A 72089-nucleotide genomic window follows, 5' to 3' on the forward strand; every position below is an offset into this window, starting at 1 on the left:
CTCTTCATGTCTTTGTGCCCTTTCCTCCCTCTACCTATCTTTGTCTTTCTATCACTCTCACTGTTGCTTTCACTGCCCTCTCTCTCTCCCTCTCTCTCTCTCTCTATCTGTTACTCTTTCTGTCTTTGTGAGGCTGTTTGTTGTTTACAGTTTGAATGTCCAATAGGAAGAGTCAGGGATTTTGTGGTTGCAGTTACTTCTGAGGCTGTCATGAGATGAGTAATTGCAGTAAAGGGATATTTGAGCAGAATTATTAGCTGCTGTCTGAAATGAGTCTGTGTCACAGCATAAATGGCAGTGTTTGTACAGCAACTCAGGAGTTGCAGCATGAAACCCAATTCCATAACAAAATTATCTAACAATACCGACTTATATCCCAAATAATCCATCCGATTCCATATTGAATAAACCAATAATATTGACCATAACAGGATGAAATTGGCTGAGATAACAAACAGTAAGATGATAGATTTCCTTCGACTCTCCATCTCTGGGTCTCTGGAATTCTCCCCACTGTTGTGACACCGGAGTCTCCTGCGGGCTCTGCTGCTCACTCAAATGTGTCTGACAGTGAAAGCATTGAGCAGCAGAATCAGGACGAATGGGACACACGGTGTTAAAATGAAGTGGAGGAACTCGATTGTACTCCAGATCACAGATTTCACAACATCCCATGCGACATCACAAAACCAGGGATCGTTCACCAGCTGATATCCATTTAAAAACATAAAATACCAGAAAATGTTCTTTAAACAGCTCAGCACCGTCACTGTTCCCAGAACCACAGCCGCCGATTTCTCGCTGCAATATTTACTTTTCAGCTTGGGGCAGCAAATGGCCACAAATCGATCAAAGGTGAAAGTGACGGTGAACCAGACAGAACAGTCAGTGGCTGCGTAAAGCAGGACGGCGTGGATATTACACACAGGAACCAACACCAGGAAATAAAACTGTTCCCAATAAACTATGGGAATGTGTCTCAATATCAGGTCAAGGATAACGACCAGCAGATCCCCCACCGACATGGCCACCAGGTAACTAGTAACACATTTGGACAGACCACAGTTTCTGTTTGTCAGTGTCACAATTGTGATTATGTTCACTGTTAGGAAGGAAGATTAAGATTAAAATTAGACATCATTCAGAGGAAGATGTGACCATTTAGACTGAGGATCGGTGAAAATAAAAACAATGTCCACACATACAAAATAACTTTTTTTAAAAATCCAGCTCGTCTTTTGGAGTGTAAGGGGAAAGAGGAGCATCCAGAAGAAACCCACACAGACATGGGGAGAAGCTCCAAACTACACACAATAAATGACCCAAATGAGGAATTGAACCCAGGTCCCGGACGCTGTGTGTCAGCAGTGCTAACCACAGTGTCACCATGCTGCACCATGGCGACAACACAATGGTATACATTTGGGAGAGAGTTTTCAGAGGAGTTCACAACACTGATCCTCACTTAGCTACATGGAAATAGTCCTTCTACCTTGTGGGGGATTTGGAGGGTAAGGAGGCTAAGGGAGTAAACCCTGACAGAAATCCCTGTAGATGATAATCAGTCATCTCTCAGACAGCTCACTGACAACCCCTGCAGCAGAACTGGTACCAAACAGTGCTGGCTCACCCTTGCCTCTGACTCATACTAACAGTTGACAGAGGGAGATCCCGATGCCTTGACAGCACAGAATCTCTATTGTATTTACCCTGGGCTGTACCCTGGAGAGGAGACCACAGCATTGTTGCCAAATTAGTACAACACAGGAAGAAATCGTAATTTCACACCCGGTTGGCACAGGACACAACTGCCAGGGTTTGCTTTCAAGTGTTTGAGAAAACTTCAGTGTTCAGTGAATAGTGACCGTCCATAATTCCCAGTGGGTTTGCTGCTGCCCCACTGTGGTCTACTGGACCAGTGAAGGTCAGTGAGTCCTCTCTTGGCAGGAAGGTTGACAATCTGTGCACCTGGTAAGAAAAGCTCAACAAAGGCCATTACCAAAGAAAAACCAAGCAGCCTGCCATAATGACAATCATCCATTAAGAATGATATCCAATAATATGAAAGACATCAAAAGGTTAGTCATGGCACGTATCAATTCCAGCCTCCTAGATAGCCTTGATCCACTACAGTTCATCTACCTCCTCAACAGGTCCACACACGCCATCTCCCTGGCCCAACAGTCGACCCTGTAACACAGACTCATGTTTATCGACTGCAGCTCAACCTTCAACACCATTATTCCTACTAAACTCACATCTAAATCCGTGGCCTGGGACTCGGCTTCTGCCTCTGCAGTTGTTTCCTGAACTTCTAACTCACAAACAGCAATAAATAAGGAGAGGCAACAACACCTCTTACACAATCATCCTCAACAGCGGTGCCCGGCAAGACTGTGTCCTCACCCCCTTACTGTATTCCTTATACGCCGATGACTGTGTGGCCAAGTTCCACTCCAACTCAATTTACAGGTTTTCTGATGACCCCAACGTAGTGGGTCGGATCCCAAACAACGATGAGACTGAGAACAGGGAAGAGTTGGAGAATCTGGTGAACTGTTGCGGCCACAATCATCTTTTCCTCAATGTCAACAAAGCAAATCGACTTCAGGAGGTATCATGGAGTACATGCCCCTATCGACATCAATGGGTTGAAGCTGAAACGGTCTAGAGCTTCAGGTTTCAGGGTTCAGATCACCAGTAACTTTTTGTGTCCTTCCATGATGACACTATAGTTAAGAAAGCCCATGAATGCCTCTATCTTCTCAGAGGTCTAAGGACATTTGGCAGGTCAGCTACGACTCTCACCCACTTTTACAGATGCATCATAGATAATATTGTAGCTTGGTGTGGCTCATGCTCTGTCCCAGACCGCAACAAACTTCAAACTTGGTGAATGCAGACCAGTCCATCACTCAAATCAACCTCCCACTTATTAACTCTCTCTAAGCTTCTCGCTGCCTCGCAAAAGCAGCCAGCATAATTAAGGAATAATGCACCATTGATACATACTCGTCCCACTAGTTCCATTCGAGAAAGAAGAGGAAGAAGATATGTGCCAACCAATCCGTAGAAAAACTACACTGTCGAAGGGGGCAAATGATCCATTGACAATCCTAGCCAGACCCTATCCCCGAAGTCCCACATGTGTACCCTGCTAAACCCCCTAACATGCGTATCACGGGACGCTAATTTGTAAGTTAGCATGGCCAATCAACCAAATGTTGGACTATGGGTGGAAATCGGAACATCCGGAGGAAACTCACACAGAGAATGTGCAAATTCCACACAGACGTTGATCCAAGCTAGGAATCGAACTCAGGTCCGTGGAGACATGAAACAGGAGTGCTAACCATGGTGCCACCATGCTGATGACTCAACAACAGCTTCTTCTTGCTGCCAGCAGGCGTTTGAATGGACCTATATGGCATTAAGTTGATCTTTACATCCATTCTAGCTAGGGGGTTGAGTTATGAGGAGAGGCTGAATAAACTAGGCTTGTACTCGTTAGAGTTTAGAAGAATGAGGGGAGATCTCATTGAGACGTATAAGATGATGAATGGGATGGATAGGATAGAGGTGGAGAGACTCTTCCCGCTCAGAAAGGACAGTAGGACTAGGGGGCACAGCCTCAAGATAAAGGGGGGGCGGTTTAGAACGCAGTTGAGGAGGAACTTCTTCACTCAAAGGGTGGTGAATCTCTGGAATTCTCTGCCCGTTGAGGTGGTGGAGGCTGCCTCGCTAAATATTTTTAAGACGCGGGTTGATGGGTTTTTGATAAGCGAGGGGATTAAGGGTTATGGGGAGAGGGCGGGAATGTGGAACTGAGACACGACAGATCAGCCATGATCTTATTGAATGGCGGGGCAGGCTCGAAGGGCTGGATGGCCTACTCCTGCTTCTATTTCTTATGTACATTCTTCACTCTCTTATCCTCCATCCTTTGTCTGTAGAACACTCAACAAACAATCTTTTTCACCGTATACTAATATATATGACAACAATGAGATAAATCAATTCAAATCAAACCAAACCAAATCATTCTTTCACATCTCAAGCTGAAACATCAGCACGATGTGTCCTGGCCTTACCAATGAACTTACGCAGATTGATGACGTGCACAGGATTGCTGTGATTGAGATAAATTTACAAGGGTCAATGTGACATTGGGGAGCTGCGAGAAACTGGACCTCCTCAATGTGAATGCTTTCCAGAGAAACACGACACGTTCTTGTAACAGGAGAAATCCCAACAGGCAATGTGGGAGAATGGAGCTGGTTTCAAAGTAAACAAAAAATCATCACTGGTGATGATGGAATCCCGGGATCCCTGATGCTGTGAGGCAGCTGTGCTAACCATTGTGCTCTACTGCCATCCTACAAGGTGTCCTGGAGACATCCAAGATCACGCCCAAGATGGCATCATCACTGTGTCCATGATTGGAAATCATGATGATTGGAAATCAATCTGAGGGATAGAATTAATCTCCACTTTGAGAGGGAAGGGTTGATGAATAATAGGCTTTGTCAAGTAGAGATCATGTCTACAATTTGCTTGAATATATTTAGGAGGTGATTGCATATTTAGATGAGGGAAGTGCAGTCGATGTAGTCTAAATGGACTTCAGAGAAGAATTCCCTCATGGGAGACTGAACCAGAAAGTAATAGGCGATTGGATCGAGGGCAATTTGGTAAAAACGTTCAAAATCAGCTGAGTGGCAGGAGGCTGAGGGTGATGGTTGAATGTTGCTTTTGTGACTGCAAGCCTGTGTCCAGTGGGATTACACATGGATCGATGTTGGGTCCCTTGCTGTTTGTATTGTACATTGGTGGATTAGACATGAATGCGTGAGGTATGAGCAGAACTTTCACAGGCACCGACCACAATCCCACCCAGCCCTATCCCCACAAAAATCTTCATTTAGACAGACAGATTGGGGCGGCATGGTAGCACAGTGGTTAGCATTGTTGCTTCACAGCTCCAGGGTCCTGGGTTCGATTCCCAGCTCCGGTCACTGTCTGTGTGGAGTTTGCACATTCTCCTAGTGTCTGCGTGGGTTTCCTCCGGGTGCTCCGGTTTCCTCCCACAGTCCAAAGGTGTGCAGTTTAGGTTGATTGGCCAAGCTAAATTGACCGTAGAACCATAGGTTAGAGGATTAGTGGGTAAAATATGAAGGGATATGGGGGTAAGACCTGGGTGGGATTGTGGTCGGTGCAGACTTGATGGGCCGAATGGCTTCTTTGTGTACTGTAGGGTTTCTATGATTTCTATGACTTGCAGCTGTGGTCCCAACCATGTACCAAACCTATGGGGTTGCAAATACACAATTCAGATACACATGTGAGATCTTGCTGTAAACAATAAAAATGGATTCTGCAGCCTGCTGACTGGGTGGGTGATAAGCAGTGAACTGCTATATGTTATATGTCGAGGGTAAAATGGATTCTGTCTCAATCTTTTACTCATGAAGTAATAGTGTTTGATGTCACATATCTATGAAACCTCCCAGCACACAGAAGACATCCCAGCCCATGGGCTCTGAGACAATTGTCAGTGGCTGAAAGAAATAATAACTGGACACAGAGATTCAACAGAAACAAGAGCAGCAAACCGAGTACAGTAAATGACAGGGAAATCAACACAGTTAAACAGCCTTTCTAGCAAGAGAAACTGGACACAGGGGAGGGGACTTTACAGCCTCACTTTCCCCGAAGCTGCAAAATCCCTCCCGTGTTTAACAGACCCTCCCATGCTCTGCCCCTCGCCTGCTCTGAATCCTTGGCGGTCAGGCCGGTAAAATTCCAGCCAGGGACTTACCCGGAACACCAACAATAGCCAGGAGGGGATAGTAAAAGCATTGAATCACGTGCAGTAGATATCGAATCCGACCAAATAATGTTATCCATGAGCCATCTTCAGTAAACCAAGAAATCCAGTATGATAAACTCCTGCCCTTGGTTGGAACATCAAAATCCATTGTTCCCAGATTCTGATCCATTGTTGTAACATTCCAATTGATTGTTCCCAGATTCTGATCCATTGTTGTAACATTCCAATTGATTGTTCCCAGATTCAGATGCATCGCTGGGAGATTCCAATCCACTGCTCCCAGATTCTGATCTCTCCTCTCCCTCCCTCTCTCTTCACAGCCGCTGATCTCTGTTAGTTTGGAGTTGTCACTCCCGCTGTCTCAATGAGACAACAGATTGAACAGAATCCCTTATTAATAGAAGAGGGAAACCCTCCAGGCAGACTAATCGGATCCATGGAGACTCATATCAATTACAGTCACTAAACAAACAGCTTCACTTCACCCCGTTCAATCCAACACTGTTTATACCTAAAGTAGAATGTTTACAGCCTAGATGGGGTGTTGATGGTCACGGAAATTTGGAAACAATGAAGGGTCAAACCATAACTCTCTCAATATTCATTCGGTATAACAGAGTCCCTCTGCTCGGCTTCATTTCGAGAGAGATAGAATACAACAGCAGGGGTGTACTGCTGAGGTTTTGTAAATCTTTGGTCAGACCACATTCCGAATATGGTCAGCACTTTTGGTTCTGGGGGGGTGGGGGGTTTAGTTAAGTCGGGTAGCACGGTAGGTGCAAGGTTGGAGGACCGAAGGGCCTGTTCCTACGCTGTAATTTTCTTTCTTGGTCCTTTTCGGCCCCATATCTAAGGAAGGATGTGCTGGCCTTGGAGAGGGTCCAGAGGAGGTTCACAAGAATGGTCTGGTGAATAAAAGACTTGATGCACGAGGAGTGTCTGAGGACTTTGGGTCTGTACTCGATGGAGTTTGAAAGGATGAGGAGAGGGATATCAATGAAACTTACAGAATAACAAAATGCCTGGATAGAGTGGATGTGGGGAAGATGTTTCCAATATAAAGGAGAGACTCGGGCCCGAGGGCACAACCTCAGAGGAAACATCAATAGTCCACTCATTCGTTGGAGCGAGCGGAGTGAAGGTTGCCCAGAGTAAAGGTAAGCGATTACCTTTGTAAAGATTTTCGCTGGATTTTTAACTGTAATTCTGCTTTAAAAGTTAGACAGGAATTGGGCCTCGGGACTTTGTGGGAAGGGATTTTTTTTACAGCGCAAAGTATAAAAGGAGGATTGCTGTAGACAGCGGGCAGCATCGGGAGCGGGCAGCAGAGTGAGCTGTAAGGTCTTTGGATCACAGGACTTGGGAGAAACGGGCAAGGCAAGTCTAAATTCTTAACTGTGTTTAGAAATCACCAGGAGACTGTGATGGAGGGACATGTGATGTGCTGTTTCTGTATGATGTGGGAGCTGGTGGACCCCAAGGTCCTTCCCAGTGACCGTGTCTGCAGTAAGTGCTGGTTGCTTGAAGAGCTCCAGCTCAAAGTAGACAAGCTGAACTCTGAGCTTCAGACAGTGAGGCTCATCAGGGAGAGGGAGTGTAACCTGGATAATGGGGTAGAAGAGAGACTCACACCCACTAGACTGGCCAACTCTGAGGGTCAGGAACAAGACGGTGCTGCTAAGGGGAGTGGGGAGGACAGAGGGGCGAGTGGGGAGGGCGGAGGGGCGAGTGGGGAGGGCGGAGGGGCGAGTGGGGAGGACGGAGGGGCGAGTGGGGAGGACGGAGGGGCGAGTGGGGAGGACGGAGAGGCGAGTGGGGAGGACGGGTGAGAGGAAGGAGTGGGGAGTGGAGAGGAAGGAAGGGGGAGTGAGGAGGAAGGGTGAGAGGAAGGAGGGGGGTGTGGGGAGGAAGGGGGGGACCCAAAGGCCTCGGCCTCTCAATCTGCACAACAGGTTTGAGGCTCTTGCTCCCAGTGTGGACAAGAACGAGGGCTGTAAGGTTGACGAGCAAACTGCCCACGGTACAGTGGTGCAGAAACAGGATAAAGAGGAAGAAGTAAAGAGGAATGTCTGGAAATCCACGGAATCCTTCCAAGTCCTATAATTGTGACTCCAATTTCAGATTTAATCTGTTAAGGATTCAGAAACGTGCACCACAACAACTGAATCTATCCCCTCCAGCTCCATTTTTCCCAGCAACCCAGAGAAGATGTCCTGAACCGGGGCACCAGTCAGGCAACACAGCCTTGGGGACTCTCCATGCTGGCCACAGAGGAAAGTGTCTATTCCTCCTGACGAACTATCCCCATTTACAACAACATTTCCCTTTCCTCCTCCCTCTTGAATGGCTCCCTGAACCACAGTGCTATGGTTAAGTTGCTCATCCTCCTTGCAGCCCTCATCCACGTCCGCAAAGGTCACACATCTGTTTCTTTCATCATTTGAAGGACATGGGTGTCCCTGGCTGGCCAGCATTTATTGCATGTCCCTAGTTGCCCTTTGAGGGCATTGAGAGTCAACACCATTGATGTGGCTCTGGTGTCACATGTATGCCAGACCAGGTAAGGTCGGCAGGTCTCATTCCTTAAAAGGACATTAGTGAACCAAACAGTTTTCTGGATTAATAGTCGAGTGACAATACCATTCGTTCATCATCTACACTGAGACAAGCCCAAGGGCTGAGGCTCCTTCAACACTACCTCCTGGGTTCATCACCAAGACTTGCTTGGAGTCACACTCTCTGTCCCTGATCACTCACCAAATGTGATGTAGTTATTCTTTGGGATGTGAGCACCTCCTGAAACACAGTGTCTCGCTAACTCTCCGCTCCCTAGTGTGCCACAGCGTTCAAAGCTCAGACTCCACCTCATCAAATCTGAATTGGTCTTCCTCGAGCAACCAACATTTCCTGCAGATGTGTACACAAGCAAACACAAATGGGACCGCAAGCTCCCACATCATGCAAGTACAACACATTACCTGGACCTGCCTCTGTATTTTATCTAAAAAAAAGAACGAAATCAGCCCGGGAAACAGGCCCTTCGGCCCAACGAGCCCGCGCCGCCATCTCAACACCACCAGTCCACCTCTCTACCCATGACCCCTATCTAATGTTTTATGGCCATCCAGATTGAGGGAAACTGATTTAGGGACAATTTATTCCTGCCAATCAGCCTAACAGCACATCTTTGGGGTGTGGGAGGAAACCAGAGCACCCGGAGAAAACCCACGCAAGCACGGGGAGAATGCGCAAACTCCCACAGACACTGGCCCAAATCCACGTGTCTGCACAGCAATCAGCGATAGTCACTGAGCTGTCGTCTTGCCCAGTATCTGGTCCAGTTTAGGCACACACTAATGACATGAAGCACTAGGCCAATCTCGAACAACCAAGAGCAGCCCCAGTACGACCCATCGTGTGTATGCCCCTCGTTGGACATGAGGTGGACCGACTTAAAACCTGTGAATGAAAGAGAAAAAAAAAACATTATTATCATACTATACCCATTTACATTACCAGGGATGCCCCAATGCTAATGACCCTTATTTAAAAGGTCCTCCTATATCCACCCATCTCCAACTCACTCATGTGCCTGTCTAAGTTACTCTTAAAGGATTCTAGCTTGTTTGCCTCCACCACCTTACTTGGCAGAGCATTCCATACCCCCACTACCCTCTGTGTGAAAAACCTCCCTCTAATATCTGTGTTGTACCTCTCCCCCCTCACCTTCAGTCCATGGCCTCTTGTCCTACATGTCTCTATTAGAGGAAATAGCTTTCCTCTGTTTACTCTATCTATACCCTTCATAATCTTATATAGCTCTATTAGATCCCCCCTCAGTCAACGTCTTTCAAGGGAAAAGAGCCCCAATTTCTTCAATCTTTCCTCATACCCTAGTCCTTCCATACCAGGCAATATCCTGGTAAACCTCCTCTGCACTCTCTCCAGACTCTCCACGTCTTTCCGAGAGTAAGGCGAACAGAACTGTACGCAGTACTCCAAATGCGGCCGAACGAACGTTCTGTACAACTGCAACATTAGACTCCAGCTCTTATATTCTATAACCCTTCCTATAAAGGCTAACACACCAGAGGCTTTCTTCACCACACTCTCCACTTGCACTGCCACCTTCAAAGACTTGTGCACTTGCACCCCCAGGTCTCGCTGCGACTCTATACTCCTTACGGGCTTACCTTTTATCATATAACTCCCCGCTACATTATTCTGGCCAAAATGCATCACCTCACATTTATCCGGATTAAACTCCATGTGCCACGTATCTGCGCAATCAACCAGCCTATCGATATCCCGCTGTATTGCCAGACACTGCTCCTCACTGCCAGCCAATCCAGCCATCTTGGTGTCATCAGCAAATTTGCTGATCACACCACCTACTCCCTCTTCCAAATCATTTATATACACTACAAAGAGAAGAGGTCCCAGTATCGAGCCCTGCGGCACGCCACTAGTGACAGACCTCCAGCTAGAAAAAGACCCCTCCACAACTACTCTCTGACTCCTCTTTGCAAGCCAGTTCTCTACCCATTTAGATACCTGACCACATATCCCATGAGCTTTAATCTTCTGTGCCAACCTACCATGAGGGACTTTATCAAACGCCTTACTGAAATCCATATAGACAACATCAACGGCTCGTCCTTCGTCAACCATTTTTGTCACCTCCTCAAAGAATTCTACCAGATTCGTAAGACAAGACTTCCCCTTGACAAAGCCATGCTGCGTATCCTTAATCAGATCGCAACGCTCCAAGTGTGCGTACATCCTATCCCTAAGAATCCTCTCCATCAACTTACCTGCCACTGACGTTAAGCTCACCGGTCTATAGTCACCCGGGCTATCCCTCCTTCCTTTTTTTAAACAACGGTACCACGTTCACTATCCTCCAGTCCTCTGGGACCTCACCTGTGTCCAAAGAAGAGACAAAGATGTACGTCAGAGGCCCAGCAATCTCATCCCTCGCCTCTCTAAGCAGCCGAGGATAAATGCAATCAGGCCCCGGAGATTAATCGGTTTTAATGCCCTCTAAGAGCCCCAACACTTCTTCCCTCGTAATCAATAGATCTTTCAATTGGTCTACCGCTCCCTCAATGACCGTACTAGACATCAAGCCCCTCTCCTTCGTGAATACCGACGCAAAGTATTCATTCAGGATCTCCCCCATTCCCTCTGCCTCTCAGCACAATTCCCCATGTTTGTCCCTGAGAGGACCGATTTTACCCCTAACCACCCTTTTGTTCTTAAGATAAGAGTAAAACGCCTTTGGATTCTCCTTAACCCTACCTGCCAAAGCCATCTCATGCCCTCTCTTTGCTCTCCTAACTCCCCATTTGAGATCCCTCCTACTCTCTCTGTATTCCTCCAACACTCTCTCCGTTCCCAGCTGCTTAGACCTGACATACACCTCTCGTTTCTTCCTAACCAGGTCTTCTATATCTCTAGTAATCCATGGTTCCCTAATCCTACCTTTCCCATCCAGATGCCTCATTTTCCGTATGTCTCCAGGGTCTTTCACTCTCTCATCACAGATGAACAGCGACTGTAATTTGACCCACCCTATTAAGTTCAGTAATCTATCCCGGCTCTCTGGTCATGACCATTCAACCAGACCCATAAACAGATCCTGGGTTTTGGCACCAATTTGTTGTAGGTAAATAATACATCTCAGACTAGTCATGGTCAAAGTAAAGCAGGTTTATTTCAAAAGCTTTTGGGAGACGCCTGGTTTCGAAAGCGGTCACCACACTTCTCACCAAATACAAGTAAGAATAGAGTTTTATACATCCCAGGTCCCGCCCTTAACAACGTCTGCAGCTCTCCAAGCTGTCTGTCATGTTTCCCGCCCATCCTGTAGTTATTGCTGCCTCGGCAGTTTCATCCTTTGCATAATCCATGCATAGTCCATGCGTAGTATGTGTCGGCTGCAACTGTCTCTGCTCTGTTCCTCTGTTGTGATTAGCTGTTATCCGCATCGCGATACCTATGGTTTGTTTAGCCAGCGTACAAAGTTACAAGCTGCACAAATAATACATCATCTGGCATACAAGGTTACAGGGATACAAAAACAAGTCTTGCAATCCTTGCAAACCTCTAAGTGTTACAAAGCTCATTAACCCATTCCCTACTTCACCCCCCAATACAGCAACAACATTTGGGACTATTTACAAACAAATTGTACATTTTTCTCCATTTATTTCACACAGGCTTGGTACAGAATCCACAGCATATTTTCAACATGGTACAACCCATAGTTGAAACTTCACCCCGACGTCCATCTTACAATGGCCTGATCAGGGGGTGGGGGTGGGGGACAGCGGAATGACAATCCCTTGGGTGTTGATCCCTGGGTAGAACCCATAGTTGAAACTTCACCCTTATGTCCATCTTACAATGGCCTGATCAGGGGCTGTGTGTAGGGGGGGTGGCGGAATGACAATCCCTTGGGTGTTGATTCCTGGGGACTTTTTAAGATCCTCTCTGGTGCGTGTGCTCTTGATGAACCCCCCACATTTGCTCTTCTTCTCCACATTGTCAGTCATCGATGTTGAGTTCCCTGTACCCTTCACGATTGGAGGATCTGTTAATTCCAGGCCTCTCTCTTCAGATGCCTCCACTGGCACTGTTAGGAACGCTTTCAAATTGACAGCTGGGATCCCAAACCTTCTTGTGGGACTGCGAGAACTTGGTTTGCGCCATACTAATTCCTCCCGTGTTTCCACCATTGTAAGATTGAGAGGCCTTGACTGCAATAGTGACTGTAAATTCACTTCCCCCTCCCCCAGAAGTGAATCCCATAAGTGTAGGGGTGGCACAGATCCACACGAGGTCACAATGCTGCCACACAACGCCAGGGACCGGCATTCCAATTCCTTCTCGGATCACTGTCTGTGCGGAGTTTGCACGTTTACTCCTGTGCCTGCGTGTGTATCCACTGGGTGTTCCAGTTCGCTCCCTGAATTGAAAGGCATGCTGGTTTGGTGTTTTTTTTTCCATGCTAAATTCTCCCTTGGTGTTCTCAAACAGGAGCTGGAATGTGGCAACTAACGGATTTTTACAGTTACTCATTGTAGTGTCGATGTAAGCCTGCTGTGGCAATGGTAAATAAGCTTGATTTGTTTACTTTCAATGTCCCCTTTCAGGGGCTGCCCTGTGCCACACTTCAAAATATTATCCAGCTCCTGCTTGATCATGCTGCCAGTCTTGGAGCCCAGGCTCGGCCAGACCAACAAGTGAATGTACATCATTTTCCATTTCATAGAATCCCTTGAATGCAGAAGGAGGCCATTCGGCCATTGGGTCTGCACCCACAAGTTTCCCACCCAGGCCAAATTCCTGTCAATCCATATATATTTACCCTGCTAACCACTCTGACCAATGGACAATTGATTGAGCCCATTCAACCCATCTCTCACATTGGGAGGAAACTGGAACACCCGAAAGAAACCCATGCAAACACAAGGAGAATGTGCAAAATCCACACAGACAGTGACCCAAGCTGACCCAATTTATCCCAGGTCTCTGGTGCTATGAGATAGCAGCGCGAGCCATTGTGTCACCATGCTGACATATGTGTGATCCTCTCCTCTGCAGAGTCCCCAGTGACAAAGCAGTAGATCATCACTTTATTCGCTTGACTGACGCAGAGCTCAGCTGAAGTCCTGAAGTTGAACGTCTGTCAAAGTTACAGAGCAGACTTAAAAGAAAACATTCTATAAACAAAGAGATCATTCCCCCCCTCTAACTTGCTCTGCCCTTTAATTAGGTTGTGGCTTAAAATAGGTGGAGGACACTGATAGACTCGTACCATTGTCTGGAAGACATGCTGGTTTGGGGCATTGGTCATGCTAAATTATCCCTCAGTAAACCCGAACAGGCTATCAGAGTGTGGCGACTAGGGGGTTTTCACAGTAATTTCATTGTAGTGTTAATATAAGCCTATTTGTGATGCTACTGAAATGAACTTAAACTTAAACCAGTCAGTCAGTGGTTTAACTTCAAAATTGGTTAAAACTTTAATCAGTCAGTCAGACTGCAATTTGTCTGTGCTGGTAATGAGCAACTGGGGGCAGCTCAATAAATGACCAGCCCTGTCGTCAGTCGGGTACTAAATAATAGGATTGAGGGAGGCTGCTTGGCAGAGAATAGAAGCGGGTTGATGGAAGTTGCTTTACTCGTTCAGGAATTGAAGTGTTGTTGCAAAAGGGTAATTCACCACTCCCTTGACCTGCTTCCTGAACTTGGACTGAGTCACTCCATAAATAAAAACGTGTGTGCAATAACTCAAATTCTGAACCATGTATCCAACTTGTGAAAATGTATATTCAGGAATATTCAGGAATTGTGAACAATTCCTGTTATGTTATAGTATAAGAAATCTATAACATACAGTGATCATAGGGGAATGAAGCTGTCATATTATGACAGGAGTAAAATCACAGATTTCTTTCTGCTCTCCATCTCTGGGCTACTGCGATTCACCCCTCCACCCCCTTATTCTGACCACTCTGTCCCTTCTGGACCCCATTCATCATTAAAATATGTCGAACAGTCAGGGCATTAATCAACAGAATGGTTTAAACAAATTGGAACAAAAGCGGAAAAATCGTATCAAGCCAGTCAAATCCCACCCATTCCGGTCTGTGTAATACCTTGGTTTAAAAGGACAGAACCACTGTAAATTGATAATTATCTCTTCAGTTTCCAGGGCAAAGTTACAAGGAGATGTTTTTAAAACAGAGTAGGATGCTGGTTGTTCCCAGAATGGCCACCTCAGTTTTCCCAGTGCAATATATGTTTTTCAGCTGCTGGGAACAGATGGCTATACACTGGTTAAAGGAGAAACTGACAGTGAACCAGGCTGATCTGTGTGTGGCTGCACTATTCAGGGTGGTGAGAACACTACACAAAGTGGTGATATGTAGGAAACTAGGCATTCATTATGATCATGGCTGATCATAAACTTTAACATCATGATTCCGCCCCCCACTTCCTCCATATCCCTTGATCACTTCAGCCCCAACTGCTATGTATAAATTCTTCCTGAAATCTCCAAAGGTTTCAGCCTCAATTATTTTCTGTGGTAATGAAGTCCATAGATTATCTGAGTGAACAAATTACACCTCACCTCATTTCTAAAATATTGACCCTTTATTTTCAAACTATGGCACTAGTGCTCAACTCCGTCACCATCATGAACGTTCTTTCTGAATCTGCCCTGTCTAAACATATTAGAATTTTCTAAGTTTCAATGAGGTTCCATCTCACCCTTCTAATTTCCAATGAATAGAATTCTAAGTGGCTTAGTCTCTCTTCTCATCACAGATCCACCATCCCAGGAATAAGAATGGTAAACAATCACTGTGCAGCCTCTACAGCAGATATATATTCCTCCTCAAATGACACCAAAACTACAAAGAATATTCCAGGTGTGGCCTCACAAATGTCCTGCCCAACTGGAGTAAAACATATTTATTCATGTACTCAAATCCGCTTGCAATGAAAGCCGAGATATCATTTGCCTTGTTTACTGCCTGTTATACCTGCGCACTTACTTTCAATGACGATGCAGATAGATACCAAGTTCTCACTGATTGTTCGCCCCTCTCAATTTAAGTTCATTCAGATAATGAACTGTCTTCTTATTATTGCTAACAAAGTGGAAAACCTCACATTTATCCACATTACACGGCAACTGCCATGCATCTGCCCACACACACAGCCTGTTAATTTGAAACATGCCTGCATGGTTCTCACAGCTTACCCTCCCACCTGACTTTGCATCATCTGCGAATTTGGACACAATACATTTAATGCCCTATGCCAAAACATTCATATATAATGTGAACAGTTTGGGTTCTAGCACAGATCCCTGCAGTACCACACTGTCTACCAGTCAGACAAAGACTCATTTCTACCAACACGTTGTTTCCTCTCTGTTAGCCAGCTCTCTATCCAAATCAAGGCATTATCTGCAACTCATACTCACCATCGCAGTCTGTTACATCAGACCTTGTTGAAAGACTCCTGAATGTCTAGATAAAGCACTGGTTCTCCTCACCGAACTCTACTAGTCACATCCTCCAAGAATTCCAATAGATTCTTCAAACAAGATTTCACCTCTGTATATCCATGCTGACTTTGTCTGACTTTACCACTGCCTTCCAAGTGCTGAGTTATGATGTCCTTGAAAACAGGCTCTAGCAACTTCACCAATACTGATGTTATGTTCACAGGGAACAGTATATCATATTACTGAACGTATGTCTGCAAAATCGTGACATGTAGATCAGTCACTGAGTAACAGCGTAGAGCAGCTGACACATAGATTTTGACAACTACACTTCCCATGAATCCCAATAGCTCCAGGTGGTATATTTTCTTCACCATTTGAAATTCCAGATACATTTTCAGCGTGAAGTAATGTGCTCCTTCACTCTGCAGGTACTCTCTGCTTTATCTGCATGGTGATACATTCCCAAAGGCTTTCACAAAAACCCTGTGGTATCCCCTCTGGGACACTGACTTTGCAAAATCGCTCATCTTTGAGTTTCTTCAAATCAGCAAACACGTGGCAACTTTGATTGAGGTTGTGGAATATATTTATTACTGAGATTGAGTTCCTGACTTTCAAAGAACGGATAATGCTGATTACATTGATTAATTTGTAATATTAGAGGCTGTGTTACACACCAAAGTTACTGACATCTAAAACACAATTCTCAAAATCCCACGGCTCAGTGTTGTCTTTCACCTGTCTGTGACCTTCCAATCATTCAATTCCAAATGTTGGAGGGTCTCTCCGGGCTGTTCCACTCTATCCCGGGATGTAGTTACCATCCTTAACTCTGGAAATCCACAGAATCCATCCAAGTCCTATAATTGTGACTCCAATTTCAGATTTAATCTGTTAAGGATTCAGAAACGTGCACCACAACAACTGAATCTATCCCCTCCAGCTCCATTTTTCCCAGCAACCCAGAGAAGATGTCCTGAACCGGGGCACCAGTCAGGCAACACAGCCTTGGGGACTCTCCATGCTGGCCACAGAGGAAAGTGTCTATTCCTCCTGTCGAACTATCCCCATTTATAACAACATTTCCCTTTCCTCCTCCCTCTTGAATGGCTCCCTGAACCACAGTGCTATGGTGAAGTTGCTCATCCTCCTTGCAGCCCTCATCCACATCCGCAAAGGTCACACATCTGTTTCTTTCATCATTTGAATGACATGGGTGTCCCTGGCTGGCCAGCATTTGTTGCATGTCCCTCGTTGCCCTTTGGGGGCATTGAGAGTCAACACCATTGATGTGGCACTGGTGTCACATGTAGGCCAGACCAGATAAGGTCGGCAGGTCTCATTCCTTAAAAGGACATTAGTGAACCAAACAGTTTTCTGGATTAATAGTCGAGTGACAATACCATTCGTTCATCATCTACACTGAGACAAGCCCAAGGGCTGAGGCTCCTTCAACACTACCTCCTGGGTTCGTCACCAAGACTTGCTTGGAGTCACACTCTCCTGTCCCTGATCACTCACCAAATGTGATGTAGTTATTCTTTGGGATGTGAGTACCTCCTGAAACACAGTGTCTCGCTAACTCTCCGCTCCCTAGTGTGCCACAGCATTCAAAGCTCAGACTCCACCTCATCAAATCTGAATTGGTCTTCCTCGAGCAACCAACATTTCCTCCAGATGTGTACACAAGCAAACACAAATGGGACCGCGAGCTCCCACATCATGCAAGTACAACACATTACCTAGACCTGCCTCTGTATTTTATCTACTTTTTATATGTTTTTAATCTTGTTGTAATTTTCTACTTTGAGCTATGTTCTCAATAAACGTCACAGAAAGTATCCCACCAGCAAAAATCTAAATCTGCTTGAATCTGTAAGGATGGGAAAAGGGCATATCTTTCATTCATTTTTGGGAAACAGAGTTCTCAGGATAGCCAGCATTTATTGCCCATCCCGAGTTGATGTTGGAGAGCGGTTGGGAGTTAAACACATTGCTGTGACTGTGGAGTCACATGTAGGCCAGACCAGGCAAGGACGGCAGATTTCCTTCCCTAAATGATATGAGTGAACCAGTAGAGTTTTCTCAACAATCAACAATAATTTTCTGGTCATCAGCAGATTTTTAATTCCAGATATTTTTTATTGAGTTCGAATTCCACCAGCTGCCATGTTGGGATTCGAGCCCAGGTTCCCAGAGCATTAAAAATATCGGGATCTTTCCTGATGCTCTGACATCAGCAAGGAGCTGCTCAGAAAATTCCCTCAGTGTTCCTTCCGAGGACTGACTCACCAATCAGCTGCTTCCATTGGTCCCACAACATTTTCTGAACATTTAATGTCTGGCTGACACCTGCTCACACTGGACCTGATGGGAAGGCAGTAAGCGACACAAGACAGAGCAATACATCGCCAGTCACTTCCCTAAACTCCCACACTTACCCCAACTCTCAGAGTTTCACTCTTTGTAGCTTGCACTCTGTGGGCAGATTTAACAGGCCCAGCTCGGAAGTTTATATTTGTGCCTGAACCTGTTTGAAGCCATTGCACCCCTTCCCATCTTGGTCTGAGTAACTGCCAAGGGCTCATCCCCAGTTTCCCTTGCTGAGAGGGCAATTAAGTGTCCTGATCATGTAAGGGCGACAGATTTCCTTCCCTGGGACATTGTTGAACCAGATAAAACCTGTTTAAATACGTTTAAAGCACTTTTGTAGCAAGAACTTACCTTGTTGAACTGTTTAAATCATTTAAAAGCATTTTTGCGGGCTTTTTGTATTTACCGCTTTAAGAATTCTAAGGGCATGGATTTCAGGGAGTTGAGGGGGAGCAGGCTTTAAAACAGCGCCAGGTTTAAAAGGACACCTGGTGTAGACAGCGGGCAACGTCGGAGCGGACAGCGGAGTGAGTGGGAAGCAGAGTGAGCTATTAGGGCTTTGGATCAAAAGGGCTTGGGAGAAAAAGGACCAGGTAAGTTCGTGTGGAAATTTTCAATGCTACTACAGTGAATAAGGGAGGGGCATGTGCGCCGTACTTACGTAAGGATATTTTGGCCTTGGAGGGAGTGCAGAGGAGGTTTACTAGGCTCAGACTGGAGTTGAGGGGGTTGAACTATGAGGAGAGGCTGAATAAACTAGGCCTGTACTCATTAGAGTTTAGAAGAATGAGGGGAGATCTCATTGAAACATATAAGATGATGAATGGGATGGATAGGATAGAAGTGGAGGGACTCTTCCCGCTCAGAAAGGACAGTAGGATTAGGGGGCACAGCCTCAAGATAAAGGGGGGTGCGGTTTAGAACGGAGTTGAGGAGGAACTTCTTCACTCAAAGGGTGGTGAATCTCTGGAATTCTCTGCCCGTTGAGGTGGTGGAGGCTGCCTCGCTAAATATTTTTAAGACGTGGGTTGATGGGTTTCTGATAAGCGAGGGGATTAAGGGTTATGGGGAGAGGGCGGGAATGTGGAACTGAGCCACGACAGATCAGCCATGATCTTATTGAATGGCGGGGCAGGCTCGAAGGGCTAGATGGCCTACTCCTGCTCCTATTTCTTATGTTCTTATGTTTTCTGAACTCCAAATATAATTATTTTAATCCCACCATCTGCCGTGATGAGATTGGAACCCGTGTGCCCAAAACATTAGCTGAGTTTCTGTATTAATAGTCTTGTGATAAAACTATCAATCCATCTTTATAAGACCCTTGTCAGGCCTCACTTGGAGTACTGTGCGCAGTTCTGGCTGCATCACTATGGGAAGGACGTAGAAGCTATTGAAAGGGTACAAAGGAGATTTATAAGGATGTTGCCTGGACTGGGAGGCATGCCTTATGAAGATAGGCTGAGGGAGCTGGGACTCTTCTCCCTGGAGAGACGAAGGTTGAGAGGCGACCTGATAGAGGTTTATAAAATGTTGAGAGGAATAGATAGGGTGGATTCTCAGAGGCTATTTCCCCGGGTTGAAATGGTCGCTACGAGAGAACACAGATTTAAGGTGCGGCGAGGCAAGTACAGAAGTGATGTTAGGGGTAAGTTTTTCACTCAGAGGGTGGTGAGTGAATGGAATCGGCTGCCATCAGTGGTGGTGGAGGCGAACTCGCTGGGGTCTTTTAAAAGACTCCTGGATGAGTATATGGAATTTAATGGGATTGGGGGTTATAGATAGGTCTATGGATTGGTAGGTATTGATGTGAGCGGCGCAACTCGTGGGCTGAAGGGCCTGTTTGTGCTGTAGTGTTCTATGTTCTATGTTCTATCATACCCACATCCTGAGTATACAGACCCTGAGTTCCAGTAACCTCGATACACCATTAGTCTGCAGACCTCCCTGATTGGATAGCATTAACTGGCTCAATCAGGGAATTCATATTCCAATAGGTCCAACTGATGGTTATCATTAAAGTCACTAAATAAATCTCTCTGTCGCTTTCTGTCTTCCTGTGCATCTCTCTGTGTCTCTCTGTCTCTGTCTCTCTCTGTATGTTGTTCTGTGTCTCTTATTGTCTCTCTGCATCTCCCTCTTTCTCTCCCTCTATACCCTCTTCTTTTGTCTCTCCTGCTCCCTTTTAATCTCACTCTCCTTGCCCCGCTCTGTCTCCATGTCCCTCCCTCTCTGTCTCTGTCCCACTTTTCTTATCTCTCTCTCTCTCTCTATGCCTTTCACTGCCATTTGCTCTTGTTGTGTCCATTGTATGTGATAGGTCTCATTCTTTTCCATTTGTTCCCGTTCTCTCTGTTTCACTCTTCTCTGACTATTTATCTCTGCCCTCCTTTCTGTCTCCCGTTCCCTCTTCGTTGCCCTTTTCCTTCCTTATTACATCTTCCCGTGTGTGTCCTGTCTCCCTTTCTCATTCCCTGTCCATCAGCCCTGCCATTTCCCCCTCTATCCCTGTTTCTTTCGGTCTGAGAAAACCCCTCACTCTCTCTGTCCTTCATCTCTGTTTGTCTCTCTGTGTCTGTCTGTTTGTTTCCCTCTCCCTGTTGAAAACTATTTCAAATGCTGTCTCTCTTCATGTCTTTGTGCCCTTTCGTCCCTCTACCTATCTTTGTCTCTCTATCACTCTCACTGTTGCTTTCACTGCCCTCTCGCTCTCTCTCTCTCTATCTGTTACTCTTTCTCTCTTTGTGAGGCTGTTTGTTGTTTAGAGTTTGAATGTCCAACAGGAAGAGTCAGGGATCTTGTGGTTGCAGTTACTTCTGAGGCTGTAATGAGATGAATAATTGCAGTAAAGGGATGTTTGAGCAGAATTATTAGCTGCTGTCTGAAATGAGTCTGTGTCACAGCATAAATGGCCGTGTTTGTACAGCAACTCAAGAGTTGCAGCATGAAACCCAATTCCAGAACAAAATAATCTAACACTACCGACTTATATCCCAAATACTCCATCCGACTCCATATTGAATAAACCATTAACATTGACCATAACAGCATGAAATTGGCTGAGATAACAAACAGTAAAATGATGGATTTCCTTCGACTCTCCATCTCTGGGTCTCTGGGATTCTCCCCACTGTTGTGACACCGGAGTCTCCTGCGGGCTCTGCTGCTCACTAAAATGTGTCTGACAGTGAAAGCATTGAGCAGCAGAATCAGGACGAATGGGACACACGGGGTTAAAATGAAGTGGAGGAACTCGATTGTACTCCAGATCACAGATTTCATAACATCCCATGCGACAGCACAAAACCAGGGATCGTTCATCAGATGATATCCATTTAAAAACATAAAATACCAGAAAATGTTCTTTAAACAGCTCAGCGCCGTCACTGTTCCCAGAACCACAGCCGCCGATTTCTCGCTGCAATATTTACTTTTCAGCTTGGGACAGCAAATGGCCACAAATCGATCAAAGGTGAAAGTGACGGTGAACCAGACAGAACAGTCAGTGGCTGCGTAAAGCAGGACAGCGTGGATATTACACACAGGAACCAACAGCAGGAAATAAAACTGTTCCCAATAAACAATGGGAATGTGTCTCAATGTAAGGTCAAGGATAACGACCAGCAGATCCCCCACCGACATGGCCACCAGGTAACTAGTAACACATTTGGACAGACCACAGTTTCTGTTTGTCAGTGTCACAATTGTGATTATGTTCACTGTTAGGAAGGAAGATTAAGATTAAAATTAGACATCATTCAGGGGAAGATTTGACAATTTAGACTGAGGATAGGTGAAAATAAAAACAATGTCCACACATACAAAATAACTTTTTTAAAAAAATCCAGCTCGTCTTTTGGAGTGTCGGGGGAAAGAGGAGCATCCAGAAGAAACCCACACAGACATGGGGAGAAGCTCCAAACTCCGCACAATAAATGACCCAAATGAGGAATTGAACCCAGGTCCCAGACGCTGTGAGTCAGCGTTGCTAACCACAGTGTCGCCATGCTGCACCATGGCGACAACACAATGGTATACATTTGGGAGGGAGTTTTCAGAGGACTTCACAACACTGATCCTCACTCAGCTACATGTAAATAGCCCTTCTACCTTGTGGGGGATTTGGAGGGTAAGAAGGCTGAGGGAGTAAACCCTGACAGAAATCCCTGTAGGTGGGAATCTGTCATCTCTCAGACAGCTTACTGACAACCCCTGCAGCAGAACTGGTACCAAACAGTGCTGGTTCACCCTTGCCTCTGACTCATACTAACAGTTGACAGGGGGAGATCCCGATGCTTTGACAGCACAGAATCTCTATTATATTTACCCTGGGCTGTACCCTGGAGAGGAGACCACAGCATTGTTGCCAAATTAGTACAACACAGGAAGAAATGGTAATTTCACACCCGGTTGGCACAGGACACAAGTGCCAGGGTTTGCTTTCAAGTGTTTGAGAAAACTTCAGTGTTCAGTGAATAGTCCATAATTCCCAGTGGGTTTGCTGCTGCCCCACTGTGGTCTACTGGACCAGTGAAGGTCAGTGAGTCCTCTCTTGGCAGGAAGGTTGACAATCTGTGCACCTGGTAAGAAAAACTCAACAAAGGCCATTACCAAAGAAAAACCAAGCAGCCTGCCAGAATGACAATCATCCAGTGAGAATGGCATTCAATAATATGAAAGAAATCAAAAGGTTAGTCATGGCACGAATCAATTCCAGCCTCCCAGATTGCCTTGATCCACTACAGTTCATCTACCTCCTCAACAGGTCCACACACACCATCTCCCTGGCCCGACAGTCAACCCTGTAACACAGACTCATGTTTATCGACTACAGCTCAACCTTCAACACCATTATTCCTACTGAACTCACATCCAAATCTGTGGCCTGGGACTCGGCTTCTCCCTCTGCAGTTGAACTTCTAACCCACAAGCAGCAATAAATATGGAGAGGCAACAACACCTCTTCCACAATCATCCTCAACAGCGGTGCCCGGCAAGACTGTGTCCGCAGCCCCTTACTGTATTCCTTATACGCCGATGACTCAATTTACAAGTTTTCTGATGACCCCAACATAGTGGGTCAGATCCCAAACAATGATGAGATTGAGAACAGGGAAGAGTTGGAGAATCTGGTGAACTGTTGTGACCACAATCATCTTTTCCTCAATGTCAACGAAGCAAATCAACTTCAGGAGGTACCATGGAGTACATGCCCCTATGTACATCAATGGGTTGAAGTTGAAATGGTCTAGAGCTTCAGGTTTTAGGGTTCAGATCACCAGTAACTTTTTGTGTCCTTCCATGATGACACTGCAGTTAAGAAAGCCCACGAATGCCTCTATCTTCTCAGAGGTCTAAGGACATTTGGCAGGTCAGCTACGGCTCTCACCCACTTTTACAGATGCATCATAGATAATATTGTAGCTTGGTGTGGCTCATGCTCTGTCCCAGACTGCAACAAACTTCAAACTTGGAGAATGCAGACCAGTCTATCACTCAAATCAACCTCCCACTCATCAACTCCGTCTAAGCTTCTCGCTGCCTCACAAAAACAGCCAGCATAATTAGGGAATAATGCACCATGGATATATACTCATCCCACTAGTTCCATTAGAGATTAAAAAAAGCATGCCAACCAACTCATAGAAAAACTACAGTGCAGAAGGGGGCCATTGATCCATCGACAATCCTAGCCAGACCCTATCCCCGAAGTCCCACATGTGTACCCTGCTAATCCCCCAAACGTAAGTATCACGGGACGCTAATTCGTAATTTAGCATGGCCAATCAACCAAATGTTGGACTATGGGTGGGAATAAGAGCATCCGGACGAAACTCACACAGAGAATTCCACACAGACATTGATCCAAACTAGGAATTGAACTCATGTCCTTGGAGACATGAAACAGGAGTGCTAACCATGGTGCCACCATGCTGATGACTCAACAACAGCTTCTTCTTGCTGCCAGCAGGCGTTTGAATGGACCTATATGGCATTAAGTTGATCTTTTCCTCCACCCTAGCTATAACTGCATTACATTCTGCACTCTCTTATTCTCTATCCCCTGTCTGTAGAACACTCAACAAACAATCCTTTTCACCGTACACTAATATATATGACAACAATAAGACAAATCAATTCAAATCAAACCAAACCAAATCAGTCTTTCACATCTCAAGCTGGAACATCAGCACGATGTGCCCTGGCCTTACCAATGAACTTACGCAGATTGATGACGTGCACAGGATTGCTGTGATCGAGATAAATTTACAAGGGTCAATGTGACTCTGGGGAGCTGCGAGAAACTGGACCTCCTCACTGTGAATGCTTTCCAGAGAAACACGATACGTTCTTCTAACAGGAGAAATCCCAACAGGCAATGTGTGAGATTGGAGCTGGTTTCAAAGTAAACAAAAAATCATCACTGGTGATGATGGAATCCCGGGATCCCTGATGCTGTGAGGCAGCTGTGCTAACCATTGTGCTCTACTGCCATCCTACAAGGTGTCCTGGAGACATCCAAGATCACGCCCAAGACGCCATCATCACTGTGTCCATGATTGGAAATCATGATGATTGGAAATCAATCTGAGGGATAGAATTAATCTCCACTTTGAGAGGTAAGGGTTGATGAATAATAGTCAGCATGGCTTTGTCAAGTAGAGATCATCTCTACAATTTGCTTGAATATATTTAGGAGGTGATTGCATAAGTAGATAAGGGAAGTGCAGTCAATGTAGTCTAAATGGACTTCAGAGAAGAATTCCCTCATGGGAGACTGAACCAGAAAGTAATAGCCGATTGGATCGAGGGCAATTTGGTAAATTACATTCAAAATCAGCTGAGTGGCAGGAGGCAGAGGGTGATGGTTGAATGTTGCTTTTGTGACTGCAAGCCTGCGTCCAGTGGGATTACACATGGATCAATGCTGGGTCCCTTGCTGTTTGTATTGCACATTGGTGGTCTAGACATGAATGCGTGAGGTATGAGCAGAACTTTCACAGGCACCGACCACAATCCCACCCGGCCCGATCCCCATAAAAATCTTCATTTAGACAGACAGATTGGGGCGGCACGGTAGCACAGTGGTTAGCATTGCTGCCTCACAGCTCCAGGGTCCTGTACTCGATTCCCGGCTCAGGTTGTTGTCTGTGAGGACTTTGCACATTCTCCTAGTGTCTGCGTGGGTTTCCTCCCACAGTCCAAAGGTGTGCGGGTTAGGTTGATTGGCCATGCTAAATTGACCGTAGAACCATAGGTTAGAGGATTAGTGGGTAAAATATGGAGGGATACGGGGGTAGGGCCTGGGTGGGATTGTGGTCGGTGCAGACTTGATGGGCCGAATGGCTTCTTTGGGTACTGTAGGGTTTCTATGATTTCTATGACTTGCAGCTGTGTTCCCAACCATGTACCAAACCTATGGGGTTGCAAATACACAATTCAGATACGCAAGTGAGATCTTGCTGTAAACAATAAAAATGGATACTGCAGCCTGCTGACTGGGTGGGTGATAAGCAGTGAACTGCTATATGTTATATGTCGAGGGTAAAATGGTTCCTGTCTCAAGCTTTTACTCATGAAGGAATAGTGTTTGATGTCACATATCTATGAAAAGTCCCAGCACACAGAAGACATCCCAGCCCATGGGCCCTGAGACAATTGTCAGTGGCTGAAAGAAATAATAACTGGACACAGAGATTCAACAGAAACAAGAGCAGCAAACCGAGTACAGTAAATGACAGGGAAATCAACACAGTTAAACAGCCTTTCTAGCAAGAGAAACTGGACACAGGGGAGGGGACTTTACAGCCTCACTCTCCCCGAAGCTGCAAAATCCCTCCCGTGTTTAACAGACCCTCCCATGCTCTGCCCCTCGCCTGCTCCAATTCTCTGGCGGTCAGGCCGGTAAAATTCCAGCCAGGGACTTACCCGGAACACCAACAATAGCCAGGAGGGGATAGTAAAAGCATTGAATCACGTGCAGTAGATATCGAATCCGACCAAATAATGTTATCCATGAGCCATCTTCAGTAAACCAAGAAATCCAGTATGATAAACTCCTGCCCTTGGTTGGAACATCAAAATCCATTGTTCCCAGATTCTGATCCATTGTTGTAACATTCCAATTGATTGTTCCCAGATTCTGATCCATTGCTGTAACATTCCAATTGATTGTCCCCAGATTCTGATCCATTGTTGTAACATTCCAATTGATTGTTCCCAGATTCAGATGCATCGCTGGGAGATTCCAATCCACTGCTCCCAGATTCTGATCTCTCCTCTCCCTCCCTCTCTCTTCACAGCCGCTGATCTCTGTTAGTTTGGAGTTGTCACTCCCGCTGTCTCAATGAGACAACACATTGAACAGAATCCCTTATTAATAGAAGAGGGAAATCGTCCAGGCAGACTAATCGGATCCATGGAGACTCACATCAATTACAGTCACTAAACAAACAGCTTCACTTCACCCCGTTCAATCCAACACTTTTTATACCCAAAGTAGAATATTTACAGCCTAGATGGGGTGTTGATGGTCAGGGAAATTTGGAAACAATGGAGCGTCAAACCATAACTCTTTCAATATTCATTCGATATAACAGAGTCCCTCTGCTCGGCTTCATTTCGAGAGAGATAGAATACAACAGCAGGGGTGTACTGCTGAGGTTTTGTAAATCTTTGTTCAGACCACATTCTGAATATTGTCAGCACTTTTGGTTCGGGGGGGGTTTTAGTGAAGTCGGGTAGCACGGTAGGTGCAAGGTTGGAGGGCCGAAGGGCCTGTTCCTATGCTGTAATTTTCTTTCTTGGTCCTTTTTGGCCCCATATCTAAGGAAGGATGTGCTGGCCTTGGAGAGGGTCCAGAGGAGGTTCACAAGAATGGTCTGGTGAATAAAAAACTTGACGCACGAGGAGTGTCTGAGAACTTTGGGTCTGTACTTGATGGAGTTTGAAAGGATGAGGAGGGAGATATCAATGAAACTTTCAGAATAACAAAAGGCCTGGATAGAGTGGATGTGGGGAAGATGTTTCCAATAGTAGGAGAGACTCAGGCCCGAGGGCACAACCTCAGAGGAAACATCAGTAGTCCACTCATTCATTGGAGCGAGCAGAGTGAAGGTTGCACAGAGTAAAGGTAAGCGATTACCTTTGTAAAGATTTTTGCAGGCTTTTTAACTGTAATTCTGCTTTAAAAGTTAGACAGGACGTGGGCCTCGGGGCTTTGTGGGAAGGGATTTTTTTTTACCGTGCAAAGTATAAAAGGAGGATTGCTGTAGACAGCGGGCAGCGTCGGGAGCGGGCAGCAGAGTGAGCTGTCAGGTCTTTGGATCACAGGACTTGGGAGAAACGGGCAAGGTAAGTCTAAATTCTTAACTGTGTTTAGAAATCACTGGGAGACTGTGATGGAGGGACATGTGATGTGCTGTTTCTGTATGATGTGGGAGCTGGTGGACCCCAAGGTCTTTCCCAGTGACCATGTCTGCAGTGAGTGCTGGTTGCTTGAAGAGCTCCAGCTCAAAGTGGACGAGCTGAACTCTGAGCTTCAGACACTGAGGCTCATCAGGGAGAGGGAGTGTAACCTGGATAATGGGGTAGAAGAGAGACTCACACCCCCTAGACTGGCTAACTCTGAGGGTCAGGAACAAGAGGGTGCTGCTGAGGGGAGGAAGGGAGAGAGGAAGGGGGGGGAAGTGGGGAGGAAGGGGGGGAGTGGGGAGGGAGGAGGGGGGAGTGGGGAGGAAGGGTGAGAGGAAGGAGGGGGGACTCGGGAAGAAGAGTGAGAGGAAGGAGGGGGGAGTGGAGAGGAAGGAGGGGCGAGTGGTGAGGAAGGGTGAGAGGAAGGAGGGGGAGTGGGGAGGAAGGGTGAGGGGAAGGAGGGGGAAGTGGGGAGGAAGGGTGAGGGGAAGGAGGGGGAAGTGGGGAGGAAGGGTGAGAGGAAGGACGGGTGTGTGGGGAGGAAGGAGGGGGGTACCCAAAGGCCTCGACCTCTCAAACTGCACAACAGGTTTGAGGTTCTTGCTCCCAGTGTGGACAAGAACGAGGGCTGTCAGGTTGACGAGCAAACTGCCCACGGTACAGTGGTGCAGACACAGGACAAAGAGGAACAAGTAAAGAGGAATGCCTGGAAATCCACGCAATCCATCCAAGTCCGATAATTGTGACTCCAATTTCAGATTTAATCTGTTAAGGATTCAGAAACGTGCACCACAACAACTGAATCTATCCCCTCCAGCTCCATTTTTCCCAGCAACAACAGAGAAGATGTCCTGAACCGGGGCGCCAGTCAGGCAACACAGCCTTGGGGACTCTCCATACTGGCCACAGAGGAAAGTGTCTATTCCTCCTCTCGAACTATCCCCATTTACAACAACATTTCCCTTTCCTCCTCCCTCTTGAATGGCTCCCTGAACCACCGTGCTATGGTTAAGTTGCCCATCCTCCTTGCAGCCCTCATCCACGTCCGCAAAAGTCATACATCTGTTTCTTTCATCATTTGAAGGACATGGGTGTCCCTGGCTGGCCAGCATTTATTGCATGTCCCTAGTTGCCATTTGAGGGCATTGAGAGTCAACACCATTGATGTGGCTCTGGTGTCACATGTAGGCCAGACCAGGTAAGGTCGGCAGCTCTCATTCATTAAAAGGACATTAGTGAACCAAACAGTTTTCTGGATTAATAGTCAAGTGACAATACCATTCGTTCATCATCTACACTGAGACAAGCCCAAGGGCTGAGGATCCTTCAACACTACCTCCTGGGTTCGTCACCAAGACTTGCTTGGAGTCACACTCTCCTGTCCCTGATCACTCACCAAATGTGATGTAGTTATTCTTTGGGATGTGAGCGCCTCCTGAAACACAGTGTCTCGCTAACTCTCCGCTCCCTAGTGTGCCACAGCGTTCAAAGCTCAGACTCCACCTCATCAAATCTGAATTGGTCTTCCTCGAGCAACCAACATTTCCTACAGATGTGTACACAAGCAAACACAAATGGGACCGCAAGCTCCCACATCATGCAAGTACAACACATTACCTGGACCTGCCTCTGTATTTTATCTACTTTTTATATGTTTGTAATCTTGTTGTAATTTTCTACTTTAAGCTATGTTCTCAATAAACTTCACAGAAAGTATCCCACCAGCAAAAATCTAAATCTGCTTGAATCTGTAAGGATGGGAAAAGGGCATTTCTTTCATTCATTTTTGGGAAACAGAGTTCTCAGGATAGCCAGCATTTATTGCCCATCCCGAGTTGATGTTGGAGAGCGGTTGGGAGTTAAACACATTGCTGTGACTGTGGAGCCACATGTAGGCCAGACCAGGCAAGGACGGCAGATTTCCTTCCCTAAATGATATGAGTGAACCAGATGAGTTTTTTCAACAATCAATAATTTTATTGTCATCAGCAGATTTTTAATTCCAGATATTTTTTATTGAGTATGAATTTCACCAGCTACCATGTTGACATTTGAGCCCAGGTTCCCAATGCATTAAAAATATCGAGATCTTTCCTGATGCTATGACATCAGCAAGGAGCTGCTCAGAAAATTCCCTCAGTGTTCCTTCCAAGGACTGACTCACCAATCAGCTGCTTCCATTGGTCCCACAACATTTTCTGAACATTTAATGTCTGGCCGACACCTGCTCACACTGGACCTGATGGGAAGGCAGTAAGCGACACAAGACAGAGCAATACATCTCCAGCCACTTCCCTAAACTCCCACACTTACCCCAACACTCAGAGTTTCACTCTTTGTAGCTTGCACTCTGTGGGCAGATTTAACAGGCCCAGTTCGGAAGTTTATATTTGTGCTTGAACCTGTTTGAAGCCATTGAACCCCTTCCCATCTAGATCTGAGTAACCGCCGAGGGCTGACTACCTTGGAAACCTTTTCTGATGTTTCGATTCTCCATTCGGTTCCTCCTGCTCAGAACTCCCACTCACTTGACGAATGGACAGCCTGTTCCAAAAGCTTGTGGTGTTTGCTACAAATAAACTTGTTGGACTTTAAGCTGGCGTTGTGAGACTTATTTCTTCTTTGATTAACTCATCCAGTTACGGGACCCACTTTGAATTTGCATCTCCCATTAGCAGGAACGTTGACTCCATGAACGGCCTGGCACTTTCCACGTACAGCCGCGTCTGTGGCCGTCCTGGCTATTTGCAAGTGCAAAGAGTAGCGACTGGTTATAGTTCCCCTTGTTGATATCACCAATACTGACCCACCTCTGCAAATATCTGTATCCATACCTGGCCACCAGACATGGCAACTGAGAGGATTTTAAGTTTGTCACTCCTGGGTGGCCGTGGTAAGTTTCAGCCAGGATGGGATAGTGAACCTGGCTCAGGACGACACTCTTGAAATCCATGGCAGTGTGCCACCTTCCGCAGTTAGCTGCTCTCTGCCACTACAATATGTGTACAATTCAGTCTGGAACGGCCGTTTGGACACCCGCATCAGCACTCGCTGCTTCCAATTATTGGGGACTGGGGAATTTTGCATCCACAGCCGAATATAATTGGCAGCTATTCAGAGAATTTGAAAAAAAGGGTCACGGTTACCATCTCTTCCATCGGGGGTACAACTGTCTGTTAATCGTAGTCAACTCAAGGCATCTGCCTGAATGTTTCGGCCTCCTGGAGGGTGTTCCAACTGATACTAGTTGGCAGACACTCATAAAACCCACAGCTGGATTTGGGCCAATGTTATGGGCTGCACCATCACGCAGGTACTTCTGGAATTTCCTTGTCCAAACTATCACCGTAGATAAGGCGTCACAGTGGTTAGCACGGCTGCCTCACAACACCAGAGACCTGGGTTCAATTCCTGGCTTGGGTCATTGTCTTTGCGGAGTCTGCACATTCTCGCTGTGTCAGCATGGGTTTCCTCTGGTTGCTGCAGTTTCCTCCCACAGTCTGGGAGACTTGCTTGTTTAGGTGCATTGCCCATGCTTAGTTCTCCCTCAGTTTACCCAAAAAAGCATCAGAGTGTGATGACTAGACAATGTTTACAGTAATTTAATTGCAGTGTTAGTGTAAACCTACATTTGACACTTTATAAATGTTAAACTCCTTCTGAGTGTGAGCTGTTGAATATCGCTGGGAATCCTCAGCTAGCTGTTAATTTAAGTGCAGGTCAATAAGTTCACAATTGGAAACAAGAATCCTACTGCCAGCTTTGAATTGTCGTCCTCAACCTTTGGGATTGGGTATTTATCCAGCTGTGAGAAACAGTTTACAGCTTATTTAAAATTTCCCACTCAAAGTCTTGTTTATTCATTCTTGAGACTTGGGTGTTCTGGCCAGCCAGCATTTATTGCCCATCCCCAGTTACCCTTGCTGAGAGGGCAATTAAGTGTCCTGATCATGTAAGGGCGACAGATTTCCTTCCCTGGGACATTGGTGAACCAGGTGTTTTTTTTCCCCAAAAATCGAAAATGATTTTCAGGTCACCAGCAGATTCTGAACTCCAGATATAATTATTTTAATCCCACCATCAGCTGTGATGAGATTGGAACCCGTGTGCCCAAAACATTAGCTGAGTTTCTGTATTTATAGTCTACTGAGAAAACCATCAGTCCATCATACCCACATCCTGAGTATACAGACCCTGATTTCCAGTAACCTCGATACACCATTCGTCTGCAGACCTCCCGGATTGGATAGCATTAACTGGCTCAGTCAGGGAATTCATATTCCAATATGTCCAACTGATGGTTATCATAAAAGTCATTAAATAAATCTCTCTGTCGCTTTCTATCTTCCTGTGCATCTCTCTGTCTCTGTCTCTCTCTATATGTTGTTCTGTGCCTCTTATTGTCTCTCTGCTTCTCCCTCTTTCTCTCCCTCTATACCCTCTTCTTCTGTCTCTCTTGATCCCTTTTAATCTCACTCTCCTTGTCCCGCTCTGTCTCCATGTCCCTCTCCCTCTCTGTCTCTGTCCCACTTTTCTTATCTCTCTCTCTCTATGCCTTGCTCTGCCTTTTGCTCTTGTTGTGTCCATTGTATGTGTTCAGTCTCATTCTTTTCCATTAGTTCCCGTGCTCTCTCTCTGTCTGTTTCTCTCTTCCTCTGACTATTTATCTCTGCCCTCCTTTCTGTCTCCCGTTCCCTCTTAGTTGCTCTTTTAAAGGAAGAAAGAACAAAGAACAAAATCAGCCCGGGAAACAGGCCCTTCGGCCCAACGAGCCCGCGCCGCCATCTCAACACCACCAGTCCACCTCTCTACCCATGACCCCTATCTAATGTTTTATGGCCATCCAGATTGAGGGAAACTGATTTAGGGACAATTTATTCCTGCCAATCAGCCTAACAGCACATCTATGGGGTGTGGGAGGAAACCGGAGCACCCCGAGCAAACCCACGCAAGCACGGGGAGAATGCGCAAACTCCCACAGACACCGGCCCAAATCCATGTGTCTGCACAGCAATCAGTGATAGTCACTGAGCTGTCGTCTTGCCCAGTATCTTGTCCAGTTTAGGCACACACTAACGACATGAAGCACTAGGCCAATCTCGAACAACCAAGAGCAGCCCCAGTACGACCCATCGCCTGTATGCCCCTCTATGGACACGAGGTGGACCGACTTAAAATCTGTGAATGAAAGAGAAAAACAACATTATTATCATAATATACCCATTTACATTGCCGGGGACGCCCCAATGCTAATGACCCTTATTTAAAAAGTTCTCCTATATCCACACATCTCCAACTCAGTCATGTGCCTGTCTAAGTTACTCTTAGAGGACTCTAGCGTGTTTGCCTCCACCACCTTACTTGGCAGAGCATTCCATACCCCCACTACGCTCTGTGTGAATAACGTCCCTCTAATATCTGTGTTGTACCGCTCCCCCCTCACCTTAAGTCCATGGCCCTTTGTCCTACGTGTCTCTATTATAGGAAATAGCTTACCTCTGTTTACTCTATCTATACCCTTCATAATCTTATATACCTCTATTAGATCCCCCCTCAGTCAGCGTCTTTCAAGGGAAAAGAGCCCCAATTTCTTCAATCTTTCCTCATACCCTAGTCCTTCCATACCAGGCAACATCCTGGTAAACCTCCTCTGTACTCTCTCCAGAGTCTCCACGTCCTTCCGGTAGTAAGACAACCAGAACTGTACGCAGTACTCCAAATGTGGCCGAACCAATGTTCTGTACAACTGCAACATTAGACTCCAGCTCTTATATTCAAAAACCCTTCCTACAAAGGCTAACATACCATAGGCTTTCTTTACCACACTCTCCACTTGCACTGCCACCTTCAAAGACTTGTGCACTTGCACCCCCAGGTCTCGCTGTGACTCTATGCTCCTTACGGGCTTACCCTTTATCATATAACTCCCCCCTACATTATTGCGGCCAAAATGCATCACCTCACATTTATCCAGATTAAACTCCATTTGCCACGTATCTGCCCAGTCAACCAGCCTATCAATATCCCGCTGTCTTGCCAGACACTGCTCCTCACTGCCCGCCAATCCAGCCATCTTGGTGTCATCAGCAAATTTGCTGATCACACCACTTACTCCCTCTTCCAAATCATTTATATACACTACAAAGAGAAGAGGTCCCATTACCGAGCCCTGCAGCACACCACTAGTGACAGACCTCCAGCTAGAACAAGACCCCTCCACAATTACTCTCTGACTCCTCTTTGCAAGCCAGTTCTCTACCCATCTAGATCCCTGACTGCATATCCCATGAGCTTTAATCTTCTGTATCAACCTACCATGAGGGACTTTGTCAAACGCCTTACTGAAATCCATATAGACGACATCAATGGCTCATCCTTCGTCAACCGTTTTTGTCACCTCCTCAAAGAATTCTACCAGATTTGTAAGGCAAGACTTTCCTTTGACAAAGCCATGCTGCGTATCCTTAATCAGATCGCAACGCTCCAGGTGCGCATACATCCTATCCCTAAGAATCCTCTCCATCAACTTACCTACCACTGACGTTAAGCTCACCGGTCTATAGTTACCCGGGCTATCCCTCCTACCCTTTTTAAACAACGGTACCACGTTCACTATCCTCCAGTCCTCTGGCACCTCACCAAAGAAGAGACAAAGATGTACGTCAGAGGCCCAGCAATCTCATCCCTTGCCTCTCTAAGCAGCCTAGGATAAATGCAATCAGGCCCCAGAGATTTATCAGTTTTAATGCCCTCTAAAAGCCCTAACACTTCTTCCCTCGTAATCAATAGATCTTTCAATTGGTCTACCGCTCCCTCAATGACCGTACTAGACATCAAGCCCCTCTCCTTCGTGAATACCAACGCAAAGTATTCATTCAGGATCTCCCCTATTCCCTCTGCCTCTCAGCACAATTCCCCACGTTTGTCCCTGAGAGGACCGATTTTACCCCTAGCCACCCTTTTGTTCTTAAGATAACAGTAAAACGCCTTTGGATTCTCCTTAACCCTACCTGCCAAAGCCATCTCATGCCCTCTTTGCTCTCCTAACTCCCCGTTTGAGATCCCTCCTGCTCTCTCTGTATTCCTCCAACGCTCCCTCCGTTCCCAGTTGCTTAGACCTGACATACGCCTCTCGTTCCTTCCTAACCAAGTCTTCTATATCTCTAGTAATCCACGGTTCCCTAATCCTACCTTTCCCATCCTTTCTCCTAACCGGCACATGCCTCTCCTGCACCTTTTGCAGTTTTCCCTTGAAAGACTCCCACATGCCTAACGTGGTCTTGCCTTCCAACAGCCTATCCCAGTTTGTATCCCTAAGTTCCTGCCTAATCCGGCTGTATCTAGCCTTCCCCCAATTTAGCACCCTCCCCTTAGGACAGCTCTCATCTTTTTCCATTTGTAGCCTAAAGTAGACGGAGTTGTGGCCACTTTTAGCCACATGTTCACCTACCGCAACCTCAACCACCTGACCCGGCTCATTTCCCACAACTAAATCCAGTATCGCCCCCTGTCTAGTCGGGCTATCTACATACTGTTGCAAGGATCTTTCCAATACACATCTTACAAATTCCTCCCCATCAGACCCCCCAGCTCTCGGCACCTTCCAATCCACCCCAGGGAGATTAAAATCTCCCACTACAACAACCCTATTCTTCCTACACTTATCCAAAATGTCCCTACATATACCCTCTTCCACTGCCCGCGGGCTATCGGGTAGCCTATAGTACACTCCTAGCATAGTAATGGCCCCCTTCCTGTTCCTCAACTCCACCACAGAGACTCAATGTCCAACCCCTCCATGTTATCCTCCCTCTGCACCGCTGTGATCCATTCCCTAAGAGTGCCACTCCCCCTCCTCTTTTCAACCCTCCCCTATCACGCCTAAAACACTTATACCCTGCAATATTTATCTGCCAGTCTTGCCCCTCCTTTAACCACGTCTCTGTCACTGCCACCACATCTAAATTCCTCGCGAACATCAAGGCCCTAAGTTCATCTGACTTTCCCGTCACACTCCTCGCATTAAAACAGATGCACCAAAGACCCTCAGTCCCTCTCGGATCCTCCTTCTCCTGGGGGATTTCCCTATCAAGTAGACTTACCCTGACATCCAACTCACTCCCAGTGCCTGAGCTGTCTCCCTCCTCCCCACCCCCCCTCCATACTAGTTTAAACCCTGCCTAAACACTCCAGCCAACCTCCCAGCTAAAATATGTGTCCCCTTCCCATTTAAGTGTTCCCTATCCCTCTTATACAAGTGCCCTTCCTTTGCAAAGACTTCCCAATGGTCAATAAAACGAAAACCCTCTGTCCTGCACCAATCCCTCAGCCACGCATTCAGCTGTAGGATCTCATTATTCTTATCCCTGCTATTGCTGGGCACTGGCAGGAGCCCAGAGATCGCCACCCTGGAGGCCCTACACTTCAGCCTGGCCCCCAACTCCCTGAACTGCGAACGTATTTCCCCCCTACTCTTCCTTCCTATGTCCCTCTCTCCTACATGTATAATTACATCCGCCTGGGTCCCTTTGCCCTTCAAGACTTCCTCTACCCTCTCTGACACATCCTGTACCCCAGCTCCAGGGAGGCAGACCGCCATCCTGGAGTCTCGCTTTTGCCCACAGAACCGCCTATCAATTCCTCTAACCCTCCAGTCCCCCACCACTATGTCACATCCAGCCCCCTTCCTTCCCTCTGAGGCATTTTCCCCTTCCCCTCGTGCCCTTTCCACCTCAGTTGGTGCCTTACCCCTGCTACCTTGAGAGACTACCCCTGGCGTAGCCTTTGGAACATTACTCCTCTTCTTTTTCCCCTTCCTAACTGTAACCCACCCATCCCCCCTCCTTGACTCTGAGATCCCCTCTTGAATCTGGTTCCTATTCATTCATGCCTCATTCTCCCTCACTAAAAATAAATCCTCCAGCCTCAGCTCCAGTTGCCTAACCCGGGACCTCAAACGCTGCAACTCCAGACATTTGGTGCAGATGTGGACTCTCCGGAGATGCTGCGTCTCCAGGAACTCCCACATCTTGCACCTTACACAGCTGACACGTCTCCCCATGGTCCCTGCCATTTATTTGACTACCCTCAGACCTGTGGACACACTTTGAAAAACTTGACCAGTAACTCACCTTGCCTAACCCTGCCTCGCCTAAGCCCTGTGAGCCAAAGCCCTTGCAGTACTCACTCAGCACCCACCTCACTCTGATGCCCACTCCCAACGCTGCCCGCTATCTACTGTGGCCTTGTTTTTATACTCCCTCACTCCCTTCCCAACAGCCCTTGCGCCTCGGACCCTCTATGGAAAGCACAAAGGGAAAAAACCCACAACACAGCAATGTAATTTAAAAATAAACACAGAACACTCACAGTTTACACTCCCCAGCCACCAGTACACTGCTCCAGAGAACGATTTTCCTTCCATATTACATCTTCCCATGTATGTCCTGTCCCCTTTTCTCATTCCCTGTCCATCAGCCTTGCCATTTCCCCCTCTATCCCTATTTCTTTCACTCTGAGAGAATCTCTCTCTCTCTGTCCTTTATCTCTGTTTGTCTCTCTCTGTCTGTCTGTTTCTTTCCTTCTATCTGTTCAAAACTATTTCAAATGCTGTCTCTCTTCATGGCTTTGTGCCCTTTACTCCCTCTCTCTATCTTTGTCTCTCTATCGCTCTCACTTTTGCTTTCACTGCCGCCCCTCTCTCTCTCTATCTGTTACTCTTTCTGTCTTTGTGAGGCTGTTTGCTGTTTGGAGTCTGAATGTCCAATAGGAAGAGTCAGGGATCTTGTAGTTGCATTTACTTCTGAGGCTGTAATGAGATGAATAATTGCAGTAAAGGGATATTTGAGCAGAATTATTAGCTGCTGTCTGAAGAGAGTCTGTGTCACAGCGTAAATGACAGTGTTTGTACAACAACTCAAGAGTTGCAGCATGAAACCCAATTCCAGAACAAAACTTTCTAACCATACCGACTGATAGCCCAAATACTCCATCCGACTCCATATTGAATAAACCATTAACATTGACCATAACAGCATGAAATTGGCTGAGATAACAAACAGTAAAATGATGGATTTCCTTCGACTCTCCATCTCTGGGTCTCTGGAATTCTCCCCACTGTTGTGACACCGGAGTCTCCTGCGGGCTCTGCTGCTCACTAAAATGTGTCTGACAGTGAAAGCATTGAGCAGCAGAATCAGGACGAATGGGACACACGGTGTTAAAATGAAGTGGAGGAACTCAATTATTCCCCAGACCGGAGATTGCACAACATCCCATGAGACCTCACAAAACCAGGGATTGTTCACCAGCCGATATCCATTTAAAAACATAAAATACCAGAAAATGTTCTTTAAACAGCTCAGCACCGTCACTGTTCCCAGAACCACAGACGCCGATTTCTCACTGCAATATTTACTTTTCAGCTTGGGGCAGCAAATGGCCACAAATCGATCAAAGGTGAAAGTGACGGTGAACCAGACAGAACAGTCAGTGGCTGCATAAAGCAGGACGGCGTGGATATTACACACAGGAACCAACACCAGGAAATAAAACTGTTCCCAATAAACAATGGGAATGTGTCTCAATGTAAGGTCAAGGATAACGACCAGCAGATCCCCCACCGACATGGCCACCAGATAACTAGTAACACATTTGGACAGACCACAGTTTCTCTTTGTCAGTGTCACAATTGTGATTATGTTCACTGTTAGGAAGGAAGATTAAGATTAAAATTAGACATCATTCAGGGGAAGATGTGACCATTTAGACTGAGGATAGGTGAAAATAAAAACAATGTCCACACATACAAAATAATTTCTTTTAAAAATCCAGCTCATCTTTTGGAGTGTAAGGGGAAAGAGGAGCATCCAGAAGAAACCCACACAGACATGGAGAGAAGCTCCAAACTCTGCACAATAAATGACCCAAACCAGGAATTGAACCCAGGTCCCGGACGCTGTGAGTCAGCAGTGCTAACCACAGTGTCACCATGCTGCACCATGGCGACAACACAATGGTATACATTTGGGAGAGAGTTTTCAGAGGAGTTCACAACACTGATCCTCACTCAGATACATGTAAATAGCCCTTCTACCTTGTGGGGGATTTGGAGGGTAAGAAGACTGAGGGAGTAAACCCTGACAGAAATCCCTGTAGATGGTAATCAGTCAGACAGCTTACTGACAACCCCTGCAGCAGAACTGGTACCAAACAGTGCTGGTCCACCCTTGCCTCTGACTCATACTAACAGTTGACAGAGGGAGGTCCCGATGCCTTGACCGCACAGAATCTCTATTATATTTACCCTGGGCTGTACCCTGGAGACGAGACCACAGCATTGTTGCCAAATTAGTACAACACAGGAAGAAATGGTAATTTCACACCCGGTTGGCACAGAACACAACTGCCAGGGTTTGCTTTCAAGTGTTTGAGAAAACTTCAGTGTTCAGTGAATAGTGACCGTCCATAATTCCCAGTGGGTTTGCTGCTGCCCCACTGTGGTCTACTGGACCAGTGAAGGTCAGTGAGTCCTCTCTTGGCAGGAAGGTTGACAATCTGTGCACCTGGTAAGAAAAACTCAACAAAGGCCATTACCAAAGAAAAACCAAGCAGCCTGCCATAATGACAATCATCCAGTGAGAATGATATCCAATAATATGAAAGACATCAAAAGGTTAGTCAGGGCACAAATCAATTCCAGCCTCCCAGATTGCCTTGATCCACTACAGTTCATCTACCTCCTCAACAGGTCCACACACACCATCTCCCTGGCCCGGCAGTCAACCCTGTAACACAGACTCATGTCTATCGACTACAGCTCAACCTTCAACACCATTATTCCTACTGACCTCACGTCCAAAACCATGGACTGGAACTCGGCTTCAGCCTCTGAAGTTGGATCCTGAACTTCTAACCCACAAACAGCAATAAATAAGGAGAGGCAACAACACCTCTTCCACAATCATCCTCAACAGCGGTGCCCCGCAAGACTGTGTCCTCAGCCCCTTACTGTATTCCTTATATGCCGATGACTCAATTTACAAGTTTTCTGATGACCCCAACATCATGGGTCAGATCCCAAACAATGATGAGACTGAGAACAGGGAAGAGTTGGAGAATCTGGTGAATTGTTGTGACCACAATAATCTTTTCCTCAATGTCAACAAAGCAAATCTACTTCAGGAGGTATCATGGAGTACATGCCCCCATCTACATCAATGGGTTGAAGCTGAAACGGTCTAGATCTTCAGGTTTTACTGCTCAGATCACCAGTAACTTTTTGTGCCCTTCCATGATGACACTATCGTTAAGACAGCCCACGAATGCCTCTATCTTCTCAGAGGACTAAGGACATTTGGCAGGTCAGCTGCGACTCTCACCCACTTTTACAGATGCATCACAGATAATATTGTAGCTTGGTGTGGCTCATGCTCTGTCCCAGACTGCAACAAACTTCGAACTTCGTGAATGCAGACCAGTCCATCACTCAAATCAATCTCCAACTCATCAAATCTGTCTAAGCTTCTTGCTGACTCGCAAAAACAGCCAGCATAATTAGGGAATAATGCACCATGGATATATACTCATCCCACTAGTTCCATTAGAGATAAAAAAAAGCATGCCAACCAACTCATAGAAAAACTACAATGCAGAAGGGGGCCATTGATCCATTCACAATCGTAGCCAGGCCCTATGCCCGAGGTCCCACATATGTACCCTCCTAATCCCCCTAACATGCGTATCACGGGACGCGAATTGTTAATTTAGCATGGCCAATCAACCAAATGTTGGACTATGGGTGGGAATCGGAGCATCCGGAGGAAATTCACCCAGAGAATGTTCAAATTCCACACAGACGTTGATCCAAGCTTGGAATCGAACTCATGTCCTTGGACACATGAAACAGGAGTGCTAACCATGGTGCCACCATGCTGATGACTCAACAACAGCTTCTTCTTGCTGCCACCCGGCGTTTGAATGGACCTATACGGCATTAAGTTGATCTTTTCCTCCACCCTCGCTATAACTGCATTACATTCTGCAATCTCTTATTCTCTATCCTTTGTCTGTAGAACACTCAACAAACAATCCTTTTCACCGTATACTAATATATATGACAACAATAAGACAAATCAATTCAAATCAAACCTAACCAAATCAGTCTTTCACATCTCAAGCTGGAACATCAGCACGATGTGCCCTGGCCTTACCAATGAACTTACGCAGATTGATGACGTGCACAGGATTGCTGTGATCGAGATAAATTTACAAGGGTCAATGTGACACTGGGGAGCTGCGAGAAACTGGACCTCCTCACTGTGAATGCTTTCCAGAGAAACACGACACGTTCTTGTAACAGGAGAAATCCCAACAGGCAATGTGGGAGAATGGAGCTGGTTTCAAAGTAAACAAAAAATCATCACTGGTGATGATGGAATCCCGGGATCCCTGATGCTGTGAGGCAGCTGTGCTAACCATTGTGCTCTACTGCCATCCTACAAGGTGTCCTGGAGACATCCAAGATCACGCCCAAGATGGCATCATCACTAGGGCCATGATTGGAAATCATGATGATTGGAAATCAACCTGAGGGACAGAATTAATCTCCACTTTGAGAGGTTAGGGTTGATGGATAATAGTCAGCATGACTTTGTCAAGTAGAGATCATCTCTACAATTTGCTTGAATATATTTAGGAGGTGACTGAATAAGTAGATGAGGGAAGTGCAGTCGATGTAGTCTAAATGGACTTCAGAGAAGAATTCCCTCATGGGAGACTGAACAGGAAAGTAATAGCCGATTGGATCGAGGGCAATTTGTTAAATTACATTCAAAATCGGCTGAGTGGCAGGAGGCAGAGGGTGATGGTTGAATGTTGCTTTTGTGACTGCAAGCCTGTGTCCAGTGGGATTACATATGGATCGATGCTGGGTCCCTTGCTGTTTGTAGAGTACATGGTGGTCTAGACATGAATGCGTGAGGTTTGAGCAGAACTTCACAGGCACCGACCACAATCCCACCCAGCCCTATCCCCATAAAAATCTTCATTTTGACAGGCAGATTTGAGGGGGAGGGGGGGTGGTGGTTGGGGAGGGGGGGTGGTGGCGGGCACGGTAGCACAGTGGTTAGCATTGCTGCTTCATAGCTCCAGAGTCCTGGGTTTGATTCCCGGCTCGGTTCACTGTCCGTGTGGAGTGTGCACATTCATTAGAACATAAGAAATAGGAGCAGGAGTAGGCCATCTAGCCCTTCAAGCCTGCCCCGCCATTCAATAAGATCATTGCTGATCTGTCGTGGCTCAGTTCCACATTCCCGCCCTCTCCCCAGAACCCTTAATCCCCTCGCTTATCAAAAACCCATCAACCCGCGTCTTAAAAATATTTAGCGAGGCAGCCTCCACCACCTCAACGGGCAGAGAATTCCGGAGATTCACCACCCTTTGAGTGAAGAAGTTCCTCCTCAACTCCATTCTAAACCGCCCACCCTTAATCTTGAGGCTGTGCCCCCTAGTCCTACTGTCCTTTCTGAGCGGGAAGAGCCTCTCCACCTCTATCCTATCCATCCCATTCATCATCTTATACGTCTCAATGAGATCTCCCCTCATTCTTCGAAATCCTAACAAGTACAAGCCTAGTTTATCCAGCCTCTCCTCATAGCTAAACCCCCTCAACTCCGGCATCAGCCTAGTAAACCTCCTCTGCACTCCCTCCAAGGCCAAAATATCCTTGCGTAAGTACAGCGACCAAAACTGCACACAGTACTCCAGCTGCGGCCCCACCAATGCCCTATACAGCTGCAGCAAGACCTCCCTACTTTTATATTCAATCCATCTCGCTCAGAAGGCCAGCATCCCATGAGCCTTCCTGACCACCTGCTGCACCTGCAGGCTGGGTTTTTGCGACTCATGCACAAGGACCCCGAGGTCCCTCTGCACCGTCGCCTGCTGCAGTTTTTTGCCATGTAAGTAATAGTCCTTCCTACCACTATTCCTACCAATAATTTGCACACCTTGGGGCACTAAGGAACAATTTACCATGGCCAATCCACCTAATGTGCACATCTTGGGACACTAAGGGACATTCTCCTAGTGTCTGCGTGGATTTCCTCCGGGTGCTCCGGTTTCCTCCCACAGTCCAAAGGTGGGCGGGTTAGGTTGCTTGGCCATGCTAAACTGACCATAGAACCATAGGTTAGAGGATTAGTGGGTAAAATATGGAGGGATATGGGGGTAGGGCCTGGGTGGGATTGTGGTCGGTGCAGACTTGATGGGCCAAATAGCTTCTTTGTGTACTGTAGGGTTTCTATGATTTCTATGACTTGCAGCTGTGTTCCCAACCATGTACCAAACCTATGGGGTTGCAAATACACAATTCAGATACACAAGTGAGATCTTGCTGTAAACAATAAAAATGGATTCTGCAGCCTGCTGACTGGGTGGATGATAAGCAGTGAACTGCTATATGTTATATGTCGAAGGTAAAATGGATTCTGTCTCAATCTTTTACTCATGAAGGAATAGTGTTTGATGTCACATGTCTATGAAAAGTCCCAGCACATGGGAGACATCCCAGCCCATGGGCCCCGAGACAATTGTCAGTGGCTGAAAGAAATAATAACTGGACACAGAGATTCAACAGAAACAAGAGCAGCAAACCGAGTACAGTAAATGACAGGGAAATCAACACAGTTCAACAGCCTTTCTAGCAAGAGAAACTGGACACAGGGGAGGGGACTTCACAGCCTCACTCTCCCCGAAGCTGGAAAATCCCTCCCGTGTTTAACAGACCCTCCCACGCTCCGCCCCTCGCCTGCTCCGAATCCCTGGCGGTCAAGCCGGTAAAATTCCAGCCAGGGACTTACCCGGAACACCAACAACAGCCAGGAGGGGATAGTAAAAGCATTGAATCACATACAGTAGATATCGAATCCGACCAAATAATGTTATCCGTAAGCCATCTTCAGTAAACCAAGAAATCCAGTATGATAAACTCCTGTCCTTGGTTGGAACATCAAAACCCATTGTTCCCAGATTCTGATCCATTCTTGTAACATTCCAATTGATTGTTCCCAGATTCAGATGCATCGCTGGGAGATTCCAATCCACTGCTCCCAGATTCTGATCTCTCCTCTCTCTCCACAGCCGCTGATCTCTGTTAGTTTGGAGTTGTCGCTCCCACTGTCTCAATGGGACAACACATTGAACAGAATCCCTTATTAATAGAAGAGGGAAACCCTCCAGGCAGACTAATCGGATCCATGGAGACTCATATCAATTACAGTCACTAAACAAACAGCTTCACTTCACCCCATTCAATCCAACACTGTTTATACCCAAAGTAGAATATTTACAGCCTAGATGGGGTGTTGATGGTCACGGAAATTTGGAAACAATGGAGGGTCAAACCATAACTCTTTCAATATTCGTTCGATATAACAGAGTCCCTCTGCTCGGCTTCATTTTGAGAGAGACAGAATACAACAGTAGGGGTGTACTGCTGAGGTTTTGTAAATCTTTGGTCAGACCACATTCCGAATATGGTCAGCACTTTTGGTTCTGGGGGGGGGGTTAGTTAAGTCGGGTAGCACGGTAGGTGCAAGGTTGGAGGACCGAAGGGCCTGTTCCTACGCTGTAATTTTCTTTCTTGGTCCTTTTCGGCCCCATATCTAAGGAAGGATGTGCTGGCCTTGGAGAGGGTCCAGAGGAGGTTCACAAGAATGGCCTGGTGAATAAAAGACTTGACGCACGAGGAGTGTCTGAGGACTTTGGGTCTGTACTCGATGGAGTTTGAAAGGATGAGGAGAGGAATATCAATGAAACTTACAGAATAACAAAAGGCCTGGATAGAGTGGATGTGGGGAAGATGTTTCCAATATAAAGGAGAGGCTCAGGCCCGAGGGCACAACCTCAGAGGAAACATCAATAGTCCACTCATTCGTTGGAGCGAGCGGAGTGAAGGTTGCCCAGAGTAAAGGTAAGCGATTACCTTTGTAAAGATTTTTGCTGGATTTTTAACTGTAATTCTGCTTTAAAAGTTAGACAGGAAGTGGGCCTCAGGGCTTTGTGGGAAGGGTTTTTTTTACAGCGCAAAGTATAAAAGGAGGATTGCTGTAGACAGCGGGCATCATCGGGAGCAGGCAGCAGAGTGAGCTGTAAGGGCTTTGGATCACAGGACTTGGGAGAAACAGGCAAAGTAAATCTAAATTCTTAACTGTGTTCAGAAATCACTAGGAGACTGTGATGGAGGGACATGTGATGTGCTGTTTCTGTATGATGTGGGAGCTGGTGGACCCCAAGGTCCTTCCCAGTGACCATGTCTGCAGTAAGTGCTGGTTGCTTGAAGAGCTCCAGCTCAAAGTAGACGAGCTGAACTCTGAGCTTCAGACACTGAGGCTCATCAGGGAGAGGGAGAGTAACCTGGATAAAGGGGTACAAGAGAGATCCACACCCCCTAGACTGGCTAACTCTGAGGGTCAAGAACAAGAGGGTGCTGCTGAGGGGAGGAAGGGTGAGAGGAAGGAGGGGGGAGTGGGGAGGAAGGAGGGGGGAGTGGGTAGGAAGGAGGGGGGAGTGGGGAGGAAGGAGGGGGGAGTGGGTAGGAAGGAGAGGGGAGTGGGGAGGAAGGGGGGGTGTGGGGAGGAAGGGGGGGTGTACCCAAAGGCCTCGGCCTCTCAATCTGCACAACAGGTTTGAGGACCTTGCTCTCAGTGTGGACAAGAACGAGGGCTGTAAGGTTGACGAGCAAACTGCCCAAGATACAGTGGTGCAGAAACAGGACAAAGAGGAAGAAGTAAAGAGGAATGTCTGGAAATCCACGGAATCCACCCAAGTCCCATAATTGCGATTCCAATTTCAGATTTAATCTGTTAAGAATTCAGAAACGTGCACCACAACAACTGAATCTATCCCCTCCAGCTCCATTTTTCCCAGCAACCCAGAGAAGATGTCCTGAACCGGGGCACCAGTCAGGCAACACAGACTTGGGGACTCTCCATGCTGGCCACAGAGGAAAGTGTCTATTCCTCCTGTCGAACTATCCCCATTTACAACAACATTTCCCTTTCCTCCTCCCTCTTGAATGGCTCCCTGAACCACAGTGCTATGGTTAAGTTGCTCATCCTCCTTGCAGCCCTCATCCACGTCCGCACAGGTCACACATCTGTTTCTTTAATCATTTGATGGACATGGGTGTCCCTGGCTGGCCAGCATTTATTGCATGTCCCTAGTTGCCCTTTGAGGGCATTGAGAGTCAACACCATTGATGTGGCCGTGGTGTCACATGTAGGCCAGACCAGGTAAGGTCGGCAGCTCTCATTCCTGAAAAGGACATTAGTGAACCAAACAGCTTTCTGGATTAATAGTCGAGTGACAATACCATTCGTTCATCATCTACACTGAGACAAGCCCAAGGGCTGAGGCTCCTTCAACACTACCTCCTGGGTTCGTCACCAAGACTTGCTTGGGGTCACACTCTCCTGTCCCTGATCACTCACCAAATGTGATGTAGTTCTTCTTTGGGATGCGAGCACCTCCTGAAACACAGTGTCTCGCTAACTCTCCGCTCCCTAGTGTGCCACAGCGTTCAAAGCTCAGACTCCACCTCATCAAATCTGAATTGGTCTTCCTCGAGCAACCAACATTTCCTACAGATGTGTACACAAGCAAACACAAATGGGACCGCAAGCTCCCACATCATGCAAGTACAACACATTACCTGGACCTGCCTCTGTATTTTATCTAAAAAAATGAATAAAATCAGCCCGGGAAACAGGCCCTTCGGCCCAACGAGCCCGCGCCGCCATCTCAGCACCACCAGTCCCCCTCTCTACCCATGACCCCTATCTAATGTTTTATGGCCATCCAGATTGAGGGAAACTGATTTAGGGACAATTTATTCCTGCCAATCAGCCTAACAGCACATCTTTGGGGTGTGGGAGGAAACCGGAGCACCCGGAGAAAACCCACGCAAGCACGGGGAGAATGTGCAAACTCCCACAGACACTGGCCCAAATCCACGTGTCTGCACAGCAATCAGCGATAGTCACTGAGCTGTCATCTTGCCCAGTATCTGGTCCAGTTTAGGCACACACTAACAACACGAAGCACTAGGCCAATCTCGAACAACCAAGAGCAGCCTCAGTACGACCCATCGCCTTTATGCCCCTCATTGGACACGATGTGGACTGACTTAAAACCTGTGAATGAAAGAGAAAAAAAAACATTATTATCATACTATACCCATTTACATTACCAGGGATGCCCCAATGCTAATGGCCCTTATTTAAAAGGTCCTCCTGTATCCACCCATCTCCAACTCAGTCATGTGCCTGTCTAAGTTACTCTTAAAGGACTCTAGCGTGTTTGCCTCCACCACCTTACTTGGCAGAGCATTCCATACCACCACTACCCTCTGTGTGAATAACGTCCCTCTAATATCTGTGTTGTACCTCTCCCCCCTCACCTTAAGTCCATGGCCCTTTGTCCTACGTGTCTCTATTATAGGAAATAGCTTACCTCTGTTTACTCTATCTATACCCTTCATAATCTTATATACCTCTATTAGATCCCCCCTCAGTCGACGTCTTTCAAGGGAAAAGAGCCCCAATTTCTTCAATCTTTCCTCATACCCTAGTCCTTCCATACCAGGCAATATCCTGGTAAACCTCCTCTGCACTCTCTCCAGACTCTCCACGTCCTTCTGAGAGTAAGGCGACCAGAACTGTACGCAGTGCTCCAAATGAGGCCGAACCAACGTTCTGTACAACTGCAACATTAGACTCCAGCTCTTATATTCTATACTCCTTCCTATAAAGGCTAACATACCATCGGCTTTCTTCACCACACTCTCCACTTGCACTGCCACCTTCAAAGACTTGTGCACTTGCACCCCCAGGTCTCGCTGCGACTCTATACTCCTTACGGGCTTACTCTTTGTCATATAACTTCCCCTTACATAATTCTGGCCAAAATGCATCACCTCACATTTATCCGGATTAAACTCCATTTGCCACGTATCTGCCCAATCAAACAGCCTATCAATATCCTGCTGTATTGCCAGACACTGCTCCTCACTGCCAGCCAATCCAGCCATCTTGGTGTCATCAGCAAATTTGCTGATCACACCAACTACTCCCTCTTCCAAATCATTTATATACACGACAAAGAGAAGAGGTCCCAGTACTGAGCCCTGCGGCACACCACTAGTGACAGACCTCCAGCTAGAAAAAGACCCCTCCACAACTCCTCTCTGACTCCTCTTTGCAAGCCAGTTCTCTACCCATCTAGATACCTGACCACATATCCCATGAGCTTTAATCTTCTGTACCAACCTACCATGAGGGACTTTGTCAAACGCCTTACTGAAATCCATATAGACGACGTCAACGGCTCGTCCTTCGTCAACTGTTTTTGTCACCTCCTCAAAGAATTCTACCAGATTCGTAAGGCAAGACTTCCCCTTGACAAAGCCATGCTGCGTATCCTTAATCAGATCGCAACACTCCAAGTGCGCATACGTCCTATCCCTAAGAATCCTCTCCGTCAACTTACCTACCACTGACGTTAAGCTCACCGGTCTATAGTTACCCGGGCTATCCCTCCTACCTTTTTTAAACAACGGTACCACGTTCACTATCCTCCAGTCCTCTGGGACCTCACCTGTGTCCAAAGAAGAGACAAAGATGTACGTCAGAGGCCCAGCAATCTCATCCCTCGCCTCTCTTAGCAGCCTAGGATAAATGCAATCAGGCCCAGGAGATTAATCGGTTTTAATGCCCTCTAAGAGCCCCAACACTTCTTCCCTCGTAATCAATAGATCTTTCAATTGGTCTACCGCTCCCTCACTGACCGTACTAGACATCAAGCCCCTCTCCTTCATGAATACCGACGCAAAGTATTCATTCAGGATCTCCCCCATTCCCTCTGCCTCTCAGCACAATTCCCCACGTTTGTCCCTGAGAGGATCGATTTTACCCCTAGCCACCCTTTTGTTCTTAAGATAAGAGTAAAACGCCTTTGGATTCTCCTTAACCCGACCTGCCAAAGCCATCTCATGCCCCCTCTTTGCTCTCCTAACTCCCCATTTGAGATCTCTCCTACTCTTTCTGTATTCCTCCAACGCTCTCTCCGTTCCCAGCTGCTTAGACCTGACATACGCTTCTCGTTTCTTCATAACCAGGTCTTCTATATCTCTAGTAATCCATGGTTCCCTAATCCTACCTTTCCCATCCAGGTGCCTCATTTTCCGTATGTCTCCAGGCGTCTTTCACTCTCTCATCACAGATGAACAGCGACTGTAATGTGGCCCATCCTATTAAGTTCAGTAATCTATCCCGGCTCTCTGGTCAAGGTCATTCAACCAGACCCATAAACAGATCCTGGATTTTGGCACCAATTTGTTGTAGGTAAATAATACATCTCAGACTAGTCATGAGTCAAAGTAAAGCAGGTTTATTTCAAAAGCTTTTGGGAGACGCCTGGTTTCGAAAGCGGTCACCAGACTTCTCACCGAATACAAGTAAGAATAGAGTTTTATACATCCCAGGTCCCGCCCTTCACAACGTCTGCAGCTCTCCAAGCTGTCTGTCATGTTTCCCACCCATCCTGTAGTTATTGCTGCCTTGGCAGTTTCATCCTTTGCACAATCCATGCATAGTCCATGCGTAGTATGTGTAGGCTGCAACTGTCCCTGCTCTGTTCCTCTGTTGTGATTAGCTGTTATCCGCATCGCAATACCTATGGTTTGTTTATCCAGCGTACAAAGTTACAAGCTGCACAAATAATACATCATCTGGCATACAAGGTTACAGGGATACAAAAACAAGTCTTGCAATCCTTGCAAACCTCTAAGTATTACAAAGCTCATTAACCCATTCCCTACTTCACCCCCCAATACAGCAACAACGTTTGGAACTATTTACAAACAAATTGTACATTTTTCTACATTTATTTCACACAGGCTTGGTACAGAATCCACAGCATATTTTCTATACGGTACAACCCATAGTTGAAACTTCACCCCTAGGTCCATCTTACAAAGGCCTGATTGGGGGGTGGGGAGGGGGCGGAATGGCAATCCCTTGGATGTTGATCCCTGGGTAGAACCCATAGCTGAAACTTCACCCCTATGTCCATCTTACAATGGCCTGATCAGGGGGTGTGTGTAGGGGGGGTGGTGCGGAATGACAATCCCTTGGGTGTTGATTCCTGGGGACTTTTTAAGACCCTCTCTGGTGCGTGTGCTCTTGATGAACCCCCCCGACGTTTGCTCTTCTTCCCCACATCGTCAGTCATCAATGTTGAGTTCCCTGTACCCTTCACGATTGGAGGATCTGTTAATTCCAGGCCTCTCTCTTCAGATGCCTCCACTGGCACTGTTAGGAACGCTTTCAAATTGACAGCTGGGATCCCAAACCTTCTTGTGGGACTGCGAGAACTTGGTTTGCGCCATACTAATTCCTCCCGTTTTTACACCATGTAAGATTGAGAGGCCTTGACTGCAATAGTGACTGTAAATTCACTTCCACCCTCCCCCAGAAGTGAATCCCATAAGTGTATGGGTGGCACAGATCCACACTAGGTCACAATGCTGCCACACAACGCCAGGGACCGGCATTCCAATTCCACCTCGGATCACTGTCTGTGTGGAGGTTGCACGTTTACTCCCGTGCCTGTGTGTGTATCCACTGGGTGTTTCAGTTCGCTCCCTGAATCGAAAGGCATGCTGGTTAGGTGTTTTTTTTTTCCATGCTAAATTCTCCCTTGGTGTTCTCAAACAGGCGCTGGAATGTGGCAACTAACGGATTTTTACAGTTACTCATTGTAGTGTCGATGTAAGCCTGCTGTGGCAATGGTAAATAAGCTTGATTTGTTTACTTTCAATGTCCCCTTTCAGGGGCTGCCCTGTGCCACACTTCAAAATATTATCCATGCTGCCAGTCTTGGAGCCCAGGCTCAGCCAGACCAGCAAGTGAGTGTACATCATTTTCCATTTCATAGAATCCCTTGAATGCAGAAGGAGGCCATTCGGCCATTGGGCCTGCACCCACAAGTTTCCCACCCAGGCCAAATTCCTGTCAATCCATATATATTTACCCTGCTAACCACTCTGACCAATGGACAATTGATCGAGCCCATTCAACCTATCTCTCACATTGGGAGGAATCTGGAACATCCAAAAGAAACCCATGCAAACACAAGGAGAATGTGCAAAACCCACACAGACAGTGACCCAAGCTGACCCAATTTATCCCAGGTCTCTGGTGCTATGAGATAGCAGCGCGAGCCATTGTGTCACCATGCTGACATATGTGTGATCCTCTCCTCTGCAGAGTCCCCAGTGACAAAGAAGTAGATCATCACTTTATTTGCTTGACTGACGCAGAGCTCAGCTGAAGTCCTGAAGCTGAACGTCTGTCAAAGTTACAGAGCAGACTTAAAAGAAAACATTCTAGAAACAAAGAGACCATTCCACCCCTCTAACTTGCTCTGCCCTTTAATTAGGTTGTGGCTTAAAATAGGTGGAGGACACTGATAGACTCAAAAGAACAAACAAAGAACAACACAGCACGGGAAACAGGCCCTTCGGCCCAACGAGCCCGCGCCGCCGTCCTACTATCTCAGTGACCTATTCATGATTTTAGTCTACGCCTAACGTGCGAGGATCAGGGAGGTCCAATTTAGGGACAATTTTAGTACCCAATCAATCAGCCTAAAAGCACATCTTTGGGGGATGTGGGAGGAAACCGGAGCACCCGGAGGAAACCCACGCAACCACGGGGAGAACGTGCAAACTCCCACAGACACAGGCCCAAATCCATGTGTCCGCACAGCAACAGAGATAGTCTCTGAGCTGTCATGTTGCCCTCGAGATGGTCCAGTTTAAGCACACTAACGACATGAAGCAATAGGCAACTCCCGAAGCAACATCCAAGAGCAGCCCACTACAACCTGCCGCCTGCATGCCCCTTGCTGGACTTAAATGCCTGTGGAGACAAAAAAATTCATTATTAAACAGGCAAAGACTAACATTCCTGAGGCAAAACATATTCCCAAGCCTACAATGTTCAGTAAGGCCTACTATATCCCCCTATATGTAGCCCGCTCATATGGCTGTCTAAGTGACTCTTAAACAACCCTAGCGTGCCTGCTTCCACCACCTTACTCGGCAGTGCATTCCACACCCCCACTACCCTTTGCGTGAAAAACTGCCCTCTAATATTTGTCTTATACCTAGCCCCCCTCACCCTAAGCCCGTGACCCCTCGTTCTATCCATTTCTTGTAGCGGAAAAAGCTTACCACCATTTACTCTATCTATCCCCTTCATAATCTTATAAACCTCTATTAGATCCCCCCTCAGCCGACGTCTCTCAAGGGAAAACACGTGCCATTGTCTGGAAGACATGCTGGTTTGGGGCATTGGTCATGCTAAATTGTCCCTCAGTAAACCCGAACAGGCTATCAGAGTGTGGCGACTAGGGGGTTTTCACAGTAATTTCATTGTAGTGTTAATATAAGCCTATTTGTGATGCTACTGAAATGAACTTAAACTTAAACCAGTCAGTCAGTGGCTTCACTTCAAAATTGGTTAAAACTTTAATCAGTCAGTCAGACTGCAATTTGTCTGTGCTGGTAATGAGTAACTGGGGGCAGCTCAATAAATGACCAGCCCTGTTGTCAGTCGGGTACTAAATAAGAGGATTGAGGGAGGCTGCTTGGCAGAGAGTAGAAGCGGGTTGATGGAAGTTGTTTTATTTGTTCAGTAATTGAAGTGTTGTTGCTAGGGGATAATTCACCACTCACTTGACCTGCTTCCTGAACTTGGACTGAGTCACTCCATAAATAAAAATGTGTGTGCAATAACTCAAATTCTGAACCATGTATCCAAATTGTGAAAATGTATATTCAGGAATATTCAGGAATTGTGAACAGTTCCTGTTATGTTATAGTATAAGAAATCTGTAACATACAGTGACCATAGGGGAATGAAGCTGTCATATTACGACAGGAGTAAAATCACAGATTTCTGCCTGCTCTCCATCTCTGGGCTACTGCGATTCACCCCTCCACCCCCTTATTCTGACTACTCTGTCCCTTCTGGACCCCATTCATCATTAAAATATGTCGAACAGTCAGGGCATTAATCAATAGAATGGTTTCAACAAATTGGATCAATAGCGTAAAAATCGAACCAAGCCAGTCAAATCCCACCCATTCCGGTCCGTGTAATACCTTGGTTTAAAAGTACAGAACCACTGTAAATTGATAATTATCTCTTCAGTTTCCAGGGCAAAGTACAAGGAGATGTTTTTAAAACAGAGCAGGATGCTGGATGTTCCCAGAATGGCCACCTCAGTTTTCCTCGTGCAATATATGTTTTTCAGCTGCTGGGAACAGATGGCTATAGACTGGTTAAAGGAGAAACTGACAGTGAACCAGGCTGATCTGTGTGTGGCTACACTATTCAGGACGGCGAGAACACTACACAAAGTGGTGATATGTAGGAAACTAGGCATTCATTATGATCATGGCTGATCATAAACTTTAACATCATGATTCCGCCCCCCACTTCCTCCGTATCCCTTGGTCACTTCAGCCCCAACTGCTATGTATAAATTCTTCCTGAAATCTCCAAAGGTTTCAGCCTCAATTATTTTCTGTGGTAACGAAGTCCATAGATTATCTGAGTGAACAAATTACACCTCACCTCATTTCTAAAATATTGACCCTTTATTTTCAAACTATGGCACTAGTGCTCAACTCTGTCACCATCATGAACATTCTTTCTGAATCTGCCCTGTCTAAACATATTAGAATTTTCTAAGTTTCAATGAGGTTCCATCTCACCCTTCTAATTTCCAATGAATGGAATTCTAAGTGGCTTAGTCTCTCTTCTCATCACAGATCCACCATCCCAGGAATAAGAATGGTAAACAATCACTGTGCAGCCTCTACAGCAGATATATATTCCTCCTCAAATGACACCAAAACTACAAAGAATATTCCAGGTGTGGCCTCACAAATGTCCTGTTCAATTGGAGTAAAACATATTGATTCATGTACTCAAATCCGCTTGCTATGAAAGCCAAGATATCATTTGCCTTGTTTACTGCCTGTTATACCTGCGCACTTACTTTCAATGACGATGCAGATAGATACCAAGTTCTCACTGATTGTTCGCCCCTCTCAATTTAAGTTCATTCAGATAATAAACTGTCTTCTTATTATTGCTAACAAAGTGGAAAACCTCACATTTATCCACATTACACGGCAACGGCCATGCATATGCCCACACACACAGCCTGTTATATTGAAACATGCCTGCATGGTTCTCACAGCTTACCCTCCCACCTGACTTTGCATCATCTGCGAATTTGGACACAATACATTTAATGCCCTATGCCAAAACATTCATATATAATGTGAACAGTTTGGGTTCTAGCACAGATCCCTGCAGTACCACACTGTCTACCAGTCAGACAAAGACTCATTTCTACCAACACGTTGTTTCCTCTCTGTTAGCCAGCTCTCTATCCAAATCAAGGCATTATCTGCAACTCATACTCACCATCGCAGTCTGTTACCTCAGACCTTGTTGAAAGACTCCTGAATGTCTAGATAAAGCACTGGTTCTCCTCACCGAACTCTACTAGTCACATCCTCCAAGAATTCCAATAGATTCTTCAAACAAGATTTCACCTCTGTATATCCATGCTGACTTTGTCTGACTTTACCACTGCCTTCCAAGTGCTGAGTTATGATGTCCTTGAAAACAGGCTCTAGCAACTTCACCAATACTGATGTTACGTTCACAGGGAACAGTATATCATATTACTGAACGTATGTCTGCAAAATCGTGACATGTAGATCAGTCACTGAGTAACAGCGTAGAGCAGCTGACACATAGATTTTGACAACTACACTTCCCATGAATCCCAATAGCTCCAGGTGGTATATTTTCTTCACCATTTGAAATTCCAGATACATTTTCAGCGTGAAGTAATGTGCTCCTTCACTCTGCAGGTACTCTCTGCTTTATCTGCATGGTGATACATTCCCAAAGGCTTTCACAAAAACCCTGTGGTATCCCCTCTGGGACACTGACTTTGCAAAATCGCTCATCTTTGAGTTTCTTCAAATCAGCAAACACGTGGCAACTTTGATTGAGGTTGTGGAATATATTTATTACTGAGATTGAGTTGCTGACTTTCAAAGAACGGATAATGCTGATTACATTGATTAATTTGTAATATTAGAGGCTGTGTTACACACCAAAGTTACTGACATCTAAAACACAATTCTCAAAATCCCACGGCTCAGTGTTGTCTTTCACCTGTCTGTGACCTTTCAATCATTCAATTCCAAATGTTAGAGGGTCTCTCCGGGCTGTTCCACTCTATCCCGGGATGTAGTTACCATCCTTAACTCTGGAAATCCACAGAATCCATCCAAGTCCTATAATTGTGACTCCAATTTCAGATTTAATCTGTTAAGGATTCAGAAACGTGCACCACAACAACTGAATCTATCCCCTCCAGCTCCATTTTTCCCAGCAACCCAGAGAAGATGTCCTGAACCGGGGCACCAGTCAGGCAACACAGCCTTGGGGACTCTCCATGCTGGCCACAGAGGAAAGTGTCTATTCCTCCTGTCGAACTATCCCCATTTATAACAACATTTCCCTTTCCTCCTCCCTCTTGAATGGCTCCCTGAACCACAGTGCTATGGTGAAGTTGCTCATCCTCCTTGCAGCCCTCATCCACATCCGCAAAGGTCACACATCTGTTTCTTTCATCATTTGAATGACATGGGTGTCCCTGGCTGGCCAGCATTTGTTGCATGTCCCTCGTTGCCCTTTGGGGGCATTGAGAGTCAACACCATTGATGTGGCACTGGTGTCACATGTAGGCCAGACCAGATAAGGTCGGCAGGTCTCATTCCTTAAAAGGACATTAGTGAACCAAACAGTTTTCTGGATTAATAGTCGAGTGACAATACCATTCGTTCATCATCTACACTGAGACAAGCCCAAGGGCTGAGGCTCCTTCAACACTACCTCCTGGGTTCGTCACCAAGACTTGCTTGGAGTCACACTCTCCTGTCCCTGATCACTCACCAAATGTGATGTAGTTATTCTTTGGGATGTGAGTACCTCCTGAAACACAGTGTGTCGCTAACTCTCCGCTCCCTAGTGTGCCACAGCGTTCAAAGCTCAGACTCCACCTCATCAAATCTGAATTGGTCTTCCTCGAGCAACCAACATTTCCTACAGATGTGTACACAAGCAAACACAAATGGGACCGCAAGCTCCCACATCATGCAAGTACAACACATTACCTGGACCTGCCTTTGTATTTTATCTACGTTTTCTATGTTTTTAATCTTGTTGTAATTTTCTACTTTAAGCTATGTTCTCAATAAACGTCACAAAAAGTATCCCACCAGCAAAAATCTAAATCTGCTTGAATCTGTAAGGATGGGAAAAGGGCATTTCTTTCATTCATTTTTGGGAAACAGAGTTCTCAGGATAGCCAGCATTAATTGCCCATCCTGAGTTGATGTTGGAGAGCGGTTGGGAGTTAAACACATTGCTGTGACTGTGGAGTCACATGTAGGCCAGACCAGGCAAGGACGGCAGATTTCCTTCCCTAAATGATATGAGTGAACCAGGTGAGTTTTCTCAACAATCAGCAATAATTTTATGTTCATCAGCAGATTTTTCATTCCAGGTATTTTTTATTGAGTATGAATTTCACCAGCTGCCATGTTGACATTCAAGCCTAGGTTCCCAGAGCATTAAAAATATCGGGATCTTTCCTGATGCTATGACATCAGCAAGGAGCTGCTCAGAAAATTCCCTCAGTGTTCCTTCCGAGGACTGACTCACCAATCAGCTGCTTCCATTGGTCCCACAACATTTTCTGAACATTTAATGTCTGGCCGACACCTGCTCACACTGGACCTGATGGTAAGGCAGTAAGCGACACAAGACAGAGCAATACATCTCCAGCCACTTCCCTAAACTCCCACACTTATGCCAACTCTCAGAGTTTCACTCTTTGTAGCTTGCACTCTGTGGGCAGATTTAACAGGCCCAGTTTGGAAGTTTATATTCGTGCATGAACCTGTTTGAAGCCATTGAACCCCTTCCCATCCAGGTCTGAGTAACCGCCGAGGGCTGACTATCTTGGAAACCTTTTCTGAAGTTTCAATTCTCCGTTCGGTTCCTCCTGCTCAGAACTCCCACTCACTTGACGAATGGACAGCCTGTTCCAAAAGCTTGTGGTGTTTGCTGCAAATAAACTTGTTGGACTTTAAGCTGGCGTTGTGAGACTTATTTCTTCTTTGATTAACTCATCCAGTTACGGGACCCATTCTGAATCTGCATCTCCCATTAGCAGGAACGTTGACTCCATGAACGGACTGGCACTTTCCACGTACAGCTGCGTCTGTGGCCGTCCTGGCTATTTGCAAGTGCAAAGAGTAGTGACTGGTTATCGTTCCCCTTGTTGATATCACCAATACTGACCCACCTCTGCAAATATCTGTATCCATACCTGGCCACCAGACATGGCAACTGAGAGGATTTTAAGTTTGTCACTCCTGGGCGGCCGTGGTAAGTTTCAGCCAGGATGGGATAGTGAACCTGGCTCAGGACGACACTCTTGAAATCCATGGCAGTGTGCCACCTTCCGCAGTTAGCTGCTCTCTGCCACTACAATATGTGTACAATTCAGTCTGGAACGGCCGTTTGGACACCCACATCAGCACTAGCTGCTTCCAATTATTGGGGACTGGGTAATTTTGCATCCACAGCCGAATATAATTGGCAGCCATTCAGAGAATTTCACAAAAACGGTCACGGTTACCATCTCTTCCATCGGGGGTACAACTGTCTGTTAATCGTAGTCAACTCAAGGCATCTGCCTGAATGGTTCGGCCTCCTGGAGGGTGTTCCAACTGATAATAGTTGGCAGACACTCATCAAGCCCACAGCTGGATTTGGGCCAATGTTATGGGCTGCACCATCACGCAGGTACTTCTGGAATTTCCTTGTCCAAACTATCACTGTAGATAAGGCGTCACAGTGGTTAGCACGGCTGCCTCACAACACCAGAGGCCTGGGTTCAATTCCTGGCTTGGGCCATTCTCTGTGGGGTGTCTGCACATTCTCGCTGTATCTGCATGGGTTTCCTCTGGTTGCTGCAGTTTCCTCCCACAGTCTGGGAGACTTGCTTGTTTAGGTGCATTGCCCATGCTCAGTTCTCCCTCAGTGTACCCAAAAAAGCATCAGAGTGTGATGACTAGACAATGTTTACAGTAATTTATTTGCGGTGTTAATGTAAACCTACATTTGACACTTTATAAATGTTAAACTCCTTCTGAGTGTGAGCTGTTGAATATCGCTGGGAATCCTCAGCTAGCTGTTAATTTAGGTGCAGGTCAATAAGTTCACAATTGGAAACAAGAATCCTACTGCCAGGTTTGAATTGTCGTCCTCAATCTGTGGGATTGGGTATTTATCCAGCTGCGAGACACAGTTTACAGCTTATTTAAAATTTCCCAGTCAAAGTATTGTTTATTCATTCTTGAGACTTGGGTGTTCTGGCCAGCCAGCATTTATTGCCCATCCCCAGTTGCCCTTGCTGAGAGGGCAATGAAGTGTCCTGATCATGTAAGGGCGACAGATTTCCTTCCATGGGACATTGGTGAACCAGGTTTTTTTTTTCCCAAAAATCGACAATAGTTTTATGGTCACCAGCAGATTCTGAATTCCAGATATAATTATTTTAATCCCACCATCTGCCATGATGAGATTGGAACCCGTGCGCCCAAAACATTAGCTGAGTTTCTGTATTAATAGTCTAGTGATAAAACCATCAGTCCATCATACCCACATCCTGAGTATACAGACCCTGATTTCCAGTAACCTAGATACACCATTCGTCTGCAGACCTCCCGGATTGGATAGCATTAATTGGCTCAGTCAGGGAATTCATATTCCAATATGTCCAACTGATGGTTATCATAAAAGTCATTAAATAAATCTCTCTGTCGCTTTCTGTCTTCCTGTGCATCTCTCTGTCTCTGTCTCTCTCTATATGTTGTCCTGTGCCTCTGATTGTCTCTCTGCTTCTCCCTCTTTCTCTCCCTCTATACCCTCTTCTTCTGTCTCTCTTGCTCCCTTTTAATCTCACTCTCCTTGTCCCGCTCTGTCTCCATGTCCCTCTCCCTCTCTGTCTCTGTCCCACTTTTCTTATCTCTCTCTCTATGCCTTGCTCTGCCTTTTGCTCTTGTTGTGTCCATTGTATGTGTTCAGTCTCATTCTTCTCCATTTGTTCCCGTGCTCTCTCTCTGTCTGTTTCTCTCTTCCTCTGACTATTTATCTCTGCCCTCCTTTCTGTCTCCCGTTCCCTCTTAGTTGCCCTTTTAAAGAAAGAAAGAACAAAGAACAAAATCAGCCCAGGAAACAGGCCCTTCGGCCCAACGAGCCCGCGCCGCCATCTCAACACCACCAGTCCACCTCTCTACCCATGACCCCTATCTAATGTTTTATGGCCATCCGGATTGAGGGAAACTGATTTCGGGACAATTTATTCCTGCCAATCAGCCTAACAGCACATCTATGGGGTGTGGGAGGAAACCGGAGCACCCGGAGAAAACCCACGCAAGCACGGGGAGAATGCGCAAACTCCCACAGACACTGGCCCAAATCCATGTGTCTGTGCAGCAATCAGCGATAGTCACTGAGCTGTCATCTTGCCCAGTATCTTGTCCAGTTTAGGCACACACTAACGACATGAAGCACTAGGCCAATCTCGAACAACCAAGAGCAGCCCCAGTACGACCCATCGCGTGTGTGCCCCTCTATGGACACGAGGTGGACCAACTTAAAATCTGTGAATGAAAGAGAAAAAAAACGTTATTATCATACTATACCCATTTACATTGCCAGGGACGCCCCAATGCTAAAGACCTTTATTTAAAAAGTTCTCCTATATCCACCCATCTCCAACTCAGTCATGTGCCTGTCTAAGTTACTTTTAGAGGACTCTAGCCTGTTTGCCTCCACCACCTTACTTGGCAGAGCATCCCATACCCCCAAAACCCTCTGTGTGAATAACCTCCCTCTAATATCTGTGTGGTACCGCTCCCCCCTTACCTTAAGTCCATGGCCCTTTGTCCTACGTGTCTCTATTATAGGAAATAGCTTACCTCTGTTTACTCTATCTATACCCTTCATAATCTTATATGCCTCTATTAGATCCCCCCTCAGTCAACGTCTTTCAAGGGAAAAGAGCCCCAATTTCTTCAATCTTTCCTCATACCCCAGCCCTTCCATACCAGGCAACATCCTGGTAAACCTCCTCTGCACTCTCTCCATAGTCTCCACGTCCTTTCGGTAGTAAGACAACCAGAACTGTACGCAGTACTCCAAATGTGGCCGAACCAATGTTCTGTACAACTGCAACATTAGACTCCAGCTCTTATATTCTATAACCCTTCCTATAAAGGCTAACATACCATAGGCTTTCTTTACCACACTCTCCACTTGCACTGCCACCTTCAAAGACTTGTGCACTTGCACCCCCAGGTCTCGCTGTGACTCTATGCTCCTTACGTGCTTACCCTTTTATCATATAACTCCCCCCTACATTATTGCGGCCAAAATGCATCACCTCACATTTATCCGGATTAAACTCCATTTGCCACGTATCTGCCCAATCAACCAGCCTATCAATATCCCGCTGTATTGCCAGACACTGCTCCTCACTGCCCGCCAATCCAGCCATCTTGGTGTCATCAGCAAATTTGCGGATGGAGTTTAATGCGGAGAAGTGTGAGGTAATCCATTTCGGTAGGAATAACAGATGTGTTGAGTATAGGGCTATCGGGAGGACTTTGAATAGAGTGGAGGAGCAGAGGGATCTAGGTGTATGTGTACATAGATCCCTGAAAGTTGGGAATCAAGTAGATAAGGTTGTTAAGAAGGCATACGGTGGCTTGGCGTTTATTGGTAGGGGGATTGAATTTAGGAGTCGCAGCGTCATGTTGCAACTGTACACAACTCTGGTGCGGCCGCACTTGGAGTACTGTGTGCAGTTCTGGTCCCCACATTACAGGAAGGATGTGGAGGCTTTGGAGAGGGTGCAGAGGAGGTTTACCAGGATGTTGCCTGGTATGCAGGGGAGGTCCTATGAGGAGAGACTGAGGGATTTGGGGTTGTTTTCACTGGAAAGAAGGCGGCTAAGAGGGGATCTTATAGAAACATATAAGATGATTAGAGGTTTAGATAGGGTGGATGGTGATAGCCTGTTTCCTCGGATGGAGAAATCTAGCACGAGGGGGCATGGCTTTAAATTAAGGGGGGGTAGTTATAGGACGGATGTCAGGGGCAGGTTCTTTACCCAGAGGGTGGTGAGGGACTGGAATGCCCTGCCTGCTGCAGTTGTAAATGCGCCTAGTTTGGGTGCGTTTAAGAGATTGGTGGATAGGTTTATGAACGAAAAAGGAGTGGTTTAGATTAGTGGGTCAATGTTTTTTTTTAAAAATAAGACTGGTCGGCGCAACATTGTGGGCCGAAGGGCCTGTTCCGCGCTGTAATGTTCTATGTTCTATGTTCTATGTTCTACTCCCTCTTCCAAATCATTTATATACACTACAAAGAGAAGAGGTACCAGTACCGAGCCCTGCAGCACACCACTAGTGACAGACATCCAGCTAGAAAAAGACCCCTCCACAATTACTCTCTGACTCCTCTTTGCAAGCCAGTTCTCTACCCATCTAGATACCTGACTACATATCCCATGAGCTTTAATCTTCTGTATCAACCTACAATGAGGGACTTTGTCAAACACCTTACTGAAATCCATATAGGCGACATCAACCGTTTTTGTCACCTCCTCAAAGAATTCTACCAGATTCGTAAGGCAAGACTTCCCCTTGACAAAGCCACGCTGCGTATCCTTAATCAGATCGCAACGCTCCAAGTGTGCATACATCCTATCCCTAAGAATCCTCTCCATCAACTTACCTACCACTGACGTTTAGCTCACCGGTCTATAGTTACCCGGGTATCCCTCCTACCCTTTTCAAACAACGGTACCACGTTCGCCATCCTCCAGTCCTCTGGGACCTCACTTGTGTCCAAAGAAGAGACAAAGATTTGCGTCAGAGGCCCAGCAATCTCATCCCTCGCCTCTTTAAGCAGCCTGGGATAAATGCAATCAGGCCCCAGAGATTTGTCAGTTTTAATGCCCTCTAAAAGCCCTGACACTTCTTCCCTCGTAATCAATAGATCTTTCAATTGGTCTACCGCTCCCTCAATGACCGTACTAGACATCAAGCCCCTCTCCTTCGTGAATACCGACGCAAAGTATTCATTCAGGATCTCCCCTATTCCCTCTGCCTCTCAGCACAATTCCCCACATTTGTCCCTGAGAGGACCGATTTTGCCCCTAACCACCCTTTTGTTCTTAAGATAACAGTAAAACCCCTTTGGATTCTCCTTAACCCTACCTGCCAAAGCCATCTCATGCCCTCTTTGCTCTCCTAACTCCCCGTTTGAGAACCCTCCTACTCTCTCTGTATTCCTCCAACGCTCTCTCCGTTCCCAGCTGCTTAGACCTGACATACGCCTCTCGTTTCTTCCTAACCAGGTCTTCTATATCTCTAGTAATTCACGGTCCCCTAATCCTACCGTTCCCATCCTTTCTCCTAACCGGCACATGTCTCTCCTGCACCTTTTGCAGTTTTCCCTTGAAAGACTCCCACATGCCTAACGTGGTCTCGCCTTCCTACAGCCTATCCCAGTCTGTATCCCTAAGCTCCTGCCTAATCCGGCTGTATCTAGCCTTCCCCCAATTTAGCACCCTCCCCTTAGGACAGCTCTCATCTTTTTCCATTCGTATCCTAAAGTAGACGGAGTTGTGGTCACTATTAGCCACATGTTCGCCTACCACAACCTCAACCACCTGACCCGGGTCATTTCCCAGAACTAAATCCAGTATCGCCCCCTCTCTAGTCGGGCTATCTACATACTGTTGCAAGGATCCTTCCAATACACATCTTACAAATTCCTCCCCATCAGACCCCCCAGCTCTCGGCACCTTCCAATCCACCCCAGGGAGATTAAAATCTCCCACTGCAACAACCCTATTCTTCCTACACTTATCCAAAATGTCCCTACATATACCCTCTACCACTGCCCACGGGTTATCGGGTGGCCTATAGTACACTCCTAGCATAGTACTGGCCCCCTTCCTGTTCCTCAACTCCACCCACAGAGACTCAATTTCCAACCCGTCCATGTTATCCTCCCTCTGCACCACTGTGATCCATTCCCTAAGAGTGCCACTCCCCCTCCTCTTTTCAACCCTCCCCTATCACGCCTAAAACACTTATACCCTGCAATATTTATCTGCCAGTCATGCCCCTCCTTTAACCACGTCTCTGTCACTGCCACCACAACTAAATTCCTCGCAAACATCAAGGCTCTAAGTTCATCCGACTTTCCCGTTACACTCCTCTCATTAAAACAGGTGCACCAAAGACCCTCAGTCCCTCTCGGATCCTCCTTCTCCTGGGGGATTTCCCTATCAACTAGACTTACCCTGACATCCAACTCACTCCCAGTGCCTGAGCTGTCTCCCTCCTCCCCACCCCCCCTCCATACTAGTTTAAACCCTGCCTAAACACTCCAGCCAACCTCCCAGCTAAAATATGTGTCCCCTTCCCATTTAAGTGTTCCCTATCCCTCTTATACAAGTGCCCTTCCTTTGCAAAGACTTCCCAATGGTCAATAAAACTAAAACCTTCTGTCCTGCACCAATCCCTCAGCCACGCATTCAGCTGTAGGATCTCATTATTCTTATCCCTGCTATTGCTGGGCACTGGCAGGAGCCCAGAGATCGCCACCCTGGAGGCCCTACACTTCAGCCTGGCCCCCAACTCCCTGAACTGCGAACGTATTTCCCCCCTACTCTTCCTTCCTATGTCCCTCTCTCCTACATGTATAATTACATCCGCCTGGGTCCCTTTGCCCTTCAAGACTTCCTCTACCCTCTCCGACACATCCTGTACCCCAGCTCCAGGGAGGCAGACCGCCATCCTGGAGTCTCGCATTTGCCCACAGAACCGCCTATCAATTCCTCTAACCCTCCTGTCCCCGACCACTATCTCACATCCAGCCCCCTTCCTTCCCTCTGAGGCATTTTCCTCTTCCCCTCGTGCCCTTTCCACCTCAGTTGGTGCCTTACCCCTGCTACCTTGAGAGACTACCCCTGGCGTAGCCTTTGGAACATTACTCCTCTTCTTTTTCCCCTTCCTAACTGTAACCCACCCATCCCCCCTCCTTGACTCTGGGATCCCCTCTTGAATCTGGTTCCTATTCATTCATGCCTCATTCTCCCTCACTAAAAATAAATCCTCCAGCCTCAGCTCCAGTTGCCTAACCCGGGCCCTCAAACGCTGCAACTCCAGACATTTGGTGCAGATGTGGACTCGCCGGAGATGCTGCGTCTCCAGGAACTCCCACATCTTGCACCTTACACAGCTGACACGTCTCCCCATGGTCCCTGCCATTTATTTGACTACCCTCAGACCTGTGGACACACTTTGAAAAACTTGACCAGTAACTCACCTTGCCTAACCCTGTCTCGCCTAAGCCCTGTGAGCCAAAGCCCTTGCAGTACTCACTCAGCACCCACCTCACTCTGATGCCCACTCCCAACGCTGCCCGCTATCTACTGTGGCCTTGTTTTTATACTCCCTCACTCCCTTCCCAACAGCCCTTGTGCCTCGGACCCTCTATGGAAAGCACAAAGGGAAAAAACCCACAACCCAGCAATGTAATTTAAAAATAAACACAGAACACTCACAGTTTACACTCCCCAGGCACCAGCACACTGCTCCAGAGAACAATTTTCCTTCCATATTACATCTTCCCATGTATGTCCTGTCCCCTTTTCTCATTCCCTGTCCATCAGCCTTGCCATTTCCCCCTCTATCCCTATTTCTTTCACTCTGAGAGAATCTCTCTCTCTCTGTCCTTTATCTCTGTTTGTCTCTCTCTGTCTGTCTGTTTCTTTCCCTCTATCTGTTCAAAACTATTTCAAATGCTGTCTCTCTTCATGGCTTTGTGCCCTTCACTCCCTCTATCTATCTTTGTCTCTCTATCACTCTCACTTTTGCTTTCACTGCCACCCCTCTCTCTCTCTATCTGTTACTCTTTCTGTCTTTGTGAGGCTGTTTGTTGTTTAGAGTTTGAATGTCCAATAGGAAGAGTCAGGGATCTTGTAGTTGCATTTACTTCTGAGGCTGTAATGAGATGAATAATTGCAGTAAAGGGATATTTGAGCAGAATTATTAGCTGCTGTCTGAAGAGAGTCTGTGTCACAGCGTAAATGACAGTGTTTGTACAACAACTCAAGAGTTGCAGCATGAAACCCAATTCCAGAACAAAACTTTCTAACCATACCGACTTATTGCCCAAATACTCCATCCAACTCCATATTGAATAAACCATTAACATTGACCATAACAGCATGAAATTGGCTGAGATAACAAACAGTAAAATTATGGATTTCCTTCGATTCTCCATCTCTGGGTCTCTGGGATTCTCACCACTGTTGTGACACCGGAGTCTCCTGCGGGCTCTGCTGCTCACTAAAATGTGTCTGACAGTGAAAGCATTCAGCAGCAGAATCAGGACGAATGGGACACACGGTGTTAAAATGAAGTGGAGGAACTCAATTATTCCCCAGACCGGAGATTGCACAACATCCCATAAGACCTCACAAAACCAGGGATTGTTCACCAGCCGATATCCATTTAAAAACATAAAATACCAGAAAATGTTCTTTAAACAGCTCAGCACCGTCACTGTTCCCAGAACCACAGCCGCCGATTTCTCACTGCAATATTTACTTTTGAGCTTGGGGCAGCAAATGGCCACAAATCGATCAAAGGTGAAAGTGACGGTGAACCAGACAGAACAGTCAGTGGCTGCATAAAGCAGGACAGCGTGGATGTTACACACAGGAACCAACAGCAGGAAATAAAACTGTTCCCAATAAACTATGGGAATGTGTCTCGATGTAAGGTCAAGGATAACGACCAGCAGATCCCCCACCGACATGGCCACCAGGTAACTAGTAACACATTTGGACAGACCACAGTTTCTGTTTCTCAGTGTCACAATTGTGATTATGTTCACTGTTAGGAAGGAAGATTAAGATTAAAATTAGACATCATTCAGGGGAAGATGTGACCATTTAGACTGAGGATAGGTGAAAATAAAAACAATGTCCACACATACAAAATAACTTCTTTTAAAAATCCAGCTCATCTTTTGGAGTGTAAGGGGAAAGAGGAGCATCCAGAAGAAACCCACACAGACACAGGGAGAATCTCCAAACTCCACACAATAAATGACCCAAACCAGGAATTGAACCCAGGTCCCGGATGCCGTGAGTCAGCAGTGCTAACCACAGTGTCACCATGCTGCACCATGGCGACAACACAGTGGTATACATTTGGGAGAGAGGTTTCAAAGGAGTTCACAACACTGATCCTCACTCAGCTACATGTAAATAGCCCTTCTACCTTGTGGGGGATTTGGAGGGTAAGAAGGCTGAGGGAGTAAACCCTGACAGAAATCCCTGTAGATGGTAAAACAGTCAGACAGCTTACTGACAACCCCTGCAGCAGAACTGGTACCAAATAGTGCTGGTTCACCCTTGCCTCTGACTCATACTAACAGTTGACAGAGGGAGATCCCGATGCCTTGACAGCACAGAATCTCTATTCTATTTACCCTGGGCTGTACCCTGGAGAGGAGACCACAGCATTGTTGCCAAATTAGTACAACACAGGAAGAAATGGGAATTTCACACTCGGTTGGCACAGGACACAACTGCCAGGGTTTGCTTTCAAGTGTTTGAGAAAACTTCAGTGTTCAGTGAATAGTGACCGTCCATAATTCCCAGTGGGTTTGCTGCTGCCCCACTGTGGTCTACTGGACCAGTGAAGGTCAGCAAGCTCTCTCTTGGCAGGAGGGTTGACAATCGGTGCGCCTGGTAATAAAAACTCAACAAAGGCCATTACCAAAGCAAAACCAAGCAGCCTGCCACAATGACAATCATCCAGTGAGAGTGACATCCAATAATATCAAAGACATGAAAAGGTTAGTCATGGCATGAATCAAATCCAGCCTCCCAGATTGCCTTGATCCACTACAGTTCATCTACCTCCTCATCAGGTCCACACACACCATCTCCCTGGCCCAACAGTCAACCCTGTAACACAGACTCATGTTTATCGACTACAGCTCAACCTTCAACACCATTATTCCTACTAAACTCACATCCAAATCCGTGGCCTGGGACTCGGCTTCTGCCTCTGCAGTTGGATCCTGAACTTCTAACTCACAAACAGCAATAAATAAGGAGAAGCAACAACAACTCTTCCACAATCATCCTCAACAGCGGTGCCCGGCAAGACTGTGTCCTCAGCCCCTTACTGTATCCTTACGCACCGATGACTCAATTTACAAGTTTTCTGATGACCCCAACGCAGTGGGTCGGATCCCAAACAATGATGAGACTGAGAACAGGGAAGAGTTGGAGAATCTGGTGAACTGTTGCGACCACAATCATCATTTCCTCAATGTCAACAAAGCAAATCGACTTCAGGAGGTATCATGTAGTACATGCCCCTATCTACATCAATGGCTTGAAGCTGAAACGGTCTAGAGCTTCAGGTTTTAGGGTTCAGATCACCAGTAACTTTTTGTGTCCTTCCATGATGACACTATCGTTAAGAAAGCCCACGAATGCCTCTATCTTCTCAGAGGTCTAAGGACATTTGGCAGGTCAGCTGCGACTCTCACCCACTTTTACAGATGCATCATAGATAATATTGTAGCTTGGTGTGGCTCATGCTCTGTCCCAGACTGCAACAAACTTCAAACTTGGTGAATGCAGACCAGTCTATCACTCAAATCAATCTCCCACTCATCAACTCTGTCTAAGCTTCTCGTTGCCTCGCAAAATCAGCCAGCATAATTAGGGAATAATGCACCATTGATATATACTCATCCCACAAGTTCCATTAGAGATTAAAAAAAGCATGCCAACCAACTCATAGAAAAACTACAGTGCAGAAGGGGGCCATTGATCCATCGACAATCCCAGCCAGATCCTATCCCCGAAGTCCCACATGTGTACCCTGCTAATCCCCCTAACATACGTATCACGGGACGCTAATTGGTGATTTAGCATGGCCAATCAACCAAATGTTGGACTATGGGTGGAAGTCGGAGCATCCGGAGGAAACTGACACAGAGAATTCCACACAGACATTGATCCAAGCTAGGAATTGAACTCATGTCCTTGGAGACATGAAACAGGAGTGCTAACCATGGTGCCACCATGCTGATGACTCAACAACAGCTTCTTCTTGCTGCCAGCAGGCGTTTGAATGGACCTATATGGCATTAAGTTGATCTTTTCATCCACCCGAGCTATAACTGCATTACATTCTGCACTCTCTTATTCTCTATCCTCTGTCTGTAGAACACTCAACAAACAATCCTTTTCACTGTATACTAATATATATGACAACAATAAGACAAATCAATTCAAATCAAACCAAACCAAATCAGTCTTTCACATCTCAAGCTGCAACATCAGCACGATGTGTCCTGGCCTTACCAATGAACTTACGCAGATTGATGACGTGCACAGGATTGCTGTGATCGAGATAAATTTACAAGGGTCAATGTGACACTGGGGAGCTGCGAGAAACTGGACCTCCTCAATGTGAAGAATGCTTTCCAGAGAAACACAACACATTCTTGTAACAGGAGAAATCCCAACAGGCAATGTGTGAGAATGGAGCTGGTTTCAAAGTAAACAAAAAATCATCACTGGTGATGATGGAATCCCGGGATCCCTGATGCTGTGAGGCAGCCGTGCTAAACATTGTGCTCTACTGCCATCCTACAAGGTGTCCTGGAGACATCCAAGATCACGCCCAAGACGGCATCATCACTATGTCCATGACTGGAAATCATGATGATTGGAAATCAATCTGAGGGATAGAATTAATCTCCACTTTGAGAGGTAAGGATTGATGAATAATAGTCAGCATGGCTTTGTCAAGTAGAGATCATGTCTACAATTTGCTTGAATATATTTAGGAGGTGACTGCAGAAGTAGATGAGGGAAGTGCAGTCGATGTCGTCTGAATGGACTTCAGAGAAGAATTCCCTCATGGGAGACTGAACCAGAAAGTAAAAGCCGATTGGATCGAGGGGAATTTGGTAAATTACATTCAAAATCGGCTGAGTGGCAAGAGGCAGAGGGTGATGGTTGAATGTTGCTTTTGTGACTGCAAGCCTGTGTCCAGTGGGATTACACATGGATCGATGCTGGATCCCTTGCTGTTTGTATTGTACATTGGTGGTCGAGACATGAATGCGTGAGGTATGAGCAGAACTTTCACAGGCCCCGACCACAATCCCACCCGGCCCGATCCCCATAAAAATCTTCATTTAGACAGATAGATTGGGGCGGCACAGTAGCACAGTGGTTAGCATTGCTGCTTCACAGCTCCAGGGTCCTGGGTTCGATTCCCGGCTCGGGTCACTGTCTGTATGCAGTTTGCACATTCTCCTAGTGTCTGCGTGGGTTTCCTCCCACAGTCCAAAGGTGTGCGGGTTAGGTTGATTGGCCATGGTAAATTGACCGTACAACCATAGGTCAGAGGATTAGTGGGTAAAATATGGAGGGATATGGGGGTAGGGCCTGGGTGGGATTGTGGTCAGTGCAGACTTGATGGGCCGAATGGCTTCTTTGTGTACTGTAGGGTTTCTATGATTTCTATGACTTGCAGCTGTGTTCCCAACCATGTACCAAACCTATGTGGTTGCAAATACACAATTCAGATACACAAGTGAGATCTTGCTGTAAACAATAAAAATGGATTCTGCAGCCTGCTGACTGGGTGGGTGATAAGCAGTGAACTGCTATATGTTATATGTCGAGGGTAAAATGGATTCTGTCTCAATCTTTTACTCATGAAGGAATAGTGCTTGATGTCACATGTCTATGAAAACTCCCAGCACACAGAAGACATCCCAGCCCATGGGCCCTGAGACAATTGTCAGTGGCTGAAAGAAATAATAACTGGACACAGAGATTCAACAGAAACAAGAGCAGCAAACCGAGTACAGTAAACGACAGGGAAATCAACACAGTTAAACAGCCTTTCTAGCAAGAGAAACTGGACACAGGGGAGGGGACTTCACAGCCTCACTCTCCCCAAAGCTGGAAAATCCCTCCCGTGTTTAACAGACCCTCCCATTCTCCGCCCCTCGCCTGCTCCAATTTCCTGGTGGTCAGGCCGGTAAAATTCCAGCCAGGGACTTACCCGGAACACCAACAATAGCCAGGAGGGGATAGTAAAAGCATTGAATCACCTGCAGCAGATATCGAATCCGACCAAATAGTGTTATCCATGAGCCATCTTCAGTAAACCAAGAAATCCAGTATGATAAACTCCTGTCCTTAGTTGGAAAATCAAAATCCATTGTTCCCAGATTCTGATCCATTGTTGTAACATTCCAATTGATTGTTCCCAGATTCAGATGCATCGCTGGGAGATTCCAATCCACTGCTCCCAGATTCTGATCTCTCTTCTCCCTCCATCTCTCTCCACAGCCGCTGATCTCTGTTAGTTTGGAGTTGTCGCTCCCGCTGTCTCAATGGGACAACACATTGAACAGAATCCCTTATTAATAGAAGAGGGAAACCCTCCAGGCAGACTAATCGGATCCATGGAGACTCACATCAATTACAGTCACTAAACAAACAGCTTCACTTCACCCCGTTCAATCCAACACTTTTTATACCCAAAGTAGAATATTTACAGCCTAGATGGGGTGTTGACGGTCAGGGAAATTTGGAAACAATGAAGGGTCAAACCATAACTCTCTCAATATTCATTCGATATAACAGAGTCCCTCTGCTCGGCTTCATTTCGAGAGAGATAGAATACAACAGCAGGGGTGTACTGCTGAGGTTTTGTAAGACTTTGTTCAGACCACATTCCGAATATTGTCAGCACTTTTGGTTCGGTGGGCGGTTTGAGTGAAGTCGGGTAGCACGGTAGGTGCAAGGTTGGAGGGCCGAAGGGCCTGTTCCTACGCTGTAATTTTCTTTCTTGGACCTTTTTGGCCCCATATCTAAGGAAGGATGTGCTGGCCTTGGAGAGGGTCCAGAGGAGGTTCACAAGAATGGCCTGGTGAATAAAAGACTTGACGCACGAGGAGTGTCTGAGGACTTTGGGTCTGTACTCGGTGGAGTTTGAAAGAATGAGGAGGGGGATATCAATGAAACTTACAGAATAACGAAAGGCCTGGATAGAGTGGATGTGGGGAAGATGTTTCCAATAGTAGGAGAGACTCGGGCCCGAGGGCACAACCTCAGAGGAAACATCAATAGTCCACTCATTCGTTGGAGCGAGCGGAGTGAAGGTTGCGCAGAGTAAAGGTAAGCGATTGCCTTTGTAAAGATTTTTGCGGGACTTTTAACTGCAATTCTGCTTTAAAAGTTAGACAGGAAGTGGGCCGCGGGGCTTTGTGGGAAGGGATTTTTATTTACCGTGCAAAGTATAAAAGGAGGATTGCTGTAGACAGCGGGCAGCGTCGGGAGCGGGCAGCAGAGTGAGCTGTAAGGTCTTTGGATCACAGGACTTGGGAGAAAAGGGCAAGGTTAGTCTAAGTTCTTAACTGTGTTTAGAAATCACCTGGAGACTGTGATGGAGGGACATGTGATGTGCTGTTTCTGTATGATGTGGGAGCTGGTGAACCCCAAGTTCCTTCCCAGTGACCGTGTCTGCAGTAAGTGCTGGTTGCCTGAAGAGCTCCAGCTCAAAGTAGACGAGCTGAACTCTGAGCTTCAGACACTGAGGCTCATCAGGGAGAGGGAGTGTAACCTGGATAATGGGGTACAAGAGAGAGTCACACCCCCTAGACTGGCTAACTCTGAGGGTCAGGAACAAGAGGGTGCTGCTGAGGGGAGGAAGGGTGGGAGGAAGGAGGGGGGAGTGGGGAGGAAGGAGGGGGGAGTGGGTAGGAAGGAGGGGGAGTGGGTAGGAAGGAGGGGGAGTGGGTAAAAAGGAGGGGGGAGTGGGGAGGAAGGGTGCAAGTAAGGAGGGGGGAGTGGGGAGGAAGGGTGAGAGGAAGGAGGGGGGAGTGGGGAGGAAGGGTGAGAGGAAGGAGGGGGGAGTGGGGAGGAAGGGTGAGAGGAAGGACAGGGGTATGGGGAGAAAGGAGGGGGGGACCCAAAGGCCTCGGCCTCTCAATCTGCACAACAGGTTTGCGGTTCTTGTTCCCAGTGTGGACAAGAACGAGGGCGGTAAAGTTGACGAGCAAACTGCCC

The 72089-nt window shown here is 46.5% G+C and overlaps 2 protein-coding genes across 2 annotated transcripts; both read right to left on the reverse strand.

Moving 5' to 3' along the window:
• Positions 1 to 13400: 13400 nt before the first annotated feature.
• On the reverse strand, positions 13401 to 26343 carry LOC145337494 (putative G-protein coupled receptor 139). The gene is made up of 3 exons (XM_080182284.1): positions 26163 to 26343; positions 21048 to 21952; positions 13401 to 13520 (listed from the first exon to the last, which is right to left on the reverse strand). Exons 1-3 carry the CDS (start codon positions 26341 to 26343, stop codon positions 13401 to 13403), a joined length of 1206 nt encoding a protein of 401 aa, XP_080038410.1.
• Positions 26344 to 29132: 2789 nt separating this feature from the next.
• LOC145337495 (putative G-protein coupled receptor 139) lies at positions 29133 to 43688 on the reverse strand. Its single transcript, XM_080182285.1, has 5 exons — positions 43508 to 43688; positions 37448 to 38352; positions 31277 to 31348; positions 30482 to 30639; positions 29133 to 29193 (listed from the first exon to the last, which is right to left on the reverse strand). Exons 1-5 carry the CDS (start codon positions 43686 to 43688, stop codon positions 29133 to 29135), a joined length of 1377 nt encoding a protein of 458 aa, XP_080038411.1.
• Between the last annotated feature and the right edge of the window lie 28401 nt (positions 43689 to 72089).

Source organism: Carcharhinus amblyrhynchos, unplaced genomic scaffold (genome assembly GCF_965287045.1).
Source record: "Carcharhinus amblyrhynchos unplaced genomic scaffold, sCarAmb.v2.hapA scaffold_51, whole genome shotgun sequence".
NCBI classification, from domain to species: domain Eukaryota; kingdom Metazoa; phylum Chordata; class Chondrichthyes; order Carcharhiniformes; family Carcharhinidae; genus Carcharhinus; species Carcharhinus amblyrhynchos.

Coding starts and splice junctions, on each gene's coding strand:
- LOC145337494 (XM_080182284.1), bottom strand. CDS start 26,343: ATGGATCAGAATCTGGGAACAATGGATTTTGATGTTCCAACCAAGGGC. Junction 21,953..26,162: donor GGCTATTGTTGGTGTTCCGG/GTAAGTCCCTGG, acceptor CCTTCCTAACAG/TGAACATAATCACAATTGTG. Junction 13,521..21,047: donor ATCTCATTACAGCCTCAGAA/GTAACTGCAACC, acceptor TAACTTTGACAG/ACGTTCAACTTCAGGACTTC.
- LOC145337495 (XM_080182285.1), bottom strand. CDS start 43,688: ATGGATCAGAATCTGGGAACAATGGGTTTTGATGTTCCAACCAAGGAC. Junction 38,353..43,507: donor GGCTGTTGTTGGTGTTCCGG/GTAAGTCCCTGG, acceptor CCTTCCTAACAG/TGAACATAATCACAATTGTG. Junction 30,640..31,276: donor ACATTTATAAAGTGTCAAAT/GTAGGTTTACAC, acceptor CACATATTGTAG/TGGCAGAGAGCAGCTAACTG.